This window comes from Scylla paramamosain, chromosome 1 (genome assembly GCF_035594125.1).
Source record: "Scylla paramamosain isolate STU-SP2022 chromosome 1, ASM3559412v1, whole genome shotgun sequence".
Classification (NCBI taxonomy): Eukaryota; Metazoa; Arthropoda; class Malacostraca; order Decapoda; family Portunidae; genus Scylla; species Scylla paramamosain.
This window is the reverse complement of record NC_087151.1, coordinates 31,496,160-31,568,248: the sequence shown is the minus strand read 5'-3', so window position 1 is coordinate 31,568,248 and position 72,089 is coordinate 31,496,160. Positions and strand designations below refer to the sequence as shown.

Here is a 72,089-nt window from a genome sequence, read left to right as displayed (position 1 = left end):
ACAATAATAATAATAATAATAATAATAATGATAATAATAATAATAATAATAATAATAATATATTATTATTAATAATAATGTCACAATACCTTGATATGTAATAATGATGATAACAATAATAATGATATCAATCTAGCTAACTATATAGATGGCTTAACTCCTTTTATTATATTATTATTATTATTATTATTATTATTATTATTATTATTATTATTATTATTATTGTTCTTCTTCTTAACAATCACCTAATTGTGCTTTTGTCCCAGTGAAATTGGCAGATAGTGGGTACACTATCTGAATAGTACACTCAAAGGTGGTTTCACACCTATCAGTGCTGTATTAGTATCGTATAGTGTCAGTGATATCCATGTCGCTTTCGTGACGTCTATGCACAAATATCCTTTCAGACGTGGAGTTGGCTATGATTGTCATGATTCTTGATGAAGAGCAAGATGCTTTCTTAACAAAAAATAAAGAAAAGAAAAGTGGGTACATGAAACGTGGAAGAAAAAGAGAAACTGAATGAGATTTTGCTACTCTGTACGAGGAATTAATTAATGATGAAACAAAAATTTTCCAGTACTTAAGAATGTCCAAAAACTGTTTGATGACATTGCTCAGTGATGTGTGGTGTGGTGTGGTATGGTGTGGTGTGTTATGATGTGGTGTGGTGTGATGTGGTGTGTTCTGGTAAGTATAATGTAAAATGTGATTAATTACATCAATTAAAATGAGTATTTATCACCATTTCAATTTCTTCCATTTTATTTCAAACACTTGTCCGACATCCGTGAAAATTTTTAAAATACCAGTGACAACGATATTCCATTTCATGGAACGGAGACGTAACAATCACTTCAGTCAAAACACGGTACTTCGCCGGACGTGTGTAAATGCTTCTGCTGAATTCCAAAATGATGAATTTCTTTTTACTGACACTGAAGCACTGAACAGCACGGAACGAATACGGCACTGATGTGTGTGAAGCGACCTTAACCCGTATCCCTCTGGAGGCATATTCCCGAAGTCTGGTAATGTTTCGGCTCATTTACTCTTGTAGCGGTTAGGTTAGGTTAGATTAAGTTACGAATAGGTAATTTTGTGCGAGAATCTCAATGAGACTATTTTAGAGAGAATCCTACAGTTAGTTTTGGAGCTACAGCCTTGTGTCCATACAGGCTGGTGGACAACTCCTTCCAGACTTCAGAAATATGCATTCTGGCCCTTCACAAGAACTGACATCAGATCCCGGTATGAACACAGACGGTGCATCCCATGTTCTTTTGTCCCTCTTCTCATTGCCTTCCCATTATATATATATATATATATATATATATATATATATATATATATATATATATATATATATATATATATATAACACTCAACATCCCTACATGCAACAAAACTTACCAAAACACACTCAAAATACACTCAAAACATCCAAAACACAACCAAAACACATCACAACACCCCAAAATGCCCACTACACTCACCTAAACACAACCAAATATTGAATATTCACTCAAAACACCCCGTAACATCTAAAAATATCCAAATAACCCACCCCAACCACGCTGAATTTATCCAAAACACACTCAAAGCACCCCAATATACTTAAAACTCATCCAAACACACTCAAAAGATTTAAAACACCCAAAATACACTACAACACCCCAAAACTCATCAAACACACCCAAAACACATCAAAACATCCAAAACACACTTAAAGCACCACTCAACACCACAAACACGCCACAAACACACCCTTAAAGACCCAAAACTACTTGCACACAATCAAATACACCTCAAAAGACCCGACACACTTACCCAAACTCACCGAAACACTTAAAACAGAAAATAAACCTAAAACAAACTTACTACACCTCAATATACCCCCAAACACACCCATAACACACAAAAACATTCCACAATATACTCAAAACACCCCACACGACTCAAACCACTTACAATATAACTAAAAACATCCTAAACCATATTTAAAACACCCAAAATTCACCCAAAACACAACGATAACACCAAATATACACCCAAAACACACCTAAACACCACCAAAACACACTCTAAACACCCCACAATATTCCTACATACATCCTAAACACGTAAAACACCCAAAACACACCAAATATTACAGAGGACTGCAGCGCAGCAAGGGAAACTAAGCTAAATATTGTTTACCTGTTTTGCCTCCTCCTCCATTTCTTTTTGTTTCTTCCTTCTCCTCTTTCATTTCTCTTATTTTCTTCCTTCTACTACAACTATCTACACGCCTGACTTTAGAAACAGCTAGAAACACTTGGAAAACACTGGAAATTACGGTAAATATTGAGAAGACACTGGAGCAGACCGAGTCCCGAATCCTTGATGACGTCACAGGCGAGGTGCCGGCGCCCCGCTGCCATACGTACGTAACGTATTTAATTTTGAAATTGACCCATAGAAAAAATGAAGCTAGGCTCGAATGCATTATATATTCTGACTTGACAATTACTTTAATTAATATTCACAATATCAAAACACCTCCAGTCTCAGTAGTTATAAAGTAATATTATGCGAAATATGGAAAAAGTGTTGGAAATTTTGACACCATTAAAAACACTGAAAAGTCCACCTATTCCACTTTACACTGGTAAAAAAGCATTTTAAAAAATCTGAACTATTTTTTTAAAATAATGCACACTTAGTTGCAAACTACAATAAAAAAATAAAGAAGCTAAAAAATGACAAAATCACCACTTTCAACGGGATAATAAGCCTATTCAAATTCCACATACTTAACTCAACAGAAACGCAACATACTTTAAAAATCATAAACGATTTTTTGAAGCAATAAAATCTTCATTAAAGCCTCAAATAAAAAAGCCAAAAACCAGGCTGGGTAAATTTCACCGTACAAACTGCCCCTTATTTACATAAAAAACAACACCAAATTCAGCACATTTACTTAACTGAAGCAAGAAAAACACTTCAAAAGCAACGAAATATTTTTAGAAACCATAAAATCTTACTATACAAGCCAAATAAATTAATTCAGAAAAATAAAAAAAAATATTGGAACCAACAAGCCGGAACAGGTGCCAGTCCATCATGGCGGCCCTCGGGGGCGACCTCAGTGGGGGCGCCGGCGGCCATGTTGCTTTATTTATTCCTATATAACACCAAAACCAGGCAATGACAGATATATCTGACCAGCGGATATGAAGGCTAGACATGTGGATCCATCTTGTGATATGTTAGGCTTACAATAAGTGAGAGAGGAGGCAAATAATGGCTAATAACACAGCTGACGGCTTGTTTACATATTGGGGAACATTAAATATTTGAATAAATTTCCAACTCTTTCCAGACTCAGACGTAAACAAAACCTAAATATAAATAATTAACCCCTAAAAAAACTAAATAACGAATAATGAATCCTAAATAAACGAATACAAGACACTACAGGGAGGATTAGGGTGTTGTGAAGGCAGTAAGGCTGACTGAGGAGAGACTGGCCCCGCTGGACTCACCTTACGTACTCGTGCCTCTCTGGTGATGCTTGACGGTGCTTGGTGCAGGAAGAAGGTGTCGGGAAGACGGAAACACTGGTTAATAGAGCGTATAGGGCAAGATTGACCAGTGCTGACCAAAACACTGCAGCCAGCCAGCCGCTCGCCGTGGTAACTCCCCAGCGCCACCTGTCACTGATCCAACACCCACCCACACACACACACACACACACACACAAAAGTTGACATGCTATCAAATAATATGTCAAATAATATAAATATCCTCACTTCCTGACTCTCCTTTCCCCACTCCACCCCCGATAAGTGATTATGAACGCAATCTTCACTCAGTGCGGCACCGTGTCACCGCAGCAAACACGAACCAGGGCAGAATAGGCTCAACTGAAATGCTCCTACTCTCCCTCTCTCTCTCTCTCTCTCCTCACGACTGTTTTTCAAAGGTATAAAGATGATTATCAGGGTTTTCAATGGTGTTTCTCCTGTTATTAATGTAGAAATGTTGTTAATCTGTCACTAAAACCGTAAAAATACCCTTGAAGACCTGTGCAACTACTGACAGAGAGAGAGAGAGAGAGAGAGAGAGAGAGAGAGAGAGAGAGAGAGAGGTAACTAGCAATAACACTCACACACACATACACACACCAGTGCATTTATACGAAGGACTCTCCTGAACTAGACGAGGTCATACTTTGATGTATAATTTGGAAATCAGCTATTTTTTTCTATTAAGACACACGCAATTAAACGCTGATTTCCGAACGTGTCACTTGCGATCATACCACGTACTCTCGTGGCCTTGCAATGCGCCGCTGCTTAACGGGATGCACGTTCTCTCCTTATGATACAAGTTATTTCCGAAACGTGTCATTTTTTTTTTCCCTACGTCCACTCAGAGGTCAAGCATACGCAGCTCACTGGCCCTTCCTTCCGCCTCCATCTTTCACTTTGTCCTCCAAAACCGTGGGGAGGGTACAGTGTCGCCCCACACACTCGCCACTCACTTTTCCTGCCTTTCTTACACTCTCGCGCGCCAGCAAGGCCTAGTACCTTTATGTCACACAAAACCAAAGTTAGTCGTGCTGACTAACTTTTCTTAGTAAAACCCATGGGGTCTAGAACAAGTGGCAGCATTAGTCACAGTGACTAACATAATGTTAGTCAATTTGTGACTAACTGAGCACTCAACCTGAGTATGGTCTTACTCAAATATATATGACTAATGCCTTCGTACTGTTCACTGCTTCTACTAACCTCATTAGTAAAGTGGATCATAGGTTAGTCAATTAAATGACTAATTAGTTAGTCTTTCTTAGGCAGATGATGAATCATTAGTACCTTTAATACTAGCAGCTAGCTACTGCTGTCTCAAGGTTAGGGAAAGAATAGGTAATAAATTCAATATATTCATATACAATTAAATGTTCCCTCCATTTCATTGCATTAAAAAAAAAATAAATAAACACTATAATTTTTATCATCTATAGTATAATATGCTTTTCACATGAACATTTAACAGAAAGCTCCCCTCAAAACTGTAATGATATATAAAACAGATGTAAAAAATAAACTCCATTACTAACACTTCATCCTAGCATGAGAAAAAAAAAAGCAACACAAAACAATCTGTTTTGACAAGCCATTAAGTAAATAATACACATTTGTGAGTATTAATCACTAAAACTTGCAATGTGGAAAAGAAAGTAAGCATCTCTTAAGATATGAATATTAAACCTTCCTCCCATTCATAAACTAAAGGAAAAAATATGTAAGTAAAGTTAACATAAATTAAATGTAAGGAGTTACAGACCCTGTAAAGAATAATTAATTAGTCCACTGCTAATCATTATATAACAGTACTTTTAAGAAACTTAGGGAAACAACCAGTGCAAAAATAGACATTTAACCTTATTTGTACAAGCTTTTAACCCAGATCATATCCATATGTCACCATTAATCCTTTAAAGCCACACAAAAAAAGAAAATGAGTATTTCTATGGGATATACTAACTAAACAAATCTACAGAAATGCTCAGAACAGTAATAAAGAAGCTTCATGTATCATTTGCAATAACATAGAGAAATAAAAAAAAAAAAAAGGTAAAAAATGCATATAAAAAAAAAATATATGCATCATATGGTACATGAAGAATACTTCCCAATTTGGAGAGAGAGAGAGAGAGAGAGAGAGAGAGAGAGAGAGAGAGAGAGAGAGAGAGAGAGAGAGAGAGAGAGAGAGAGAGAGAGAGAGAGAGAGTCTACTCTCCATTCATTATATATATATATATATATATATATATATATATATATATATATATATATATATATATATATATATATATATATATATATATATAAAACATAAGAACAATTCAGTAAGATTTCATGAATACTGGGTTGGGGGGAAGGAGAAGTACAAGTATTTCCTTTTCCTTTTAGAAAACTTATTAACATAATGTTATGTATTTATTTCACTGATTAATCTTTAACTAGTAATTGACTAGTGTGTGTGTGTGTGTGTGTGTGTGTGTGTGTGTGTGTGACAGAGAGAGAGAGAGAGAGAGAGAGAGAGAGAGAGAGAGAGAGAGAGAGAGAGAGAGAGAGAGAGAGAGAGAGAGAGAGAGAGAGAGAGAGAGAGAGAGAGAGAGAGAGAGAGAGAGAGAGAGAGAGAGAGAGAGAGAGAGAGAGAGAGAGAGAGAGAGAGAGAGAGAGAGAGAGAGAGAGAGAGGCATTATGTGTGGAGTTGAATATATTTGGAAGTAGATTTATGCATTTTTTTTAGCTCAATTCTGTCTTTACTTCATTGAGTTTTACAAGTAGAGATCTTGTTTTTGAAGTGTTACCTTTGTCATACTTGATACCTATGTTGTGAAATGGAGGAAATGTTCACAATTTTTTGGGTGTTCAATATTAAACACAAAGCCCTGCTACCAATGAGACTACAGCCATAGAAATACATGTTGGTTCAGCTACAGGTGCACCATCAAATACACACTAGACTGCCCTGTTCTTAGTTCTTCTTCTGGTACCTTAAGGAAGAAATAATAGTGTAAACATTAATAACATTTTGACATTAAAATAAAATTTATATGTAGATGTATATCTTAAGGTGATAATATATTCAGAAATTTCAATATATACACACCACTCTAAAATCAAAGGTACTGAAATTTAACCTTAGTAAAAATGGAGTCTTTCCTTTCTCCAAGCAGGTGAAGTAACCCCAATATAACTAAGCAAGCATCTGGTGCAAATAAATAAATATATAAATAAATATGATAATAAGTAAATCAAATAAACAAAAGAAAATTAACTGTGTAAGGAAAAAGTGAAGACATGGTCACATCCAATAGGACAGTCCACTAATTTGAGTACCAATCTTTTAAAATTCTCCTGTAATTATTGCTTTATCACATAAGAATTAACAAAAATAAAGCTCCTCAATGGTTCTACTAATTATATGAATGACAAGCATTTTGATTGAATGCTCAGAACGACCAGTATACTAATGATTTTTGTCGTTTGTGTCACAGCAGCAAATCTTTTGTACGAGTATGCGGTTATGTTTTTTACTTGAGACACTATTTGGGTAATATCATAATGCAATAATGCTTTGTCTAGCAAGTCCTCGTAAGAATATGATGAGTACTGATCGAAAAAAAAAAAGAAAGAAAGAAAGAAAACCCCAGCCGAACCTACATGCCCCGACATAACGCACTGATGTCCCGAACTCCCGATTCTTCTCATCATATCCACCAAAACAGTGTGAGAAGTCCTGAATTTCATCACAACCATGGAAGAAACCTTTATCAGACTGTTTGCACTTGCGCTACTGCCGGCAAAGGTGACTCCAAGAATTCTATCTCCACACAAATTAGTGACCTGTCTTATTGGACTGCAAGGGAAGAGGATGCAGCTAACATTTCTAAAAAGATTGATGATATTTACATTTTAAATTTCAAATTGGACAGCCTATTGGGTTTATTTACACTAGAAATAATGTCTTTCTTTACGAGAGAGAGAGAGAGAGAGAGAGAGAGAGAGAGAGAGAGAGAGAGAGAGAGAGAGAGAGAGAGAGAGAGAGAGAGATGCTTTACACCTATTAAAATCTTTAACATCACTTATGCTGCAAACAATTATTTAGCCGTAGCACTCAGCCAAAAAAATTGATAGAAGAGCAGGAATTTAACAATTAAATTAGTACCTTTATAGAAATTGGTGCAAGCATTACAGTTAGATAGGTCATGCTTAATACAATGTTTGGTTTTTGCATGCAGCATAGTTTCATGAATACTAGGCTTATAAAAGTGAAAGATGCATTGCTAATAATGAAAAGATACATATATTAAATTGCTACCAGCTACTGAAATGAACAAATTGAACTAAACATTACTCGCATTGACTTTCATCGTGGCCATAGAGTTCAAGTAAGGTTTCCATATACAGAGGAACTGCTTTTCTTTTTTTGAGAATGGCAATTATTGGGAGCCTATATTTCTCCAGCCCTTTCAAAACTGCTACTCTTGGGTCTGGTTCATCCGCTTGTGGTTCTAATCTCAGGAACTCCTTGATTATCTGTAAAGATATAAGCATCAAATAATTATAAGTGAAGGTTACAGAGATGAGCATCTGCAATAACTGTACTTAGTTATGAGTGCTTATCTCCCGTCACTGAAGCCTTTGAGCCTGAGAGGGAGAATGGAAGTACCAGTAGTTAAATATCAATTACCTACTATAAAATATAAATAGCTATATACATTATAGCCCTACAAATAAAGTTGACAATTAGTAACAATATGTAGCAAAATCCATAAAGTGTACATATATACACACTTATGCCATCAAAAGTCTGAATCCACGGGTACAAGTTCAGGATTTCTGCTACAAGAATGTTCCCCTTGATTATTTTTTTGTGTCTCTCAGAGAATGTCAACTGCATGAGGCGTTCAGTCTGAGGAAAATCATTAAAGTAAAATTAGTTTTCATAAGTTGACTGTCCCGCCAGCCTCCCTCTCTCCCTCATATATATATATATATATATATATATATATATATATATATATATATATATATATATATAAATATATATACAAGCATCATTTTTCAGTGGCTATCCACCAGTACCATTGAAATTGCTTACATAAGAGCAGGTATTTTAAAACAACACCAGTAAAGAAGTCTCTGAAATATAAAAAAGATAAATCAAGCGTACAAATATTGCATACCTTATCTAACTCGGGATCTTTCTTCATCCAATGTAGAGCAAGCCACTGCCTATGTCTCTCTAATGACTCATCATCTTCTGAATGGGGCCTTGGTGGAAGGTAAGCCTTTACTCCATACATCAGTAGACACGTAGTCTCTTTTGGCGCTATGCAAGGGATCTTCTTTTTCCTTGACGTCACCTCAGTCACTTTGGAATCCTGCCTCTTTCTTGAATTCTGAAACTTGCGCTGGATGCGCAATTTCCATTGCAGCTGCAATTCATGCTCCTCGAGATCACTGTTTCTCAGGATGGCAGGAAATGATGTCAAAACAGCATTTGCCATATTCATATACTGTTCTGATGTTGGATAGCTGAAATATGATAATGATAATAATAATAACAATAACAATAATAATAATAATAATAATAATAATAATAATAATAATAATAATAATAATAACATATTATTAATAATAATGTCACAATACCTTGATATGTAATAATGATGATAACAATAATAATGATATCAATCTAGCTAACTATATAGATGGCTTAACTCCTTTTATTATATTATTATTATTATTATTATTATTATTATTATTATTATTCTTGTTCTTCTTCTTAACAATCACCTAATTGTTATGAGTGCTTATCTCCCGTCACTGAGGCCTTTGAGCCTGAGAGGGAGAATGGAAGTACCAGTAGTTAAATATCAATTACCTACTATAAAATATAAATAGCTATATACATTATAGCCCTACAAATAAAGTTGACAATTAGTAGCAATATGTAGCAAAATCCATAAAGTGTACACACTTATGCCATCAAAAGTCTGAATCCATGGGTACAAGTTCAGGATTTCTGCTACAAGAATGTTCCCCTTGATTATTTTTTTGTGTCTCTCAGAGAGTGTCAACTGCATGAGGCGTTCAGCCTGAGGAAAATCATTAAAGTAAAATTAGTTTTCATAAGTTGACTGTCCCGCCAGGCTCCCTCTCTCCCTCATATATATATATATATATATATATATATATATATATATATATATATATATATATATATATATATATATATATATACAAGCATCATTTTTCAGTGGCTATCCACCAGTACCATTGAAATTGCTTACATAAGAGGAGGTATTTTTAAACAACACCTGTAAAGAAGTCTCTGAAATATAAAAAAGATAAATCAAGCGTACAAATATCACATACCTTATCTAACTCGGGATCTTTCTTCATCCAATGTAGAGCAAGCCACTGTCTATGTCTCTCTAATGACTCATCATCTTCTGAATGGGACCTTGGTGGAAGGTAAGCCTTTACTCCATACATCAGTAGACACGTAGTCTCTTTTGGCGCTATGCAAGGGATCTTCTTTTTCCTTGACGTCACCTCAGTCACTTTGGAATCCTGCCTCTTTCTTGAATTCTGAAAGTTGTGCTGGATGCGCAATTTCCATTGCAGCTGCAATTCATGCTCCTCGAGATCACTGTTTCTCAGGATGGCAGGAAATGATGTCAAAACAGCATTTGCCATATTCATATACTGTTCTGATGTTGGATAGCTGAAATATGATAATGATAATAATAATAACAATAATAATAATAATAATAATAATAATAATAATAATAATAATAATAATAATAATAATAACATATTATTATTAATAATAATGTCACAATACCTTGATATGTAATAATGATGATAACAATAATAATGATATCAATCTAGCTAACTATATAGATGGCTTAACTCCTTTTATTATATTATTATTATTATTATTATTATTATTATTATTATTATTGTTCTTCTTCTTAACAATCACCTAATTGTTATGAGTGCTTATCTCCCATCACTGAGGCCTTTGAGCCTGAGAGGGAGAATGGAAGTACCAGTAGTTAAATATCAATTACCTACTATAAAATATAAATAGCTATATACATTATAGCCCTACAAATAAAGTTGACAATTAGTAGCAATATATAGCAAAATCCATAAAGTGTACACACTTATGCCATCAAAAGTCTGAATCCATGGGTACAAGTTCAGGATTTCTGCTACAAGAATGTTCCCCTTGATTATTTTTTTGTGTCTCTCAGAGAGCGTCAACTGCATGAGGCGTTCAGCCTGAGGAAAATCATTAAAGTAAAATTAGTTTTCATAAGTTGACTGTCCCGCCAGCCTCCCTCTCTCCCTCATATATATATATATATATATATATATATATATATATATATATATATATATATATATATATATATATATATATATATATATATACAAGCATCATTTTTCAGTGGCTATCCACCAGTACCATTGAAATTGCTTACATAAGAGGAGGTATTTTTAAACAACACCTGTAAAGAAGTCTCTGAAATATAAAAAAGATAAATCAAGCGTACAAATATCACATACCTTATCTAACTCGGGATCTTTCTTCATCCAATGTAGAGCAAGCCACTGTCTATGTCTCTCTAATGACTCATCATCTTCTGAATGGGGCCTTGGTGGAAGGTAAGCCTTTACTCCATACATCAGTAGACACGTAGTCTCTTTTGGCGCTATGCAAGGGATCTTCTTTTTCCTTGACGTCACCTCAGTCACTTTGGAATCCTGCCTCTTTCTTGAATTCTGAAACTTGCGCTGGATGCGCAATTTCCATTGCAGCTGCAATTCATGCTCCTCGAGATCACTGTTTCTCAGGATGGCAGGAAATGATGTCAAAACAGCATTTGCCATATTCATATACTGTTCTGATGTTGGATAGCTGAAATATGATAATGATAATAATAATAACAATAACAATAATAATAATAATAATAATAATAATAATAATAATAATAATAATAATAATAATAATAATAACATATTATTATTAATAATAATGTCACAATACCTTGATATGTAATAATGATGATAACAATAATAATGATATCAATCTAGCTAACTATATAGATGGCTTAACTCCTTTTATTATATTATTATTATTATTATTATTATTATTATTATTATTATTATTATTCTTGTTCTTCTTCTTAACAATCACCTAATTGTTATGAGTGCTTATCTCCCGTCACTGAGGCCTTTGAGCCTGAGAGGGAGAATGGAAGTACCAGTAGTTAAATATCAATTACCTACTATAAAATATAAATAGCTATATACATTATAGCCCTACAAATAAAGTTGACAATTAGTAGCAATATGTAGCAAAATCCATAAAGTGTACACACTTATGCCATCAAAAGTCTGAATCCATGGGTACAAGTTCAGGATTTCTGCTACAAGAATGTTCCCCTTGATTATTTTTTTGTGTCTCTCAGAGAGTGTCAACTGCATGAGGCGTTCAGCCTGAGGAAAATCATTAAAGTAAAATTAGTTTTCATAAGTTGACTGTCCCGCCAGGCTCCGTCTCTCCCTCATATATATATATATATATATATATATATATATATATATATATATATATATATATATATATATATATATATATATATATATATATATATATATATATATATATATATATATATATATATATATATACAAGCATCATTTTTCAGTGGCTATCCACCAGTACCATTGAAATTGCTTACATAAGAGGAGGTATTTTTAAACAACACCTGTAAAGAAGTCTCTGAAATATAAAAAAGATAAATCAAGCGTACAAATATCACATACCTTATCTAACTCGGGATCTTTCTTCATCCAATGTAGAGCAAGCCACTGTCTATGTCTCTCTAATGACTCATCATCTTCTGAATGGGGCCTTGGTGGAAGGTAAGCCTTTACTCCATACATCAGTAGACACGTAGTCTCTTTTGGCGCTATGCAAGGGATCTTCTTTTTCCTTGACGTCACCTCAGTCACTTTGGAATCTTGCCTCTTTCTTGAATTCTGAAACTTGCGCTGGATGCGCAATTTCCATTGCAGCTGCAATTCATGCTCCTCGAGATCACTGTTTCTCAGGATGGCAGGAAATGATGTCAAAACAGCATTTGCCATATTCATATACTGTTCTGATGTTGGATAGCTGAAATATGATAATGATAATAATAATAACAATAATAATAATAATAATAATAATAATAATAATAATAATAATAATAATAATAATAATAACATATTATTAATAATAATAATGTCACAATACCTTGATATGTAATAATGATGATAACAATAATAATGATATCAATCTAGCTAACTATATAGATGGCTTAACTCCTTTTATTATATTATTATTATTATTATTATTATTATTATTATTCTTGTTCTTCTTCTTAACAATCACCTAATTGTTATCAGTGCTTATCTCCCGTCACTGAGGCCTTTGAGCCTGAGAGGGAGAATGGAAGTACCAGTAGTTAAATATCAATTACCTACTATAAAATATAAATAGCTATATACATTATAGCCCTACAAATAAAGTTGACAATTAGTAGCAATATATAGCAAAATCCATAAAGTGTACACACTTATGCCATCAAAAGTCTGAATCCATGGGTACAAGTTCAGGATTTCTGCTACAAGAATGTTCCCCTTGATTATTTTTTTGTGTCTCTCAGAGAGCGTCAACTGCATGAGGCGTTCAGCCTGAGGAAAATCATTAAAGTAAAATTAGTTTTCATAAGTTGACTGTCCCGCCAGCCTCCCTCTCTCCCTCATATATATATATATATATATATATATATATATATATATATATATATATATATATATATATATATATATATACAAGCATCATTTTTCAGTGGCTATCCACCAGTACCATTGAAATTGCTTACATAAGAGGAGGTATTTTTAAACAACACCAGTAAAGAAGTCTCTGAAATATAAAAAAGATAAATCAAGCGTACAAATATCACATACCTTATCTAACTCGGGATCTTTCTTCATCCAATGTAGAGCAAGCCACTGTCTATGTCTCTCTAATGACTCATCATCTTCTGAATGGGGCCTTGGTGGAAGGTAAGCCTTTACTCCATACATCAGTAGACACGTAGTCTCTTTTGGCGCTATGCAAGGGATCTTCTTTTTCCTTGACGTCACCTCAGTCACTTTGGAATCCTGCCTCTTTCTTGAATTCTGAAACTTGCGCTGGATGCGCAATTTCCATTGCAGCTGCAATTCATGCTCCTCGAGATCACTGTTTCTCAGGATGGCAGGAAATGATGTCAAAACAGCATTTGCCATATTCATATACTGTTCTGATGTTGGATAGCTGAAATATGATAATGATAATAATAATAACAATAATAATAATAATAATAATAATAATAATAATAATAATAATAATAATAATAATAATAATAATAATAACATATTATTATTAATAATAATGTCACAATACCTTGATATGTAATAATGATGATAACAATAATAATGATATCAATCTAGCTAACTATATAGATGGCTTAACTCCTTTTATTATATTATTATTATTATTATTATTATTATTATTATTATTATTATTATTATTATTGTTCTTCTTCTTAACAATCACCTAATTGTTATGAGTGCTTATCTCCCGTCACTGAGGCCTTTGAGCCTGAGAGGGAGAATGGAAGTACCAGTAGTTAAATATCAATTACCTACTATAAAATATAAATAGCTATATACATTATAGCCCTACAAATAAAGTTGACAATTAGTAGCAATATGTAGCAAAATCCATAAAGTGTACACACTTATGCCATCAAAAGTCTGAATCCATGGGTACAAGTTCAGGATTTCTGCTACAAGAATGTTCCCCTTGATTATTTTTTTGTGTCTCTCAGAGAGTGTCAACTGCATGAGGCGTTCAGCCTGAGGAAAATCATTAAAGTAAAATTAGTTTTCATAAGTTGACTGTCCCGCCAGCCTCCCTCTCTCCCTCATATATATATATATATATATATATATATATATATATATATATATATATATATATATATATATATATATATATATATATATATATATATATATATATATATACAAGCATCATTTTTCAGTGGCTATCCACCAGTACCATTGAAATTGCTTACATAAGAGGAGGTATTTTTAAACAACACCAGTAAAGAAGTCTCTGAAATATAAAAAAGATAAATCAAGCGTACAAATATCACATACCTTATCTAACTCGGGATCTTTCTTCATCCAATGTAGAGCAAGCCACTGTCTATGTCTCTCTAATGACTCATCATCTTCTGAATGGGGCCTTGGTGGAAGGTAAGCCTTTACTCCATACATCAGTAGACACGTAGTCTCTTTTGGCGCTATGCAAGGGATCTTCTTTTTCCTTGACGTCACCTCAGTCACTTTGGAATCCTGCCTCTTTCTTGAATTCTGAAACTTGCGCTGGATGCGCAATTTCCATTGCAGCTGCAATTCATGCTCCTCGAGATCACTGTTTCTCAGGATGGCAGGAAATGATGTCAAAACAGCATTTGCCATATTCATATACTGTTCTGATGTTGGATAGCTGAAATATGATAATGATAATAATATTAACAATAATAATAATAATAATAATAATAATAATAATAATAATAATAATAATAATAATAATAATAATAACATATTATTATTAATAATAATGTCACAATACCTTGATATGTAATAATGATGATAACAATAATAATGATATCAATCTAGCTAACTATATAGATGGCTTAACTCCTTTTATTATATTATTATTATTATTATTATTATTATTATTATTATTATTATTATTATTCTTGTTCTTCTTCTTAACAATCACCTAATTGTTATGAGTGCTTATCTCCCGTCACTGAGGCCTTTGAGCCTGAGAGGGAGAATGGAAGTACCAGTAGTTAAATATCAATTACCTACTATAAAATATAAATAGCTATATACATTATAGCCCTACAAATAAAGTTGACAATTAGTAGCAATATGTAGCAAAATCCATAAAGTGTACACACTTATGCCATCAAAAGTCTGAATCCATGGGTACAAGTTCAGGATTTCTGCTACAAGAATGTTCCCCTTGATTATTTTTTTGTGTCTCTCAGAGAGTGTCAACTGCATGAGGCGTTCAGCCTGAGGAAAATCATTAAAGTAAAATTAGTTTTCATAAGTTGACTGTCCCGCCAGGCTCCGTCTCTCCCTCATATATATATATATATATATATATATATATATATATATATATATATATATATATATATATATATATATATATATATATATATATATATATATATACAAGCATCATTTTTCAGTGGCTATCCACCAGTACCATTGAAATTGCTTACATAAGAGGAGGTATTTTTAAACAACACCTGTAAAGAAGTCTCTGAAATATAAAAAAGATAAATCAAGCGTACAAATATCACATACCTTATCTAACTCGGGATCTTTCTTCATCCAATGTAGAGCAAGCCACTGTCTATGTCTCTCTAATGACTCATCATCTTCTGAATGGGGCCTTGGTGGAAGGTAAGCCTTTACTCCATACATCAGTAGACACGTAGTCTCTTTTGGCGCTATGCAAGGGATCTTCTTTTTCCTTGACGTCACCTCAGTCACTTTGGAATCCTGCCTCTTTCTTGAATTCTGAAACTTGCGCTGGATGCGCAATTTCCATTGCAGCTGCAATTCATGCTCCTCGAGATCACTGTTTCTCAGGATGGCAGGAAATGATGTCAAAACAGCATTTGCCATATTCATATACTGTTCTGATGTTGGATAGCTGAAATATGATAATGATAATAATAATAACAATAATAATAATAATAATAATAATAATAATAATAATAATAATAATAATAATAATAATAATAATAATAACATATTATTAATAATAATAATGTCACAATACCTTGATATGTAATAATGATGATAACAATAATAATGATATCAATCTAGCTAACTATATAGATGGCTTAACTCCTTTTATTATATTATTATTATTATTATTATTATTATTATTATTATTATTATTATTATTCTTGTTCTTCTTCTTAACAATCACCTAATTGTTATGAGTGCTTATCTCCCGTCACTGAGGCCTTTGAGCCTGAGAGGGAGAATGGAAGTACCAGTAGTTAAATATCAATTACCTACTATAAAATATAAATAGCTATATACATTATAGCCCTACAAATAAAGTTGACAATTAGTAGCAATATATAGCAAAATCCATAAAGTGTACACACTTATGCCATCAAAAGTCTGAATCCATGGGTACAAGTTCAGGATTTCTGCTACAAGAATGTTCCCCTTGATTATTTTTTTGTGTCTCTCAGAGAGCGTCAACTGCATGAGGCGTTCAGCCTGAGGAAAATCATTAAAGTAAAATTAGTTTTCATAAGTTGACTGTCCCGCCAGCCTCCCTCTCTCCCTCATATATATATATATATATATATATATATATATATATATATATATATATATATATATATATATATATATACAAGCATCATTTTTCAGTGGCTATCCACCAGTACCATTGAAATTGCTTACATAAGAGGAGGTATTTTTAAACAACACCAGTAAAGAAGTCTCTGAAATATAAAAAAGATAAATCAAGCGTACAAATATCACATACCTTATCTAACTCGGGATCTTTCTTCATCCAATGTAGAGCAAGCCACTGTCTATGTCTCTCTAATGACTCATCATCTTCTGAATGGGGCCTTGGTGGAAGGTAAGCCTTTACTCCATACATCAGTAGACACGTAGTCTCTTTTGGCGCTATGCAAGGGATCTTCTTTTTCCTTGACGTCACCTCAGTCACTTTGGAATCCTGCCTCTTTCTTGAATTCTGAAACTTGCGCTGGATGCGCAATTTCCATTGCAGCTGCAATTCATGCTCCTCGAGATCACTGTTTCTCAGGATGGCAGGAAATGATGTCAAAACAGCATTTGCATATTCATATACTGTTCTGATGTTGGATAGCTGAAATATGATAATGATAATAATAATAACAATAATAATAATAATAATAATAATAATGATAATAATAATAATAATAATAATAATAATATATTATTATTAATAATAATGTCACAATACCTTGATATGTAATAATGATGATAACAATAATAATGATATCAATCTAGCTAACTATATAGATGGCTTAACTCCTTTTATTATATTATTATTATTATTATTATTATTATTATTATTATTATTATTATTATTGTTCTTCTTCTTAACAATCACCTAATTGTGCTTTTGTCCCAGTGAAATTGGCAGATAGTGGGTACACTATCTGAATAGTACACTCAAAGGTGGTTTCACACCTATCAGTGCTGTATTAGTATCGTATAGTGTCAGTGATATCCATGTCGCTTTCGTGACGTCTATGCACACATATCCTTTCAGACGTGGAGTTGGCTATGATTGTCATGATTCTTGATGAAGAGCAAGATGCTTTCTTAACAAAAAATAAAGAAAAGAAAAGTGGGTACATGAAACGTGGAAGAAAAAGAGAAACTGAAGGAGATTTTGCTACTCTGTACAAGGAATTAATTAATGATGAAACAAAAATTTTCCAGTACTTAAGAATGTCCAAAAACTGTTTGATGACATTGCTCAGTGATGTGTGGTGTGGTGTGGTATGGTGTGGTGTGTTATGATGTGGTGTGGTGTGATGTGGTGTATTCTGGTAAGTATAATGTAAAATGTGATTAATTACATCAATTAAAATGAGTATTTATCACCATTTCAATTTCTTCTATTTTATTTCAAACACTTGTCCGACATCCGTGAAAATTTTTAAAATACCAGTGACAACGATATTCCATTTCATGGAACGGAGACGTAACAATCACTTCAGTCAAAACACGGTACTTCGCCGGACGTGTGTAAATGCTTCTGCTGAATTCCAAAATGATGAATTTTTTTTTACTGACACTGAAGCACTGAACAGCACGGAACGAATACGGCACTGATGTGTGTGAAGCGACCTTAACCCGTATCCCTCTGGAGGCATATTCCCGAAGTCTGGTAATGTTTCGGCTCATTTACTCTTGTAGCGGTTAGGTTAGGTTAGATTAAGTTACGAATAGGTAATTTTGTGCGAGAATCTCAATGAGACTATTTTAGAGAGAATCCTACAGTTAGTTTTGGAGCTACAGCCTTGTGTCCATACAGGCTGGTGGACAACTCCTTCCAGACTTCAGAAATATGCATTCTGGCCCTTCACAAGAACTGACATCAGATCCCGGTATGAACACAGACGGTGCATCCCATGTTTTTTTTGTCCCTCTTCTCATTGCCTTCCCATTATATATATATATATATATATATATATATATATATATATATATATATATATATATATATATATATATATATATATATATATATATATATAACACTCAACATCCCTACATGCAACAAAACTTACCAAAACACACTCAAAATACACTCAAAACATCCAAAACACATCACAACACCCCAAAATGCCCACTACACTCACCTAAACACAACCAAATATTGAATATTCACTCAAAACACCCCGTAACATCTAAAAATATCCAAATAACCCACCCCAACCACGCTGAATTTATCCAAAACACACTCAAAGCACCCCAATATACTTAAAACTCATCCAAACACACTCAAAAGATTTAAAACACCCAAAATACACTACAACACCCCAAAACTCATCAAACTCACCCAAAACACATCAAAACATCCAAAACACACTTAAAGCACCACTCAACACCACAAACACGCCACAAACACACCCTTAGACCCAAAACTACTTGCACACAATCAAATACACCTCAAAAGACCCGACACACTTACCCAAACTCACCGAAACACTTAAAACAGAAAATAAACCTAAAACAAACTTACTACACCTCAATATACCCCCAAACACACCCATAACACACAAAAACATTCCACAATATACTCAAAACACCCCACACGACTCGATCTTGATCTTGATCTTGATGGTACAGGTGGCACAGGATCACTCCTGAGCCAGGCCTTTGGATCGGCAACTCCTGTAGAAAGGGAAAAAAAAAAAAAAAAAAAAGAGAAACGAACAGCATCCTCTATCCTAATTGTTCATACACCTGGCACGCCACATTCTCTCCAGAAACTCTTTCACCGCCTCAATCATCCTTTCATTGGCCTCTCTACCCAGTCCCAGCAACAACACCATCCATTCCTTTCCTGTCTTCTCCACTCTTTCATTCCTATCATGCCCTAACTCAGTCAGTATCACTTGCATCATCTCATTCCTGTCTCTGGCATACTGCACACACTCCAGCACCACATGTTCCACCGTCTCATCCTCTCCCATGTCACACATCTGGCACACTTTGCTGCGGGACTCAGACCACCTGTAACTCCTTGCCTTCACATCCATACACTGTGCCCTCGCTCGGAAGAGAAGATCACCGCCCAGGCTTCCATCATACCACCTTTCATACCTCGGGGCCTCTTTCTCCTTGTACCATTCCAGGGTCTTCTTTCTTTCCATCTCATTCTTCCATTCATTCAGTCCCACACATTTCACTTCTTTGTCTATCTCATTCTTCCATTTTCTCACATCCCATTCGGCTCCCACTCTTCCTCCTCTTGTTACCACCCATTCACGCTCATTTTGATTCCTCCCAGCCATTCTTATCGCCCACACAACTTGCAATCCATTCCTGTCTGTCATTCTCATGCATCTCTTCCTCCATTTGCTTCCACTTTCATTCCACAGGTACACCTTCCTTGCTATTCTTGCATCATCCATTCTCTCAAGCCTAATCTTGTACCCAAGTGTGGCTTTTGTCAGTCTTTCTCTGAAGGTGCTCCATCCCATGTCACCTCTCAAGGCTTCAACTGCTGTGCACCTCGGTGCACTCAGTGCCATCCTTGCTACTTTGTTCTGGCCCACTTCTAACTTATCAATTTCACTTTCATTCCATGCAATCACATCCATACCATACATTATACATGGCACAGCCACACTCTTCCACACTTCTCTCAACACATCATACTTACTTGCTCTCATCCTTGCCGCGCTTCCCAATCGACCTACCCAATGGTTTAGCATACTTATCTTTTCATTCTTTGCCTTTGCACACCCACTAGGACTCATCCACCTCCCTAAGTACTTGTATTCTTGCACCTGTCTCAACTCATTCTCTCCAAGTCTCCATACCACATTACTTTCATCCTCTGATCTATTCACAATCATTACTTTGCTTTCCTCACTGCTAAACCTTACTCCAAAGTCTTTACCATAGCCATCCACTACATCCAACAAACTTTGAAGCTCATCTGCCGATTCACTCATAACAACTACATCATCTGCATAAAGGAGCACACATACTTTATCATTCCCCACACTTACCCCTACATTCATTCTTCTCATCCTGGCTGCTAGCTCCTCTGTATACAGGCTAAAAAGGGTTGGTGACAATATACAGCCCTGCCTAACTCCTCTCTCACTCTTCACCCAGTCTGTTTCTATGTCTCCTAGCCTGTATCTAGCTCTTGTGTCCACATACATACTTTGCACTACGTTAACTATCTTTGCACTCAATCCAATCTTTTCTAAGACTCTACCTAACATTTCTCTGTTCACTCTATCATAAGCTTTCTCTATATCCAAAAAACCTAGGTACAATTTACCCCCATCATTCTTTTTCTTCTCAATCATTTCATTCACCACAAACATATTGTCCTCAGCTCTCCTGTCCCTACGAAAACCATTCTGTTCTTCACCCAGCACTCCAGCTCTCTCAATCCATTTACACAGTCTCTCATTCAACACTGCACTGAAAACTTTACCTACTGTATTCACTAATGCAATTGGCCTGTAGTTCTTCAGCTCATTCTTACTCTTAAATCCTCCCTTATGTAACAGACACACTCGGCTCTCATTCCACTTTCTTGGCACTCTCTCTTCATCCCACACTCGGTTGAATAACTCAGTCATTCTGTCTATCACTACCTCCCCACCATTCTTGTAGAACTCATAGGGTATATCATCTGGACCTGCTGCCTTGCCATTCTTCTGCCTTCTCACACACCTCTCCACTTCATCCCTACTGATTCTTTCATCCAGTTCATCTGCATTCTTCCTTTCCAGTGTTACACATTCTTCTCTCACACTAAACATCTCACCTACCCCACCTACTTCTTCCCAGAACCCTTTGATTGCCTCCCTGATTCCATCCTTCTCTGTTATAACTACACCCTCCACTTTTAGACTCTCCACACCAACACTGCCTGACATATTCTCACCTCTCATGAACTTGTACCATTCACGGCCACCTTCCATACCTTTCTCCCTTAAAGATTGAATCACGCTCCTTTCACTCTTCACTTTAGCATTCATTATCATTCGTCTCGTCAACCGCTGCTGCTTCACATACGCTGCCCATGCATTCAGATACTCATTCTCTGCCTCATCGCTTTCATGCCTCTTTTTCCTCAGCCATCTACACTGTCTACTCATTCTCTTTCGCTCCTTCCTAGCCGCTCTGATTTCATCATTCCACCATGGTTTACATACATTCTTTCTTCTACCTACTCTCACAAACCCTATCTGGTTCTCAGCAGCACCCCTCACGTCCTCAACCAGTTTCTCATTCAGATGCTCCACGTCATGCACACTTTCATCGTCCCAGCTTCTCTCACTCAGATCAACCTGAAAGTTCTCCCACCCTACATCTCTCAGTCTCCACTTCTTTCTCTTACTTGCCACTTTCACTTCATTCCCACCCTGCATCAAGCACTCCACAACCAGCATGTTGTGATCGGACACAATATCAACCAAACCATCCTCATCTATCCACATGTGCGACACAATTTCACGCATTCTTCCATTCACCAACATGTAGTCAATTGCCGATTCCTGTTCTCTTGCACTCCAAGTCACACGCCCCTCTGCCAAAGTAACGTTCAGATTTTCCAGCTCCAGTTCATCAACAAACTCTCCAAGCATTTCACCATTCCTGTTCACCTGTTCCCCCAGTATTCTCACATGTGCATTCATGTCACCCATAACTAGCACTCTCTCCTCTCCATGCTCTCTCACAACTTTCTTAAGTATGTCATACTTCCTCCTATTTTCCCTCTCTGCTCTTTCACCCATGACAGTCATGTACGCTACCACCAGTACCACCTTCTCTGGTCTGCCACGACCATCCATGCATTCCACTCTTACTGCAAGCACATCCTCACTACTTGTACACTCCCCCACATCAATCTCCTCTACTTTCAGTCCTCTTTCTTTCTTGTAGAGTAGGGCTACGCCTCCTCCCAGTGTTTCCTGTGCCTTACGCCCCTTTCCAATCATAACATACTCGCATCCCTCCATTCGTACATCATCTCTCAGGTGAGTCTCAGTGAGCCCGACTAAGTCGAACCTCCACTCCCTGAGCTCCTTGCATACATCCTCAAACTTGCCCACACCCCATCCTCTCACATTCATACAGCCAATCTTCACACATTTACTTGCCTGGTTAGTCTCTTTTCTTTCATGTTTGCTGACATCAAAGAGTCCTCCTCGTCATGCGTCGTCCACACAACACACCTGCCTCGCCCTCATCCACTCAGCCAGTCGACGTCCTAGCCTCTCATTCCCGTTGTGGTTGAGGTGGACCCCGTCTCTCCCGAAGAATTTGTCCTGGTCAAGGATCCCATCCATGTCCAGGAAGCTCACGTTGCCCTTCTTCTCTGCCATCCATTCCATCTTGATCTTCATGAGTTCCATGCATATCTTGCGGTTCGTTTCTCTTCTAACCTTCTCATACTGCACTCCTTCCCGTGGGCGCCACAGGACCCCCACCACAGCCACACACATCTTCTTTTCTTCTGCTGCCCTCACTGCTTCTATCACTTCCTTTACTGTGTCTTCAGCACCTGCCTCTACTAAGTTGTTGCCTCCTCCTTGGACAACTAGCAGGCTTCTCTCTTCCATTTCTTGCACTTCTTCCTTGACTAAAAACATCCTAAACCACATTTAAAACACCCAAAATTCACCCAAAACACAACGATAACACCAAATATACACCCAAAACACACCTAAACACCACCAAAACACACTCTAAACACCCCACAATATTCCTACATACATCCTAAACACGTAAAACACCCAAAACACACCAAATATTACAGAGAACTGCAGCGCAGCAAGGGAAACTAAGCTAAATATTGTTTACCTGTTTTGCCTCCTCCTCCATTTCTTTTTGTTTCTTCCTTCTCCTCTTTCATTTCTCTTATTTTCTTCCTTCTACTACAACTATCTACACGCCTGACTTTAGAAACAGCTAGAAACACTTGGAAAACACTGGAAATTACGGTAAATATTGAGAAGACACTGGAGCAGACCGAGTCCCGAATCCTTGATGACGTCACAGGCGAGGTGCCGGCGCCCCGCTGCCATACGTACGTAACGTATTTAATTTTGAAATTGACCCATAGAAAAAATGAAGCTAGGCTCGAATGCATTATATATTCTGACTTGACAATTACTTTAATTAATATTCACAATATCAAAACACCTCCAGTCTCAGTAGTTATAAAGTAATATTATGCGAAATATGGAAAAAGTGTTGGAAATTTTGACACCATTAAAAACACTGAAAAGTCCACCTATTCCACTTTACACTGGTAAAAAAGCATTTTAAAAAATCTGAACTATTTTTTAAAATAATGCACACTTAGTTGCAAACTACAATAAAAAAATAAAGAAGCTAAAAAATGACAAAATCACCACTTTCAACGGGATAATAAGCCTATTCAAATTCCACATACTTAACTCAACAGAAACGCAACATACTTTAAAAATCATAAACGATTTTTTGAAGCAATAAAATCTTCATTAAAGCCTCAAATAAAAAAGCCAAAAACCAGGCTGGGTAAATTTCACCGTACAAACTGCCCCTTATTTACATAAAAAACAACACCAAATTCAGCACATTTACTTAACTGAAGCAAGAAAAACACTTCAAAAGCAACGAAATATTTTTAGAAACCATAAAATCTTACTATACAAGCCAAATAAATTAATTCAGAAAAATAAAAAAAAATATTGGAACCAACAAGCCGGAACAGGTGCCAGTCCATCATGGCGGCCCTCGGGGGCGACCTCAGTGGGGGCGCCGGCGGCCATGTTGCTTTATTTATTCCTATATAACACCAAAACCAGGCAATGACAGATATATCTGACCAGCGGATATGAAGGCTAGACATGTGGATCCATCTTGTGATATGTTAGGCTTACAATAAGTGAGAGAGGAGGCAAATAATGGCTAATAACACAGCTGACGGCTTGTTTACATATTGGGGAACATTAAATATTTGAATAAATTTCCAACTCTTTCCAGACTCAGACGTAAACAAAACCTAAATATAAATAATTAACCCCTAAAAAAACTAAATAACGAATAATGAATCCTAAATAAACGAATACAAGACACTACAGGGAGGATTAGGGTGTTGTGAAGGCAGTAAGGCTGAGGAGAGACTGGCCCCGCTGGACTCACCTTACGTACTCGTGCCTCTCTGGTGATGCTTGACGGTGCTTGGTGCAGGAAGAAGGTGTCGGGAAGACGGAAACACTGGTTAATAGAGCGTATAGGGCAAGATTGACCAGTGCTGACCAAAACACTGCAGCCAGCCAGCCGCTCGCCGTGGTAACTCCCCAGCGCCACCTGTCACTGATCCAACACCCACCCACACACACACACACACACAAAAGTTGACATGCTATCAAATAATATGTCAAATAATATAAATATCCTCACTTCCTGACTCTCCTTTCCCCACTCCACCCCCGATAAGTGATTATGAACGCAATCTTCACTCAGTGCGGCACCGTGTCACCGCAGCAAACACGAACCAGGGCAGAATAGGCTCAACTGAAATGCTCCTACTCTCCCTCTCTCTCTCTCTCTCTCTCTCTCTCCTCACGACTGTTTTTCAAAGGTATAAAGATGATTATCAGGGTTTTCAATGGTGTTTCTCCTGTTATTAATGTAGAAATGTTGTTAATCTGTCACTAAAACCGTAAAAATACCCTTGAAGACCTGTGCAACTACTGACAGAGAGAGAGAGAGAGAGAGAGAGAGAGAGAGAGAGAGAGGTAACTAGCAATAACACTCACACACACATACACACACCAGTGCATTTATACGAAGGACTCTCCTGAACTAGACGAGGTCATACTTTGATGTATAATTTGGAAATCAGCTATTTTTTTCTATTAAGACACACGCAATTAAACGCTGATTTCCGAACGTGTCACTTGCGATCATACCACGTACTCTCGTGGCCTTGCAATGCGCGGCTGCTTAACGGGATGCACGTTCTCTCCTTATGATACAAGTTATTTCCGAAACGTGTCATTTTTTTTTTCCCTACGTCCACTCAGAGGTCAAGCATACGCAGCTCACTGGCCCTTCCTTCCGCCTCCATCTTTCACTTTGTCCTCCAAAACCGTGGGGAGGGTACAGTGTCGCCCCACACACTCGCCACTCACTTTTCCTGCCTTTCTTACACTCTCGCGCGCCAGCAAGGCCTAGTACCTTTATGTCACACAAAACCAAAGTTAGTCGTGCTGACTAACTTTTCTTAGTAAAACTCATGGGGTCTAGAACGAGTGGCAGCATTAGTCAGTGACTAACATAATGTTAGTCAATTTGTGACTAACTGAGCACTCAACCTGAGTATGGTCTTACTCAAATATATATGACTAATGCCTTCGTACTGTTCACTGCTTCTACTAACCTCATTAGTAAAGTGGATCATAGGTTAGTCAATTAAATGACTAATTAGTTAGTCTTTCTTAGGCAGATGATGAATCATTAGTACCTTTAATACTAGCAGCTAGCTACTGCTGTCTCAAGGTTAGGGAAAGAATAGGTAATAAATTCAATATATTCATATACAATTAAATGTTCCCTCCATTTCATTGCATTAAAAAAAAAATAAATAAACACTATAATTTTTATCATCTATAGTATAATATGCTTTTCACATGAACATTTAACAGAAAGCTCCCCTCAAAACTGTAATGATATATAAAACAGATGTAAAAAATAAACTCCATTACTAACACTTCATCCTAGCATGAGAAAAAAAAAAGCAACACAAAACAATCTGTTTTGACAAGCCATTAAGTAAATAATACACATTTGTGAGTATTAATCACTAAAACTTGCAATGTGGAAAAGAAAGTAAGCATCTCTTAAGATATGAATATTAAACCTTCCTCCCATTCATAAACTAAAGGAAAAAATATGTAAGTAAAGTTAACATAAATTAAATGTAAGGAGTTACAGACCCTGTAAAGAATAATTAATTAGTCCACTGCTAATCATTATATAACAGTACTTTTAAGAAACTTAGGGAAACAACCAGTGCAAAAATAGACATTTAACCTTATTTGTACAAGCTTTTAACCCAGATCATATCCATATGTCACCATTAATCCTTTAAAGCCACACAAAAAAAGAAAATGAGTATTTCTATGGGATATACTAACTAAACAAATCTACAGAAATGCTCAGAACAGTAATAAAGAAGCTTCATGTATCATTTGCAATAACATAGAGAAATAAAAAAAAAAAAAGGTAAAAAATGCATATAAAAAAAAAAAATATATGCATCATATGGTACATGAAGAATACTTCCCAATTTGGAGAGAGAGAGAGAGAGAGAGAGAGAGAGAGAGAGAGAGAGAGAGAGAGAGAGAGAGAGAGAGAGAGAGAGAGAGAGAGAGAGAGAGAGTCTACTCTCCATTCATTATATATATATATATATATATATATATATATATATATATATATATATATATATATATATATATATATATATATATATATATATATATATATATATAAAACATAAGAACAATTCAGTAAGATTTCATGAATACTGGGTTGGGGGGAAGGAGAAGTACAAGTATTTCCTTTTCCTTTTAGAAAACTTATTAACATAATGTTATGTATTTATTTCACTGATTAATCTTTAACTAGTAATTGACTAGTGTGTGTGTGTGTGTGTGTGTGTGTGTGTGTGTGTGTGTGTGTGACAGAGAGAGAAAGAGAGAGAGAGAGAGAGAGAGAGAGAGAGAGAGAGAGAGAGAGAGAGAGAGAGAGAGAGAGAGAGAGAGAGAGAGAGAGAGAGAGAGAGAGAGAGAGAGAGAGAGAGAGAGAGAGAGAGAGAGGCATTATGTGTGGAGTTGAATATATTTGGAAGTAGATTTATGCATTTTTGTAGCTCAATTCTGTCTTTACTTCATTGAGTTTTACAAGTAGAGATCTTGTTTTTGAAGTGTTACCTTTGTCATACTTGATACCTAAGAGATGGGATGTTGTGAAATGGAGGAAATGTTCACAATTTTTTGGGTGTTCAATATTAAACACAAAGCCCTGCTACCAATGAGACTACAGCCATAGAAATACATGTTGGTTCAGCTACAGGTGCACCATCAAATACACACTAGACTGCCCTGTTCTTAGTTCTTCTTCTGGTACCTTAAGGAAGAAATAATAGTGTAAACATTAATAACATTTTGACATTAAAATAAAATTTATATGTAGATGTATATCTTAAGGTGATAATATATTCAGAAATTTCAATATATACACACCACTCTAAAATCAAAGGTACTGAAATTTAACCTTAGTAAAAATGGAGTCTTTCCTTTCTCCAAGCAGGTGAAGTAACCCCAATATAACTAAGCAAGCATCTGGTGCAAATAAATAAATATATAAATAAATATGATAATAAGTAAATCAAATAAACAAAAGAAAATTAACTGTGTAAGGAAAAAGTGAAGACATGGTCACATCCAATAGGACAGTCCACTAATTTGAGTACCAATCTTTTAAAATTCTCCTGTAATTATTGCTTTATCACATAAGAATTAACAAAAATAAAGCTCCTCAATGGTTCTACTAATTATATGAATGACAAGCATTTTGATTGAATGCTCAGAACGACCAGTATACTAATGATTTTTGTCGTTTGTGTCACAGCAGCAAATCTTTTGTACGAGTATGCGGTTATGTTTTTTACTTGAGACACTATTTGGGTAATATCATAATGCAATAATGCTTTGTCTAGCAAGTCCTCGTAAGAATATGATGAGTACTGATCGAAAAAAAAAAAGAAAGAAAGAAAGAAAACCCCAGCCGAACCTACATGCCCCGACATAACGCACTGATGTCCCGAACTCCCGATTCTTCTCATCATATCCACCAAAACAGTGTGAGAAGTCCTGAATTTCATCACAACCATGGAAGAAACCTTTATCAGACTGTTTGCACTTGCGCTACTGCCGGCAAAGGTGACTCCAAGAATTCTATCTCCACACAAATTAGTGACCTGTCTTATTGGACTGCAAGGGAAGAGGATGCAGCTAACATTTCTAAAAAGATTGATGATATTTACATTTTAAATTTCAAATTGGACAGCCTATTGGGTTTATTTACACTAGAAATAATGTCTTTCTTTACGAGAGAGAGAGAGAGAGAGAGAGAGAGAGAGAGAGAGAGAGAGATGCTTTACACCTATTAAAATCTTTAACATCACTTATGCTGCAAACAATTATTTAGCCGTAGCACTCAGCCAAAAAAATTGATAGAAGAGCAGGAATTTAACAATTAAATTAGTACCTTTATAGAAATTGGTGCAAGCATTACAGTTAGATAGGTCATGCTTAATACAATGTTTGGTTTTTGCATGCAGCATAGTTTCATGAATACTAGGCTTATAAAAGTGAAAGATGCATTGCTAATAATGAAAAGATACATATATTAAATTGCTACCAGCTACTGAAATGAACAAATTGAACTAAACATTACTCGCATTGACTTTCATCGTGGCCATAGAGTTCAAGTAAGGTTTCCATATACAGAGGAACTGCTTTTCTTTTTTTGAGAATGGCAATTATTGGGAGCCTATATTTCTCCAGCCCTTTCAAAACTGCTACTCTTGGGTCTGGTTCATCCGCTTGTGGTTCTAATCTCAGGAACTCCTTGATTATCTGTAAAGATATAAGCATCAAATAATTATAAGTGAAGGTTACAGAGATGAGCATCTGCAATAACTGTACTTAGTTATGAGTGCTTATCTCCCGTCACTGAGGCCTTTGAGCCTGAGAGGGAGAATGGAAGTACCAGTAGTTAAATATCAATTACCTACTATAAAATATAAATAGCTATATACATTATAGCCCTACAAATAAAGTTGACAATTAGTAACAATATGTAGCAAAATCCATAAAGTGTACATATATACACACTTATGCCATCAAAAGTCTGAATCCACGGGTACAAGTTCAGGATTTCTAATACAAGAATGTTCCCCTTGATTATTTTTTTGTGTCTCTCAGAGAGTGTCAACTGCATGAGGCGTTCAGTCTGAGGAAAATCATTAAAGTAAAATTAGTTTTCATAAGTTGACTGTCCCGCCAGCCTCCCTCTCTCCCTCATATATATATATATATATATATATATATATATATATATATATATATATATATATATATATATATATATATAAATATATATACAAGCATCATTTTTCAGTGGCTATCCACCAGTACCATTGAAATTGCTTACATAAGAGCAGGTATTTTAAAACAACACCAGTAAAGAAGTCTCTGAAATATAAAAAAGATAAATCAAGCGTACAAATATTGCATACCTTATCTAACTCGGGATCTTTCTTCATCCAATGTAGAGCAAGCCACTGTCTATGTCTCTCTAATGACTCATCATCTTCTGAATGGGGCCTTGGTGGAAGGTAAGCCTTTACTCCATACATCAGTAGACACGTAGTCTCTTTTGGCGCTATGCAAGGGATCTTCTTTTTCCTTGACGTCGCCTCAGTCACTTTGGAATCCTGCCTCTTTCTTGAATTCTGAAACTTGCGCTGGATGCGCAATTTCCATTGCAGCTGCAATTCATGCTCCTCGAGATCACTGTTTCTCAGGATGGCAGGAAATGATGTCAAAACAGCATTTGCCATATTCATATACTGTTCTGATGTTGGATAGCTGAAATATGATAATGATAATAATAATAACAATAACAATAATAATAATAATAATAATAATAATAATAATAATAATAATAATAATAATAATAACATATTATTAATAATAATGTCACAATACCTTGATATGTAATAATGATGATAACAATAATAATGATATCAATCTAGCTAACTATATAGATGGCTTAACTCCTTTTATTATATTATTATTATTATTATTATTATTATTATTATTATTATTCTTGTTCTTCTTCTTAACAATCACCTAATTGTTATGAGTGCTTATCTCCCGTCACTGAGGCCTTTGAGCCTGAGAGGGAGAATGGAAGTACCAGTAGTTAAATATCAATTACCTACTATAAAGTATAAATAGCTATATACATTATAGCCCTACAAATAAAGTTGACAATTAGTAGCAATATGTAGCAAAATCCATAAAGTGTACACACTTATGCCATCAAAAGTCTGAATCCATGGGTACAAGTTCAGGATTTCTGCTACAAGAATGTTCCCCTTGATTATTTTTTTGTGTCTCTCAGAGAGTGTCAACTGCATGAGGCGTTCAGCCTGAGGAAAATCATTAAAGTAAAATTAGTTTTCATAAGTTGACTGTCCCGCCAGGCTCCCTCTCTCCCTCATATATATATATATATATATATATATATATATATATATATATATATATATATATATATATATATATATATATATACAAGCATCATTTTTCAGTGGCTATCCACCAGTACCATTGAAATTGCTTACATAAGAGGAGGTATTTTTAAACAACACCTGTAAAAAAGTCTCTGAAATATAAAAAAGATAAATCAAGCGTACAAATATCACATATCTTATCTAACTCGGGATCTTTCTTCATCCAATGTAGAGCAAGCCACTGTCTATGTCTCTCTAATGACTCATCATCTTCTGAATGGGGCCTTGGTGGAAGGTAAGCCTTTACTCCATACATCAGTAGACACGTAGTCTCTTTTGGCGCTATGCAAGGGATCTTCTTTTTCCTTGACGTCACCTCAGTCACTTTGGAATCCTGCCTCTTTCTTGAATTCTGAAACTTGCGCTGGATGCGCAATTTCCATTGCAGCTGCAATTCATGCTCCTCGAGATCACTGTTTCTCAGGATGGCAGGAAATGATGTCAAAACAGCATTTGCCATATTCATATACTGTTCTGATGTTGGATAGCTGAAATATGATAATGATAATAATAATAACAATAATAATAATAATAATAATAATAATAATAATAATAATAATAATAATAATAATAATAACATATTATTATTAATAATAATGTCACAATACCTTGATATGTAATAATGATGATAACAATAATAATGATATCAATCTAGCTAACTATATAGATGGCTTAACTCCTTTTATTATATTATTATTATTATTATTATTATTATTATTATTGTTCTTCTTCTTAACAATCACCTAATTGTTATGAGTGCTTATCTCCCATCACTGAGGCCTTTGAGCCTGAGAGGGAGAATGGAAGTACCAGTAGTTAAATATCAATTACCTACTATAAAATATAAATAGCTATATACATTATAGCCCTACAAATAAAGTTGACAATTAGTAGCAATATATAGCAAAATCCATAAAGTGTACACACTTATGCCATCAAAAGTCTGAATCCATGGGTACAAGTTCAGGATTTCTGCTACAAGAATGTTCCCCTTGATTATTTTTTTGTGTCTCTCAGAGAGCGTCAACTGCATGAGGCGTTCAGCCTGAGGAAAATCATTAAAGTAAAATTAGTTTTCATAAGTTGACTGTCCCGCCAGCCTCCCTCTCTCCCTCATATATATATATATATATATATATATATATATATATATATATATATATATATATATATATATATATATATATATATATATATATATATATATATATATATATATATATATATATATATATATATATACAAGCATCATTTTTCAGTGGCTATCCACCAGTACCATTGAAATTGCTTACATAAGAGGAGGTATTTTTAAACAACACCTGTAAAGAAGTCTCTGAAATATAAAAAAGATAAATCAAGCGTACAAATATCACATACCTTATCTAACTCGGGATCTTTCTTCATCCAATGTAGAGCAAGCCACTGTCTATGTCTCTCTAATGACTCATCATCTTCTGAATGGGGCCTTGGTGGAAGGTAAGCCTTTACTCCATACATCAGTAGACACGTAGTCTCTTTTGGCGCTATGCAAGGGATCTTCTTTTTCCTTGACGTCACCTCAGTCACTTTGGAATCCTGCCTCTTTCTTGAATTCTGAAACTTGCGCTGGATGCGCAATTTCCATTGCAGCTGCAATTCATGCTCCTCGAGATCACTGTTTCTCAGGATGGCAGGAAATGATGTCAAAACAGCATTTGCCATATTCATATACTGTTCTGATGTTGGATAGCTGAAATATGATAATGATAATAATAATAACAATAATAATAATAATAATAATAATAATAATAATAATAATAATAATAATAATAATAATAATAATAACATATTATTATTAATAATAATGTCACAATACCTTGATATGTAATAATGATGATAACAATAATAATGATATCAATCTAGCTAACTATATAGATGGCTTAACTCCTTTTATTATATTATTATTATTATTATTATTATTATTATTATTATTATTATTCTTGTTCTTCTTCTTAACAATCACCTAATTGTTATGAGTGCTTATCTCCCGTCACTGAGGCCTTTGAGCCTGAGAGGGAGAATGGAAGTACCAGTAGTTAAATATCAATTACCTACTATAAAATATAAATAGCTATATACATTATAGCCCTACAAATAAAGTTGACAATTAGTAGCAATATATAGCAAAATCCATAAAGTGTACACACTTATGCCATCAAAAGTCTGAATCCATGGGTACAAGTTCAGGATTTCTGCTACAAGAATGTTCCCCTTGATTATTTTTTTGTGTCTCTCAGAGAGCGTCAACTGCATGAGGCGTTCAGCCTGAGGAAAATCATTAAAGTAAAATTAGTTTTCATAAGTTGACTGTCCCGCCAGCCTCCCTCTCTCCCTCATATATATATATATATATATATATATATATATATATATATATATATATATATATATATATATATATATATATACAAGCATCATTTTTCAGTGGCTATCCACCAGTACCATTGAAATTGCTTACATAAGAGGAGATATTTTTAAACAACACCAGTAAAGAAGTCTCTGAAATATAAAAAAGATAAATCAAGCGTACAAATATCACATACCTTATCTAACTCGGGATCTTTCTTCATCCAATGTAGAGCAAGCCACTGTCTATGTCTCTCTAATGACTCATCATCTTCTGAATGGGGCCTTGGTGGAAGGTAAGCCTTTACTCCATACATCAGTAGACACGTAGTCTCTTTTGGCGCTATGCAAGGGATCTTCTTTTTCCTTGACGTCACCTCAGTCACTTTGGAATCCTGCCTCTTTCTTGAATTCTGAAACTTGCGCTGGATGCACAATTTCCATTGCAGCTGTAATTCATGCTCCTTGAGATCACTGTTTCTCAGGATGGCAGGAAATGATGTCAAAACAGCATTTGCCATATTCATATACTGTTCTGATGTTGGATAGCTGAAATATGATAATGATAATAATAATAACAATAATAATAATAATAATAATAATAATAATAATAATAATAATAATAATAATAATAATAATAATAACATATTATTATTAATAATAATGTCACAATACCTTGATATGTAATAATGATGATAACAATAATAATGATATCAATCTAGCTAACTATATAGATGGCTTAACTCCTTTTATTATATTATTATTATTATTATTATTATTATTATTATTATTATTGTTCTTCTTCTTAACAATCACCTAATTGTTATGAGTGCTTATCTCCCGTCACTGAGGTCTTTGAGCCTGAGAGGGAGAATGGAAGTACCAGTAGTTAAATATCAATTAGCTACTATAAAATATAAATAGCTATATACATTATAGCCCTACAAATAAAGTTGACAATTAGTAGCAATATATAGCAAAATCCATAAAGTGTACACACTTATGCCATCAAAAGTCTGAATCCATGGGTACAAGTTCAGGATTTCTGCTACAAGAATGTTCCCCTTGATTATTTTTTTGTGTCTCTCAGAGAGTGTCAACTGCATGAGGCGTTCAGCCTGAGGAAAATCATTAAAGTAAAATTAGTTTTCATAAGTTGACTGTCCCGCCAGCCTCCCTCTCTCCCTCATATATATATATATATATATATATATATATATATATATATATATATATATATATATATATATATATATATACAAGCATCATTTTTCAGTGGCTATCCACCAGTACCATTGAAATTGCTTACATAAGAGGAGGTATTTTTAAACAACACCAGTAAAGAAGTCTCTGAAATATAAAAAAGATAAATCAAGCGTACAAATATCACATACCTTATCTAACTCGGGATCTTTCTTCATCCAATGTAGAGCAAGCCACTGTCTATGTCTCTCTAATGACTCATCATCTTCTGAATGGGGCCTTGGTGGAAGGTAAGCCTTTACTCCATACATCAGTAGACACGTAGTCTCTTTTGGCGCTATGCAAGGGATCTTCTTTTTCCTTGACGTCACCTCAGTCACTTTGGAATCCTGCCTCTTTCTTGAATTCTGAAACTTGCGCTGGATGCGCAATTTCCATTGCAGCTGCAATTCATGCTCCTCGAGATCACTGTTTCTCAGGATGGCAGGAAATGATGTCAAAACAGCATTTGCCATATTCATATACTGTTCTGATGTTGGATAGCTGAAATATGATAATGATAATAATAATAACAATAATAATAATAATAATAATAATAATAATAATAATAATAATAATAATAATAATAACATATTATTATTAATAATAATGTCACAATACCTTGATATGTAATAATGATGATAACAATAATAATGATATCAATCTAGCTAACTATATAGATGGCTTAACTCCTTTTATTATATTATTATTATTATTATTATTATTATTATTATTATTATTGTTCTTCTTCTTAACAATCACCTAATTGTTATGAGTGCTTATCTCCTGTCACTGAGGCCTTTGAGCCTGAGAGGGAGAATGGAAGTACCAGTAGTTAAATATCAATTACCTACTATAAAATATAAATAGCTATATACATTATAGCCCTACAAATAAAGTTGACAATTAGTAGCAATATGTAGCAAAATCCATAAAGTGTACACACTTATGCCATCAAAAGTCTGAATCCATGGGTACAAATTCAGGATTTCTGCTACAAGAATGTTCCCCTTGATTATTTTTTTGTGTCTCTCAGAGAGTGTCAACTGCATGAGGCGTTCAGCCTGAGGAAAATCATTAAAGTAAAATTAGTTTTCATAAGTTGACTGTCCCGCCAGCCTCCCTCTCTCCCTCATATATATATATATATATATATATATATATATATATATATATATATATATATATATATATATATATATATACAAGCATCATTTTTCAGTGGCTATCCACCAGTACCATTGAAATTGCTTACATAAGAGGAGGTATTTTTAAACAACACCAGTAAAGAAGTCTCTGAAATATAAAAAAGATAAATCAAGCGTACAAATATCACATACCTTATCTAACTCGGGATCTTTCTTCATCCAATGTAGAGCAAGCCACTGTCTATGTCTCTCTAATGACTCATCATCTTCTGAATGGGGCCTTGGTGGAAGGTAAGCCTTTACTCCATACATCAGTAGACACGTAGTCTCTTTTGGCGCTATGCAAGGGATCTTCTTTTTCCTTGACGTCACCTCAGTCACTTTGGAATCCTGCCTCTTTCTTGAATTCTGAAACTTGCGCTGGATGCGCAATTTCCATTGCAGCTGCAATTCATGCTCCTCGAGATCACTGTTTCTCAGGATGGCAGGAAATGATGTCAAAACAGCATTTGCCATATTCATATACTGTTCTGATGTTGGATAGCTGAAATATGATAATGATAATAATAATAACAATAATAATAATAATAATAATAATAATAATAATAATAATAACATATTATTATTAATAATAATGTCACAATACCTTGATATGTAATAATGATGATAACAATAATAATGATATCAATCTAGCTAACTATATAGATGGCTTAACTCCTTTTATTATATTATTATTATTATTATTATTATTATTATTATTATTATTATTATTATTGTTCTTCTTCTTAACAATCACCTAATTGTTATGAGTGCTTATCTCCTGTCACTTAGGCCTTTGAGCCTGAGAGGGAGAATGGAAGTACCAGTAGTTAAATATCAATTACCTACTATAAAATATAAATAGCTATATACATTATAGCCCTACAAATAAAGTTGACAATTAGTAGCAATATGTAGCAAAATCCATAAAGTGTACACACTTATGCCATCAAAAGTCTGAATCCATGGGTACAAGTTCAGGATTTCTGCTACAAGAATGTTCCCCTTGATTATTTTTTTGTGTCTCTCAGAGAGTGTCAACTGCATGAGGCGTTCAGCCTGAGGAAAATCATTAAAGTAAAATTAGTTTTCATAAGTTGACTGTCCCGCTAGCCTCCCTCTCTCCCTCATATATATATATATATATATATATATATATATATATATATATATATATATATATATATATATATATATATATATATATATATATATATATATATACAAGCATCATTTTTCAGTGGCTATCCACCAGTACCATTGAAATTGCTTACATAAGAGGAGGTATTTTTAAACAACACCAGTAAAGAAGTCTCTGAAATATAAAAAAGATAAATCAAGCGTACAAATATCACATACCTTATCTAACTCGGGATCTTTCTTCATCCAATGTAGAGCAAGCCACTGTCTATGTCTCTCTAATGACTCATCATCTTCTGAATGGGGCCTTGGTGGAAGGTAAGCCTTTACTCCATACATCAGTAGACACGTAGTCTCTTTTGGCGCTATGCAAGGGATCTTCTTTTTCCTTGACGTCACCTCAGTCACTTTGGAATCCTGCCTCTTTCTTGAATTCTGAAACTTGCGCTGGATGCGCAATTTCCATTGCAGCTGCAATTCATGCTCCTCGAGATCACTGTTTCTCAGGATGGCAGGAAATGATGTCAAAACAGCATTTGCCATATTCATATACTGTTCTGATGTTGGATAGCTGAAATATGATAATGATAATAATAATAACAATAATAATAAAAATAATAATAATAATAATAATAATAATAATAATAATAATAATAATAACATATTATTATTAATAATAATGTCACAATACCTTGATATGTAATAATGATGATAACAATAATAATGATATCAATCTAGCTAACTATATAGATGGCTTAACTCCTTTTATTATATTATTATTATTATTATTATTATTATTATTATTATTATTATTATTATTGTTCTTCTTCTTAACAATCACCTAATTGTTATGAGTGCTTATCTCCCGTCACTGAGGCCTTTGAGCCTGAGAGGGAGAATGGAAGTACCAGTAGTTAAATATCAATTACCTACTATAAAATATAAATAGCTATATACATTATAGCCCTACAAATAAAGTTGACAATTAGTAGCAATATGTAGCAAAATCCATAAAGTGTACACACTTATGCCATCAAAAGTCTGAATCCATGGGTGCAAATTCAGGATTTCTGCTACAAGAATGTTCCCCTTGATTATTTTTTTGTGTCTCTCAGAGAGTGTCAACTGCATGAGGCGTTCAGCCTGAGGAAAATCATTAAAGTAAAATTAGTTTTCATAAGTTGACTGTCCCGCCAGCCTCCCTCTCTCCCTCATATATATATATATATATATATATATATATATATATATATATATATATATATATATATATATATATATATATATATATATATATATATATATACAAGCATCATTTTTCAGTGGCTATCCACCAGTACCATTGAAATTGCTTACATAAGAGGAGGTATTTTTAAACAACACCAGTAAAGAAGTCTCTGAAATATAAAAAAGATAAATCAAGCGTACAAATATCACATACCTTATCTAACTCGGGATCTTTCTTCATCCAATGTAGAGCAAGCCACTGTCTATGTCTCTCTAATGACTCATCATCTTCTGAATGGGGCCTTGGTGGAAGGTAAGCCTTTACTCCATACATCAGTAGACACGTAGTCTCTTTTGGCGCTATGCAAGGGATCTTCTTTTTCCTTGACGTCACCTCAGTCACTTTGGAATCCTGCCTCTTTCTTGAATTCTGAAACTTGCGCTGGATGCGCAATTTCCATTGCAGCTGCAATTCATGCTCCTCGAGATCACTGTTTCTCAGGATGGCAGGAAATGATGTCAAAACAGCATTTGCCATATTCATATACTGTTCTGATGTTGGATAGCTGAAATATGATAATGATAATGATAATAACAATAATAATAATAATAATAATAATAATGATAATAATAATAATAATAATAATAATAACATATTATTATTAATAATAATGTCACAATACCTTGATATGTAATAATGATGATAACAATAATAATGATATCAATCTAGCTAACTATATAGATGGCTTAACTCCTTTTATTATATTATTATTATTATTATTATTATTATTATTATTATTATTATTATTGTTCTTCTTCTTAACAATCACCTAATTGTGCTTTTGTCCCAGTGAAATTGGCAGATAGTGGGTACACTATCTGAATACTCGTAGTACGCTCAAAGGTGGTTTCACACCTATCAGTGCTGTATTAGTATCGTATAGTGTCAGTGATATCCATGTCGCTTTCGTGACGTCTATGCACACATATCCTTTCAGACGTGGAGTTGGCTATGATTGTCATGATTCTTGATGAAGAGCAAGATGCTTTCTTAACAAAAAATAAAGAAAAGAAAAGTGGGTACATGAAACGTGGAAGAAAAAGAGAAACTGAAGGAGATTTTGCTACTCTGTACGAGGAATTAATTAATGATAAAACAAAAATTTTCCAGTACTTAAGAATGTCCAAAAACTGTTTGATGACATTGCTCAGTGATGTGTGGTGTGGTGTGGTATGGTGTGGTGTGTTATGATGTGGTGTGGTGTGATGTGGTGTGTTCTGGTAAGTATAATGTACAATGTGATTAATTACATCAATTAAAATGAGTATTTATCACCATTTCAATTTCTTCTATTTTATTTCAAACACTTGTCCGACATCCGTGAAAATTTTTAAAATACCAGTGACAACGATATTCCATTTCATGGAACGGAGACGTAACAATCACTTCAGTCAAAACACGGTACTTCGCCGGACGTGTGTAAATGCTTCTGCTGAATTCCAAAATGATGAATTTTTTTTTACTGACACTGAAGCACTGAACAGCACGGAACGAATACGGCACTGATGTGTGTGAAGCGACCTTAACCCGTATCCCTCTGGAGGCATATTCCCGAAGTCTGGTAATGTTTCGGCTCATTTACTCTTGTAGCGGTTAGGTTAGGTTAGATTAAGTTACGAATAGGTAATTTTGTGCGAGAATCTCAATGAGACTATTTTAGAGAGAATCCTACAGTTAGTTTTGGAGCTACAGCCTTGTGTCCATACAGGCTGGTGGACAACTCCTTCCAGACTTCAGAAATATGCATTCTGGCCCTTCACAAGAACTGACATCAGATCCCGGTATGAACACAGACGGTGCATCCCATGTTTTTTTTGTCCCTCTTCTCATTGCCTTCCCATTATATATATATATATATATATATATATATATATATATATATATATATATATATATATATATATATATATATATATATATATATATATATATATAACACACAACATCCCTACATGCAACAAAACTTACCAAAACACACTCAAAATACACTCAAAACATCCAAAACACATCACAACACCCCAAAATGCCCACTACACTCACCTAAACACAACCAAATATTGAATATTCACTCAAAACACCCCGTAACATCTAAAAATATCCAAATAACCCACCCCAACCACGCTGAATTTATCCAAAACACACTCAAAGCACCCCAATATACTTAAAACTCATCCAAACACACTCAAAAGATTTAAAACACCCAAAATACACTACAACACCCCAAAACTCATCAAACACACCCAAAACACATCAAAACATCCAAAACACACTTAAAGCACCACTCAACACCACAAACACGCCACAAACACACCCTTAAAGACCCAAAACTACTTGCACACAATCAAATACACCTCAAAAGACCCGACACACTTACCCAAACTCACCGAAACACTTAAAACAGAAAATAAACCTAAAACAAACTTACTACACCTCAATATACCCCCAAACACACCCATAACACACAAAAACATTCCACAATATACTCAAAACACCCCACACGACTCAAACCACTTACAATATAACTAAAAACATCCTAAACAACATTTAAAACACCCAAAATTCACCCAAAACACAACGATAACACCAAATATACACCCAAAACACACCTAAACACCACCAAAACACACTCTAAACACCCCACAATATTCCTACATACATCCTAAACACGTAAAACACCCAAAACACACCAAATATTACAGAGAACTGCAGCGCAGCAAGGGAAACTAAGCTAAATATTGTTTACCTGTTTTGCCTCCTCCTCCATTTCTTTTTGTTTCTTCCTTCTCCTCTTTCATTTCTCTTATTTTCTTCCTTCTACTACAACTATCTACACGCCTGACTTTAGAAACAGCTAGAAACACTTGGAAAACACTGGAAATTACGGTAAATATTGAGAAGACACTGGAGCAGACCGAGTCCCGAATCCTTGATGACGTCACAGGCGAGGTGCCGGCGCCCCGCTGCCATACGTACGTAACGTATTTAATTTTGAAATTGACCCATAGAAAAAATGAAGCTAGGCTCGAATGCATTATATATTCTGACTTGACAATTACTTTAATTAATATTCACAATATCAAAACACCTCCAGTCTCAGTAGTTATAAAGTAATATTATGCGAAATATGGAAAAAGTGTTGGAAATTTTGACACCATTAAAAACACTGAAAAGTCCACCTATTCCACTTTACACTGGTAAAAAAGCATTTTAAAAAATCTGAACTATTTTTTAAAATAATGCACACTTAGTTGCAAGCTACAATAAAAAAATAAAGAAGCTAAAAAATGACAAAATCACCACTTTCAACGGGATAATAAGCCTATTCAAATTCCACATACTTAACTCAACAGAAACGCAACATACTTTAAAAATCATAAACGATTTTTTGAAGCAATAAAATCTTCATTAAAGCCTCAAATAAAAAAGCCAAAAACCAGGCTGGGTAAATTTCACCGTACAAACTGCCCCTTATTTACATAAAAAACAACACCAAATTCAGCACATTTACTTAACTGAAGCAAGAAAAACACTTCAAAAGCAACGAAATATTTTTAGAAACCATAAAATCTTACTATACAAGCCAAATAAATTAATTCAGAAAAATAAAAAAAAATATTGGAACCAACAAGCCGGAACAGGTGCCAGTCCATCATGGCGGCCCTCGGGGGCGACCTCAGTGGGGGCGCCGGCGGCCATGTTGCTTTATTTATTCCTATATAACACCAAAACCAGGCAATGGCGGATATATCTGACCAGCGGATATGAAGGCTAGACATGTGGATCCATCTTGTGATATGTTAGGCTTACAATAAGTGAGAGAGGAGGCAAATAATGGCTAATAACACAGCTGACGGCTTGTTTACATATTGGGGAACATTAAATATTTGAATAAATTTCCAACTCTTTCCAGACTCAGACGTAAACAAAACCTAAATATAAATAATTAACCCCTAAAAAAACTAAATAACGAATAATGAATCCTAAATAAACGAATACAAGACACTACAGGGAGGATTAGGGTGTTGTGAAGGCAGTAAGGCTGACTGAGGAGAGACTGGCCCCGCTGGACTCACCTTACGTACTCGTGCCTCTCTGGTGATACTTGACGGTGCTTGGTGCAGGAAGAAGGTGTCGGGAAGACGGAAACACTGGTTAATAGAGCGTATAGGGCAAGATTGACCAGTGCTGACCAAAACACTGCAGCCAGCCAGCCGCTCGCCGTGGTAACTCCCCAGCGCCACCTGTCACTGATCCAACACCCACCCACACACACACACACACACAAAAGTTGACATGCTATCAAATAATATGTTAAATAATATAAATATCCTCACTTCCTGACTCTCCTTTCCCCACTCCACCCCCGATAAGTGATTATGAACGCAATCTTCACTCAGTGCGGCACCGTGTCACCGCAGCAAACACGAACCAGGGCAGAATAGGCTCAACTGAAATGCTCCTACTCTCCCCCTCTCTCTCTCTCTCTCTCTCTCTCTCCTCACGACTGTTTTTCAAAGGTATAAAGATGATTATCAGGGTTTTCAATGGTGTTTCTCCTGTTATTAATGTAGAAATGTTGTTAATCTGTCACTAAAACCGTAAAAATACCCTTGAAGACCTGTGCAACTACTGACAGAGAGAGAGAGAGAGAGAGAGAGAGAGGTAACTAGCAATAACACTCACACACACATACACACACCAGTGCATTTATACGAAGGACTCTCCTGAACTAGACGAGGTCATACTTTGATGTATAATTTGGAAATCAGCTATTTTTTTCTATTAAGACACACGCAATTAAACGCTGATTTCCGAACGTGTCACTTTCGATCATACCACGTACTCTCGTGGCCTTGCAATGCGCGGCTGCTTAACGGGATGCACGTTCTCTCCTTATGATACAAGTTATTTCCGAAACGTGTCATTTTTTTTTTCCCTACGTCCACTCAGAGGTCAAGCATACGCAGCTCACTGGCCCTTCCTTCCGCCTCCATCTTTCACTTTGTCCTCCAAAACCGTGGGGAGGGTACAGTGTCGCCCCACACACTCGCCACTCACTTTTCCTGCCTTTCTTACACTCTCGCGCGCCAGCAAGGCCTAGTACCTTTATGTCACACAAAACCAAAGTTAGTCGTGCTGACTAACTTTTCTTAGTAAAACCCATGGGGTCTAGAACGAGTGGCAGCATTAGTCACAGTGACTAACATAATGTTAGTTAATTTGTGACTAACTGAGCACTCAACCTGAGTATGGTCTTACTCAAATATATATGACTAATGCCTTCGTACTGTTCACTGCTTCTACTAACCTCATTAGTAAAGTGGATCATAGGTTAGTCAATTAAATGACTAATTAGTTAGTCTTTCTTAGGCAGATGATGAATCATTAGTACCTTTAATACTAGCAGCTAGCTACTGCTGTCTCAAGGTTAGGGAAAGAATAGGTAATAAATTCAATATATTCATATACAATTAAATGTTCCCTCCATTTCATTGCATAAAAAAAAAAATAAATAAACACTATAATTTTTATCATCTATAGTATAATATGCTTTTCACATGAACATTTAACAGAAAGCTCCCCTCAAAACTGTAATGATATATAAAACAGATGTAAAAAATAAACTCCATTACTAACACTTCATCCTAGCATGAGAAAAAAAAAAGCAACACAAAACAATCTGTTTTGACAAGCCATTAAGTAAATAATACACATTTGTGAGTATTAATCACTAAAACTTGCAATGTGGAAAAGAAAGTAAGCATCTCTTAAGATATGAATATTAAACCTTCCTCCCATTCATAAACTAAAGGAAAAAATATGTAAGTAAAGTTAACATAAATTAAATGTAAGGAGTTACAGACCCTGTAAAGAATAATTAATTAGTCCACTGCTAATCATTATATAACAGTACTTTTAAGAAACTTAGGGAAACAACCAGTGCAAAAATAGACATTTAACCTTATTTGTACAAGCTTTTAACCCAGATCATATCCATATGTCACCATTAATCCTTTAAAGCCACACAAAAAAAGAAAATGAGTATTTCTATGGATATACTAACTAAACAAATCTACAGAAATGCTCAGAACAGTAATAAAGAAGCTTCATGTATCATTTGCAATAACATAGAGAAATAAAAAAAAAAAAGGTAAAAAATGCATATAAAAAAAAAATATATGCATCATATGGTACATGAAGAATACTTCCCAATTTGGAGAGAGAGAGAGAGAGAGAGAGAGAGAGAGAGAGAGAGAGAGAGAGAGAGAGAGAGAGAGAGAGAGAGAGAGAGAGAGAGAGAGAGTCTACTCTCCATTCATTATATATATATATATATATATATATATATATATATATATATATATATATATATATATATATATATATATATATATATATATATATATATATATAAAACATAAGAACAATTCAGTAAGATTTCATGAATACTGGGTTGGGGGGGAAGGAGAAGTACAAGTATTTCCTTTTCCTTTTAGAAAACTTATTAACATAATGTTATGTATTTATTTCACTGATTAATCTTTAACTAGTAATTGACTAGTGTGTGTGTGTGTGTGTGTGTGTGTGTGTGTGTGTGTGTGTGTGACAGAGAGAGAAGAGAGAGAGAGAGAGAGAGAGAGAGAGAGAGAGAGAGAGAGAGAGAGAGAGAGAGAGAGAGAGAGAGAGAGAGAGAGAGAGAGAGAGAGAGAGAGAGAGAGAGAGAGAGAGAGAGAGAGAGAGAGAGAGAGAGAGAGAGAGAGAGGCATTATGTGTGGAGTTGAATATATTTGGAAGTAGATTTATGCATTTTTGTAGCTCAATTCTGTCTTTACTTCATTGAGTTTTACAAGTAGAGATCTTGTTTTTGAAGTGTTACCTTTGTCATACTTGATACCTAGAGATGGGATGTTGTGAAATGGAGGAAATGTTCACAATTTTTTGGGTGTTCAATATTAAACACAAAGCCCTGCTACCAATGAGACTACAGCCATAGAAATACATGTTGGTTCAGCTACAGGTGCACCATCAAATACACACTAGACTGCCCTGTTCTTAGTTCTTCTTCTGGTACCTTAAGGAAGAAATAATAGTGTAAACATTAATAACATTTTGACATTAAAATAAAATTTATATGTAGATGTATATCTTAAGGTGATAATATATTCAGAAATTTCAATATATACACACCACTCTAAAATCAAAGGTACTGAAATTTAACCTTAGTAAAAATGGAGTCTTTCCTTTCTCCAAGCAGGTGAAGTAACCCCAATATAACTAAGCAAGCATCTGGTGCAAATAAATAAATATATAAATAAATATGATAATAAGTAAATCAAATAAACAAAAGAAAATTAACTGTGTAAGGAAAAAGTGAAGACATGGTCACATCCAATAGGACAGTCCACTAATTTGAGTACCAATCTTTTAAAATTCTCCTGTAATTATTGCTTTATCACATAAGAATTAACAAAAATAAAGCTCCTCAATGGTTCTACTAATTATATGAATGACAAGCATTTTGATTGAATGCTCAGAACGACCAGTATACTAATGATTTTTGTCGTTTGTGTCACAGCAGCAAATCTTTTGTACGAGTATGCGGTTATGTTTTTTACTTGAGACACTATTTGGGTAATATCATAATGCAATAATGCTTTGTCTAGCAAGTCCTCGTAAGAATATGATGAGTACTGATCGAAAAAAAAAAAAGAAAGAAAGAAAGAAAACCCCAGCCGAACCTACATGCCCCGACATAACGCACTGATGTCCCGAACTCCCGATTCTTCTCATCATATCCACCAAAACAGTGTGAGAAGTCCTGAATTTCATCACAACCATGGAAGAAACCTTTATCAGACTGTTTGCACTTGCGCTACTGCCGGCAAAGGTGACTCCAAGAATTCTATCTCCACACAAATTAGTGACCTGTCTTATTGGACTGCAAGGGAAGAGGATGCAGCTAACATTTCTAAAAAGATTGATGATATTTACATTTTAAATTTCAAATTGGACAGCCTATTGGGTTTATTTACACTAGAAATAATGTCTTTCTTTACGAGAGAGAGAGAGAGAGAGAGAGAGAGAGAGAGAGAGAGAGAGAGAGAGAGAGAGAGAGAGAGAGAGAGAGAGAGAGAGATGCTTTACACCTATTAAAATCTTTAACATCACTTATGCTGCAAACAATTATTTAGCCGTAGCACTCAGCCAAAAAAAATGATAGAAGAGCAGGAATTTAACAATTAAATTAGTACCTTTATAGAAATTGGTGCAAGCATTACAGTTAGATAGGTCATGCTTAATACAATGTTTGGTTTTTGCATGCAGCATAGTTTCATGAATACTAGGCTTATAAAAGTGAAAGATGCATTGCTAATAATGAAAAGATACATACGTATATTAAATTGCTACCAGCTACTGAAATGAACAAATTGAACTAAACATTACTCGCATTGACTTTCATCGTGGTCATAGAGTTCAAGTAAGGTTTCCATATACAGAGGAACTGCTTTTCTTTTTTTGAGAATGGCAATTATTGGGAGCCTATATTTCTCCAGCCCTTTCAAAACTGCTACTCTTGGGTCTGGTTCATCCGCTTATGGTTCTAATCTCAGGAACTCCTTGATTATCTGTAAAGATACGAGTATAAGCATCAAATAATTATAAGTGAAGGTTACAGAGATGAGCATCTGCAATAACTGTACTTAGTTATGAGTGCTTATCTCCCGTCACTGAGGCCTTTGAGCCTGAGAGGGAGAATGGAAGTACCAGTAGTTAAATATCAATTACCTACTATAAAATATAAATAGCTATATACATTATAGCCCTACAAATAAAGTTGACAATTAGTAACAATATGTAGCAAAATCCATAAAGTGTACATATATACACACTTATGCCATCAAAAGTCTGAATCCACGGGTACAAGTTCAGGATTTCTGCTACAAGAATGTTCCCCTTGATTATTTTTTTGTGTCTCTCAGAGAGTGTCAACTGCATGAGGCGTTCAGTCTGAGGAAAATCATTAAAGTAAAATTAGTTTTCATAAGTTGACTGTCCCGCCAGCCTCCCTCTCTCCCTCATATATATATATATATATATATATATATATATATATATATATATATATATATATATATATATATATATATATATATATATATATAAATATATATACAAGCATCATTTTTCAGTGGCTATCCACCAGTACCATTGAAATTGCTTACATAAGAGCAGGTATTTTAAAACAACACCAGTAAAGAAGTCTCTGAAATATAAAAAAAGATAAATCAAGCGTACAAATATTGCATACCTTATCTAACTCGGGATCTTTCTTCATCCAATGTAGAGCAAGCCACTGTCTATGTCTCTCTAATGACTCATCATCTTCTGAATGGGGCCTTGGTGGAAGGTAAGCCTTTACTCCATACATCAGTAGACACGTAGTCTCTTTTGGCGCTATGCAAGGGATCTTCTTTTTCCTTGACGTCACCTCAATCACTTTGGAATCCTGCCTCTTTCTTGAATTCTGAAACTTGCGCTGGATGCGCAATTTCCATTGCAGCTGCAATTCATGCTCCTCGAGATCACTGTTTCTCAGGATGGCAGGAAATGATGTCAAAACAGCATTTGCCATATTCATATACTGTTCTGATGTTGGATAGCTGAAATATGATAATGATAATAATAATAACAATAACAATAATAATAATAATAATAATAATAATAATAATAATAATAATAATAATAATAATAATAATAATAACATATTATTAATAATAATGTCACAATACCTTGATATGTAATAATGATGATAACAATAATAATGATATCAATCTAGCTAACTATATAGATGGCTTAACTCCTTTTATTATATTATTATTATTATTATTATTATTATTATTATTATTATTCTTGTTCTTCTTCTTAACAATCACCTAATTGTTATGAGTGCTTATCTCCCGTCACTGAGGCCTTTGAGCCTGAGAGGGAGAATGGAAGTACCAGTAGTTAAATATCAATTACCTACTATAAAATATAAATAGCTATATACATTATAGCCCTACAAATAAAGTTGACAATTAGTAGCAATATGTAGCAAAATCCATAAAGTGTACACACTTATGCCATCAAAAGTCTGAATCCATGGGTACAAGTTCAGGATTTCTGCTACAAGAATGTTCCCCTTGATTATTTTTTTGTGTCTCTCAGAGAGTGTCAACTGCATGAGGCGTTCAGCCTGAGGAAAATCATTAAAGTAAAATTAGTTTTCATAAGTTGACTGTCCCGCCAGGCTCCCTCTCTCCCTCATATATATATATATATATATATATATATATATATATATATATATATATATATATATATATATATATACAAGCATCATTTTTCAGTGGCTATCCACCAGTACCATTGAAATTGCTTACATAAGAGGAGGTATTTTTAAACAACACCTGTAAAAAAGTCTGTGAAATATAAAAAAGATAAATCAAGCGTACAAATATCACATACCTTATCTAACTCGGGATCTTTCTTCATCCAATGTAGAGCAAGCCACTGTCTATGTCTCTCTAATGACTCATCATCTTCTGAATGGGGCCTTGGTGGAAGGTAAGCCTTTACTCCATACATCAGTAGACACGTAGTCTCTTTTGGCGCTATGCAAGGGATCTTCTTTTTCCTTGACGTCACCTCAGTCACTTTGGAATCCTGCCTCTTTCTTGAATTCTGAAACTTGCGCTGGATGCGCAATTTCCATTGCAGCTGCAATTCATGCTCCTCGAGATCACTGTTTCTCAGGATGGCAGGAAATGATGTCAAAACAGCATTTGCCATATTCATATACTGTTCTGATGTTGGATAGCTGAAATATGATAATGATAATAATAATAACAATAACAATAATAATAATAATAATAATAATAATAATAATAATAATAATAATAATAATAATAATAATAACATATTATTAATAATAATGTCACAATACCTTGATATGTAATAATGATGATAACAATAATAATGATATCAATCTAGCTAACTATATAGATGGCTTAACTCCTTTTATTATATTATTATTATTATTATTATTATTATTATTATTATTATTCTTGTTCTTCTTCTTAACAATCACCTAATTGTTATGAGTGCTTATCTCCCGTCACTGAGGCCTTTGAGCCTGAGAGGGAGAATGGAAGTACCAGTAGTTAAATATCAATTACCTACTATAAAATATAAATAGCTATATACATTATAGCCCTACAAATAAAGTTGACAATTAGTAGCAATATGTAGCAAAATCCATAAAGTGTACACACTTATGCCATCAAAAGTCTGAATCCATGGGTACAAGTTCAGGATTTCTGCTACAAGAATGTTCCCCTTGATTATTTTTTTGTGTCTCTCAGAGAGTGTCAACTGCATGAGGCGTTCAGCCTGAGGAAAATCATTAAAGTAAAATTAGTTTTCATAAGTTGACTGTCCCGCCAGGCTCCCTCTCTCCCTCATATATATATATATATATATATATATATATATATATATATATATATATATATATATATATATATATATATATATATATATATATATATATATATACAAGCATCATTTTTCAGTGGCTATCCACCAGTACCATTGAAATTGCTTACATAAGAGGAGGTATTTTTAAACAACACCTGTAAAAAAGTCTGTGAAATATAAAAAAGATAAATCAAGCGTACAAATATCACATACCTTATCTAACTCGGGATCTTTCTTCATCCAATGTAGAGCAAGCCACTGTCTATGTCTCTCTAATGACTCATCATCTTCTGAATGGGGCCTTGGTGGAAGGTAAGCCTTTACTCCATACATCAGTAGACACGTAGTCTCTTTTGGCGCTATGCAAGGGATCTTCTTTTTCCTTGACGTCACCTCAGTCACTTTGGAATCCTGCCTCTTTCTTGAATTCTGAAACTTGCGCTGGATGCGCAATTTCCATTGCAGCTGCAATTCATGCTCCTCGAGATCACTGTTTCTCAGGATGGCAGGAAATGATGTCAAAACAGCATTTGCCATATTCATATACTGTTCTGATGTTGGATAGCTGAAATATGATAATGATAATAATAATAACAATAATAATAATAATAATAATAATAATAATAATAATAATAATAATAATAATAATAACATATTATTATTAATAATAATGTCACAATACCTTGATATGTAATAATGATGATAACAATAATAATGATATCAATCTAGCTAACTATATAGATGGCTTAACTCCTTTTATTATATTATTATTATTATTATTATTATTATTATTATTATTCTTGTTCTTCTTCTTAACAATCACCTAATTGTTATGAGTGCTTATCTCCCGTCACTGAGGCCTTTGAGCCTGAGAGGGAGAATGGAAGTACCAGTAGTTAAATATCAATTACCTACTATAAAATATAAATAGCTATATACATTATAGCCCTACAAATAAAGTTGACAATTAGTAGCAATATATAGCAAAATCCATAAAGTGTACACACTTATGCCATCAAAAGTCTGAATCCATGGGTACAAGTTCAGGATTTCTGCTACAAGAATGTTCCCCTTGATTATTTTTTTGTGTCTCTCAGAGAGCGTCAACTGCATGAGGCGTTCAGCCTGAGGAAAATCATTAAAGTAAAATTAGTTTTCATAAGTTGACTGTCCCGCCAGCCTCCCTCTCTCCCTCATATATATATATATATATATATATATATATATATATATATATATATATATATATACAAGCATCATTTTTCAGTGGCTATCCACCAGTACCATTGAAATTGCTTACATAAGAGGAGGTATTTTTAAACAACACCTGTAAAGAAGTCTCTGAAATATAAAAAAGATAAATCAAGCGTACAAATATCACATACCTTATCTAACTCGGGATCTTTCTTCATCCAATGTAGAGCAAGCCACTGTCTATGTCTCTCTAATGACTCATCATCTTCTGAATGGGGCCTTGGTGGAAGGTAAGCCTTTACTCCATACATCAGTAGACACGTAGTCTCTTTTGGCGCTATGCAAGGGATCTTCTTTTTCCTTGACGTCACCTCAGTCACTTTGGAATCCTGCCTCTTTCTTGAATTCTGAAACTTGCGCTGGATGCGCAATTTCCATTGCAGCTGCAATTCATGCTCCTCGAGATCACTGTTTCTCAGGATGGCAGGAAATGATGTCAAAACAGCATTTGCCATATTCATATACTGTTCTGATGTTGGATAGCTGAAATATGATAATGATAATAATAATAACAATAATAATAATAATAATAATAATAATAATAATAATAATAATAATAATAATAATAATAACATATTATTATTAATAATAATGTCACAATACCTTGATATGTAATAATGATGATAACAATAATAATGATATCAATCTAGCTAACTATATAGATGGCTTAACTCCTTTTATTATATTATTATTATTATTATTATTATTATTATTATTATTATTATTCTTGTTCTTCTTCTTAACAATCACCTAATTGTTATGAGTGCTTATCTCCCGTCACTGAGGCCTTTGAGCCTGAGAGGGAGAATGGAAGTACCAGTAGTTAAATATCAATTACCTACTATAAAATATAAATAGCTATATACATTATAGCCCTACAAATAAAGTTGACAATTAGTAGCAATATATAGCAAAATCCATAAAGTGTACACACTTATGCCATCAAAAGTCTGAATCCATGGGTACAAGTTCAGGATTTCTGCTACAAGAATGTTCCCCTTGATTATTTTTTTGTGTCTCTCAGAGAGCGTCAACTGCATGAGGCGTTCAGCCTGAGGAAAATCATTAAAGTAAAATTAGTTTTCATAAGTTGACTGTCCCGCCAGCCTCCCTCTCTCCCTCATATATATATATATATATATATATATATATATATATATATATATATATATATATATATATATATATATATATACAAGCATCATTTTTCAGTGGCTATCCACCAGTACCATTGAAATTGCTTACATAAGAGGAGGTATTTTTAAACAACACCAGTAAAGAAGTCTCTGAAATATAAAAAAGATAAATCAAGCGTACAAATATCACATACCTTATCTAACTCGGGATCTTTCTTCATCCAATGTAGAGCAAGCCACTGTCTATGTCTCTCTAATGACTCATCATCTTCTGAATGGGGCCTTGGTGGAAGGTAAGCCTTTACTCCATACATCAGTAGACACGTAGTCTCTTTTGGCGCTATGCAAGGGATCTTCTTTTTCCTTGACGTCACCTCAGTCACTTTGGAATCCTGCCTCTTTCTTGAATTCTGAAACTTGCGCTGGATGCACAATTTCCATTGCAGCTGCAATTCATGCTCCTCGAGATCACTGTTTCTCAGGATGGCAGGAAATGATGTCAAAACAGCATTTGCCATATTCATATACTGTTCTGATGTTGGATAGCTGAAATATGATAATGATAATAATAATAACAATAATAATAATAATAATAATAATAATAATAATAATAATAATAATAATAATAATAATAACATATTATTATTAATAATAATGTCACAATACCTTGATATGTAATAATGATGATAACAATAATAATGATATCAATCTAGCTAACTATATAGATGGCTTAACTCCTTTTATTATATTATTATTATTATTATTATTATTATTATTATTATTATTATTGTTCTTCTTCTTAACAATCACCTAATTGTTATGAGTGCTTATCTCCCGTCACTGAGGCCTTTGAGCCTGAGAGGGAGAATGGAAGTACCAGTAGTTAAATATCAATTACCTACTATAAAATATAAATAGCTATATACATTATAGCCCTACAAATAAAGTTGACAATTAGTAGCAATATATAGCAAAATCCATAAAGTGTACACACTTATGCCATCAAAAGTCTGAATCCATGGGTACAAGTTCAGGATTTCTGCTACAAGAATGTTCCCCTTGATTATTTTTTTGTGTCTCTCAGAGAGTGTCAACTGCATGAGGCGTTCAGCCTGAGGAAAATCATTAAAGTAAAATTAGTTTTCATAAGTTGACTGTCCCGCCAGCCTCCCTCTCTCCCTCATATATATATATATATATATATATATATATATATATATATATATATATATATATATATATATATATATATATATATATATATATATATATACAAGCATAATTTTTCAGTGGCTATCCACCAGTACCATTGAAATTGCTTACATAAGAGGAGGTATTTTTAAACAACACCAGTAAAGAAGTCTCTGAAATATAAAAAAGATAAATCAAGCGTACAAATATCACATACCTTATCTAACTCGGGATCTTTCTTCATCCAATGTAGAGCAAGCCACTGTCTATGTCTCTCTAATGACTCATCATCTTCTGAATGGGGCCTTGGTGGAAGGTAAGCCTTTACTCCATACATCAGTAGACACGTAGTCTCTTTTGGCGCTATGCAAGGGATCTTCTTTTTCCTTGACGTCACCTCAGTCACTTTGGAATCCTGCCTCTTTCTTGAATTCTGAAACTTGCGCTGGATGCGCAATTTCCATTGCAGCTGCAATTTATGCTCCTCGAGATCACTGTTTCTCAGGATGGCAGGAAATGATGTCAAAACAGCATTTGCCATATTCATATACTGTTCTGATGTTGGATAGCTGAAATATGATAATGATAATAATAATAACAATAATAATAATAATAATAATAATAATAATAATAATAATAATAATAATAATAATAATAATAATAACATATTATTATTAATAATAATGTCACAATACCTTGATATGTAATAATGATGATAACAATAATAATGATATCAATCTAGCTAACTATATAGATGGCTTAACTCCTTTTATTATATTATTATTATTATTATTATTATTATTATTATTATTATTATTGTTCTTCTTCTTAACAATCACCTAATTGTTATGAGTGCTTATCTCCCGTCACTGAGGCCTTTGAGCCTGAGAGGGAGAATGGAAGTACCAGTAGTTAAATATCAATTACCTACTATAAAATATAATTGCTATATACATTATAGTCCTACAAATAAAGTTGACAATTAGTAGCAATATGTAGCAAAATCCATAAAGTGTACACACTTATGCCATCAAAAGTCTGAATCCATGGGTACAAATTCAGGATTTCTGCTACAAGAATGTTCCCCTTGATTATTTTTTTGTGTCTCTCAGAGAGTGTCAACTGCATGAGGCGTTCAGCCTGAGGAAAATCATTAAAGTAAAATTAGTTTTCATAAGTTGACTGTCCCGCCAGCCTCCCTCTCTCCCTCATATATATATATATATATATATATATATATATATATATATATATATATATATATATATATATATATATATATACAAGCATCATTTTTCAGTGGCTATCCACCAGTACCATTGAAATTGCTTACATAAGAGGAGGTATTTTTAAACAACACCAGTAAAGAAGTCTCTGAAATATAAAAAAGATAAATCAAGCGTACAAATATCACATACCTTATCTAACTCGGGATCTTTCTTCATCCAATGTAGAGCAAGCCACTGTCTATGTCTCTCTAATGACTCATCATCTTCTGAATGGGGCCTTGGTGGAAGGTAAGCCTTTACTCCATACATCAGTAGACACGTAGTCTCTTTTGGCGCTATGCAAGGGATCTTCTTTTTCCTTGACGTCACCTCAGTCACTTTGGAATCCTGCCTCTTTCTTGAATTCTGAAACTTGCGCTGGATGTGCAATTTCCATTGCAGCTGCAATTCATGCTCCTCGAGATCACTGTTTCTCAGGATGGCAGGAAATGATGTCAAAACAGCATTTGCCATATTCATATACTGTTCTGATGTTGGATAGCTGAAATATGATAATGATAATAATAATAACAATAATAATAATAATAATAATAATAATAATAATAATAATAATAATAATAACATATTATTATTAATAATAATGTCACAATACCTTGATATGTAATAATGATGATAACAATAATAATGATATCAATCTAGCTAACTATATAGATGGCTTAACTCCTTTTATTATATTATTATTATTATTATTATTATTATTATTATTATTATTATTATTATTGTTCTTCTTCTTAACAATCACCTAATTGTTATGAGTGCTTATCTCCTGTCACTTAGGCCTTTGAGCCTGAGAGGGAGAATGGAAGTACCAGTAGTTAAATATCAATTACCTACTATAAAATATAAATAGCTATATACATTATAGCCCTACAAATAAAGTTGACAATTAGTAGCAATATGTAGCAAAATCCATAAAGTGTACACACTTATGCCATCAAAAGTCTGAATCCATGGGTACAAGTTCAGGATTTCTGCTACAAGAATGTTCCCCTTGATTATTTTTTTGTGTCTCTCAGAGAGTGTCAACTGCATGAGGCGTTCAGCCTGAGGAAAATCATTAAAGTAAAATTAGTTTTCATAAGTTGACTGTCCCGCTAGCCTCCCTCTCTCCCTCATATATATATATATATATATATATATATATATATATATATATATATATATATATATATATATATATATACAAGCATCATTTTTCAGTGGCTATCCACCAGTACCATTGAAATTGCTTACATAAGAGGAGGTATTTTTAAACAACACCAGTAAAGAAGTCTCTGAAATATAAAAAAGATAAATCAAGCGTACAAATATCACATACCTTATCTAACTCGGGATCTTTCTTCATCCAATGTAGAGCAAGCCACTGTCTATGTCTCTCTAATGACTCATCATCTTCTGAATGGGGCCTTGGTGGAAGGTAAGCCTTTACTCCATACATCAGTAGACACGTAGTCTCTTTTGGCGCTATGCAAGGGATCTTCTTTTTCCTTGACGTCACCTCAGTCACTTTGGAATCCTGCCTCTTTCTTGAATTCTGAAACTTGCGCTGGATGCGCAATTTCCATTGCAGCTGCAATTCATGCTCCTCGAGATCACTGTTTCTCAGGATGGCAGGAAATGATGTCAAAACAGCATTTGCCATATTCATATACTGTTCTGATGTTGGATAGCTGAAATATGATAATGATAATAATAATAACAATAATAATAAAAATAATAATAATAATAATAATAATAATAATAATAATAATAATAATAACATATTATTATTAATAATAATGTCACAATACCTTGATATGTAATAATGATGATAACAATAATAATGATATCAATCTAGCTAACTATATAGATGGCTTAACTCCTTTTATTATATTATTATTATTATTATTATTATTATTATTATTATTATTATTATTGTTCTTCTTCTTAACAATCACCTAATTGTTATGAGTGCTTATCTCCCGTCACTGAGGCCTTTGAGCCTGAGAGGGAGAATGGAAGTACCAGTAGTTAAATATCAATTACCTACTATAAAATATAAATAGCTATATACATTATAGCCCTACAAATAAAGTTGACAATTAGTAGCAATATGTAGCAAAATCCATAAAGTGTACACACTTATGCCATCAAAAGTCTGAATCCATGGGTACAAGTTCAGGATTTCTGCTACAAGAATGTTCCCCTTGATTATTTTTTTGTGTCTCTCAGAGAGTGTCAACTGCATGAGGCGTTCAGCCTGAGGAAAATCATTAAAGTAAAATTAGTTTTCATAAGTTGACTGTCCCGCTAGCCTCCCTCTCTCCCTCATATATATATATATATATATATATATATATATATATATATATATATATATATATATATATATATATACAAGCATCATTTTTCAGTGGCTATCCACCAGTACCATTGAAATTGCTTACATAAGAGGAGGTATTTTTAAACAACACCAGTAAAGAAGTCTCTGAAATATAAAAAAGATAAATCAAGCGTACAAATATCACATACCTTATCTAACTCGGGATCTTTCTTCATCCAATGTAGAGCAAGCCACTGTCTATGTCTCTCTAATGACTCATCATCTTCTGAATGGGGCCTTGGTGGAAGGTAAGCCTTTACTCCATACATCAGTAGACACGTAGTCTCTTTTGGCGCTATGCAAGGGATCTTCTTTTTCCTTGACGTCACCTCAGTCACTTTGGAATCCTGCCTCTTTCTTGAATTCTGAAACTTGCGCTGGATGCGCAATTTCCATTGCAGCTGCAATTCATGCTCCTCGAGATCACTGTTTCTCAGGATGGCAGGAAATGATGTCAAAACAGCATTTGCCATATTCATATACTGTTCTGATGTTGGATAGCTGAAATATGATAATGATAATAATAATAACAATAATAATAATAATAATAATAATAATAATAATAATAATAATAATAATAATAACATATTATTATTAATAATAATGTCACAATACCTTGATATGTAATAATGATGATAACAATAATAATGATATCAATCTAGCTAACTATATAGATGGCTTAACTCCTTTTATTATATTATTATTATTATTATTATTATTATTATTATTATTATTATTATTGTTCTTCTTCTTAACAATCACCTAATTGTTATGAGTGCTTATCTCCTGTCACTTAGGCCTTTGAGCCTGAGAGGGAGAATGGAAGTACCAGTAGTTAAATATCAATTACCTACTATAAAATATAAATAGCTATATACATTATAGCCCTACAAATAAAGTTGACAATTAGTAGCAATATGTAGCAAAATCCATAAAGTGTACACACTTATGCCATCAAAAGTCTGAATCCATGGGTACAAGTTCAGGATTTCTGCTACAAGAATGTTCCCCTTGATTATTTTTTTGTGTCTCTCAGAGAGTGTCAACTGCATGAGGCGTTCAGCCTGAGGAAAATCATTAAAGTAAAATTAGTTTTCATAAGTTGACTGTCCCGCTAGCCTCCCTCTCTCCCTCATATATATATATATATATATATATATATATATATATATATATATATATATATATATATATATATATATATATATATATATATATATATATATACAAGCATCATTTTTCAGTGGCTATCCACCAGTACCATTGAAATTGCTTACATAAGAGGAGGTATTTTTAAACAACACCAGTAAAGAAGTCTCTGAAATATAAAAAAGATAAATCAAGCGTACAAATATCACATACCTTATCTAACTCGGGATCTTTCTTCATCCAATGTAGAGCAAGCCACTGTCTATGTCTCTCTAATGACTCATCATCTTCTGAATGGGGCCTTGGTGGAAGGTAAGCCTTTACTCCATACATCAGTAGACACGTAGTCTCTTTTGGCGCTATGCAAGGGATCTTCTTTTTCCTTGACGTCACCTCAGTCACTTTGGAATCCTGCCTCTTTCTTGAATTCTGAAACTTGCGCTGGATGCGCAATTTCCATTGCAGCTGCAATTCATGCTCCTCGAGATCACTGTTTCTCAGGATGGCAGGAAATGATGTCAAAACAGCATTTGCCATATTCATATACTGTTCTGATGTTGGATAGCTGAAATATGATAATGATAATAATAATAACAATAATAATAAAAATAATAATAATAATAATAATAATAATAATAATAATAATAACATATTATTATTAATAATAATGTCACAATACCTTGATATGTAATAATGATGATAACAATAATAATGATATCAATCTAGCTAACTATATAGATGGCTTAACTCCTTTTATTATATTATTATTATTATTATTATTATTATTATTATTATTATTATTATTATTGTTCTTCTTCTTAACAATCACCTAATTGTTATGAGTGCTTATCTCCCGTCACTGAGGCCTTTGAGCCTGAGAGGGAGAATGGAAGTACCAGTAGTTAAATATCAATTACCTACTATAAAATATAAATAGCTATATACATTATAGCCCTACAAATAAAGTTGACAATTAGTAGCAATATGTAGCAAAATCCATAAAGTGTACACACTTATGCCATCAAAAGTCTGAATCCATGGGTGCAAATTCAGGATTTCTGCTACAAGAATGTTCCCCTTGATTATTTTTTTGTGTGTCTCAGAGAGTGTCAACTGCATGAGGCGTTCAGCCTGAGGAAAATCATTAAAGTAAAATTAGTTTTCATAAGTTGACTGTCCCGCCAGCCTCCCTCTCTCCCTCATATATATATATATATATGTATATATATATATATATATATATATATATATATATATATATATATATATATATATATATACAAGCATCATTTTTCAGTGGCTATCCACCAGTACCATTGAAATTGCTTACATAAGAGGAGGTATTTTTAAACAACACCAGTAAAGAAGTCTCTGAAATATAAAAAAGATAAATCAAGCGTACAAATATCACATACCTTATCTAACTCGGGATCTTTCTTCATCCAATGTAGAGCAAGCCACTGTCTATGTCTCTCTAATGACTCATCATCTTCTGAATGGGGCCTTGGTGGAAGGTAAGCCTTTACTCCATACATCAGTAGACACGTAGTCTCTTTTGGCGCTATGCAAGGGATCTTCTTTTTCCTTGACGTCACCTCAGTCACTTTGGAATCCTGCCTCTTTCTTGAATTCTGAAACTTGCGCTGGATGCGCAATTTCCATTGCAGCTGCAATTCATGCTCCTCGAGATCACTGTTTCTCAGGATGGCAGGAAATGATGTCAAAACAGCATTTGCCATATTCATATACTGTTCTGATGTTGGATAGCTGAAATATGATAATGATAATGATAATAACAATAATAATAATAATAATAATAATAATGATAATAATAATAATAATAATAATAATAACATATTATTATTAATAATAATGTCACAATACCTTGATATGTAATAATGATGATAACAATAATAATGATATCAATCTAGCTAACTATATAGATGGCTTAACTCCTTTTATTATATTATTATTATTATTATTATTATTATTATTATTATTATTATTGTTCTTCTTCTTAACAATCACCTAATTGTGCTTTTGTCCCAGTGAAATTGGCAGATAGTGGGTACACTATCTGAATAGTACGCTCAAAGGTGGTTTCACACCTATCAGTGCTGTATTAGTATCGTATAGTGTCAGTGATATCCATGTCGCTTTCGTGACGTCTATGCACACATATCCTTTCAGACGTGGAGTTGGCTATGATTGTCATGATTCTTGATGAAGAGCAAGATGCTTTCTTAACAAAAAATAAAGAAAAGAAAAGTGGGTACATGAAACGTGGAAGAAAAAGAGAAACTGAAGGAGATTTTGCTACTCTGTACGAGGAATTAATTAATGATAAAACAAAAATTTTCCAGTACTTAAGAATGTCCAAAAACTGTTTGATGACATTGCTCAGTGATGTGTGGTGTGGTGTGGTATGGTGTGGTGTGTTATGATGTGGTGTGGTGTGATGTGGTGTGTTCTGGTAAGTATAATGTACAATGTGATTAATTACATCAATTAAAATGAGTATTTATCACCATTTCAATTTCTTCTATTTTATTTCAAACACTTGTCCGACATCCGTGAAAATTTTTAAAATACCAGTGACAACGATATTCCATTTCATGGAACGGAGACGTAACAATCACTTCAGTCAAAACACGGTACTTCACCGGACGTGTGTAAATGCTTCTGCTGAATTCCAAAATGATGAATTTTTTTTTACTGACACTGAAGCACTGAACAGCACGGAACGAATACGGCACTGATGTGTGTGAAGCGACCTTAACCCGTATCCCTCTGGAGGCATATTCCCGAAGTCTGGTAATGTTTCGGCTCATTTACTCTTGTAGCGGTTAGGTTAGGTTAGATTAAGTTACGAATAGGTAATTTTGTGCGAGAATCTCAATGAGACTATTTTAGAGAGAATCCTACAGTTAGTTTTGGAGCTACAGCCTTGTGTCCATACAGGCTGGTGGACAACTCCTTCCAGACTTCAGAAATATGCATTCTGGCCCTTCACAAGAACTGACATCAGATCCCGGTATGAACACAGACGGTGCATCCCATGTTTTTTTTGTCCCTCTTCTCATTGCCTTCCCATTATATATATATATATATATATATATATATATATATATATATATATATATATATATATATATATATATATATATATATATATATATATATATATAACACTCAACATCCCTACATGCAACAAAACTTACCAAAACACACTCAAAATACACTCAAAACATCCAAAACACATCACAACACCCCAAAATGCCCACTACACTCACCTAAACACAACCAAATATTGAATATTCACTCAAAACACCCCGTAACATCTAAAAATATCCAAATAACCCACCCCAACCACGCTGAATTTATCCAAAACACACTCAAAGCACCCCAATATACTTAAAACTCATCCAAACACACTCAAAAGATTTAAAACACCCAAAATACACTACAACACCCCAAAACTCATCAAACACACCCAAAACACATCAAAACATCCAAAACACACTTAAAGCACCACTCAACACCACAAACACGCCACAAACACACCCTTAAAGACCCAAAACTACTTGCACACAATCAAATACACCTCAAAAGACCCGACACACTTACCCAAACTCACCGAAACACTTAAAACAGAAAATAAACCTAAAACAAACTTACTACACCTCAATATACCCCCAAACACACCCATAACACACAAAAACATTCCACAATATACTCAAAACACCCCACACGACTCAAACCACTTACAATATAACTAAAAACATCCTAAACAACATTTAAAACACCCAAAATTCACCCAAAACACAACGATAACACCAAATATACACCCAAAACACACCTAAACACCACCAAAACACACTCTAAACACCCCACAATATTCCTACATACATCCTAAACACGTAAAACACCCAAAACACACCAAATATTACAGAGAACTGCAGCGCAGCAAGGGAAACTAAGCTAAATATTGTTTACCTGTTTTGCCTCCTCCTCCATTTCTTTTTGTTTCTTCCTTCTCCTCTTTCATTTCTCTTATTTTCTTCCTTCTACTACAACTATCTACACGCCTGACTTTAGAAACAGCTAGAAACACTTGGAAAACACTGGAAATTACGGTAAATATTGAGAAGACACTGGAGCAGACCGAGTCCCGAATCCTTGATGACGTCACAGGCGAGGTGCCGGCGCCCCGCTGCCATACGTACGTAACGTATTTAATTTTGAAATTGACCCATAGAAAAAATGAAGCTAGGCTCGAATGCATTATATATTCTGACTTGACAATTACTTTATTCACAATATCAAAACACCTCCAGTCTCAGTAGTTATAAAGTAATATTATGCGAAATATGGAAAAAGTGTTGGAAATTTTGACACCATTAAAAACACTGAAAAGTCCACCTATTCCACTTTACACTGGTAAAAAAGCATTTTAAAAAATCTGAACTATTTTTTAAAATAATGCACACTTAGTTGCAAGCTACAATAAAAAAATAAAGAAGCTAAAAAATGACAAAATCACCACTTTCAACGGGATAATAAGCCTATTCAAATTCCACATACTTAACTCAACAGAAACGCAACATACTTTAAAAATCATAAACGATTTTTTGAAGCAATAAAATCTTCATTAAAGCCTCAAATAAAAAAGCCAAAAACCAGGCTGGGTAAATTTCACCGTACAAACTGCCCCTTATTTACATAAAAAACAACACCAAATTCAGCACATTTACTTAACTGAAGCAAGAAAAACACTTCAAAAGCAACGAAATATTTTTAGAAACCATAAAATCTTACTATACAAGCCAAATAAATTAATTCAGAAAAATAAAAAAAAATATTGGAACCAACAAGCCGGAACAGGTGCCAGTCCATCATGGCGGCCCTCGGGGGCGACCTCAGTGAGGGAGCCGGCGGCCATGTTGCCTTATTTATTCCTATATAACACCAAAACCAGGCAATGACGGATATATCTGACCAGCGGATATGAAGGCTAGACATGTGGATCCATCTTGTGATATGTTAGGCTTACAATAAGTGAGAGACGAGGCAAATAATGGCTAATAACACAGCTGACGGCTTGTTTACATATTGGGGAACATTAAGTATTTGAATAAATTTCCAACTCTTTCCAGACTCAGACGTAAACAAAACCTAAATATAAATAATTAACCCCTAAAAAAACTAAATAACGAATAATGAATCCTAAATAAACGAATACAAGACACTACAGGGAGGATTAGGGTGTTGTGAAGGCAGTAAGGCTGACTGAGGAGAGACTGGCCCCGCTGGACTCACCTTACGTACTCGTGCCTCTCTGGTGATGCTTGACGGTGCTTGGTGCAGGAAGAAGGTGTCGGGAAGACGGAAACACTGGTTAATAGAGCGTATAGGGCAAGATTGACCAGTGCTGACCAAAACACTGCAGCCAGCCAGCCGCTCGCCGTGGTAACTCCCCAGCGCCACCTGTCACTGATCCAACACCCACCCACACACACACACACACACACAAAAGTTGACATGCTATCAAATAATATGTCAAATAATATAAATATCCTCACTTCCTGACTCTCCTTTCCCCACTCCACCCCCGATAAGTGATTATGAACGCAATCTTCACTCAGTGCGGCACCGTGTCACCGCAGCAAACACGAACCAGGGCAGAATAGGCTCAACTGAAATGCTCCTACTCTCCCTCTCTCTCTCTCTCTCTCTCTCTCTCCTCACGACTGTTTTTCAAAGGTATAAAGATGATTATCAGGGTTTTCAATGGTGTTTCTCCTGTTATTAATGTAGAAATGTTGTTAATCTGTCACTAAAACCGTAAAAATACCCTTGAAGACCTGTGCAACTACTGACAGAGAGAGAGAGAGAGAGAGAGAGAGAGAGAGAGGTAACTAGCAATAACACTCACACACACCAGTGCATTTATACGAAGGACTCTCCTGAACTAGACGAGGTCATACTTTGATGTATAATTTGGAAATCAGCTATTTTTTTCTATTAAGACACACGCAATTAAACGCTGATTTCCGAACGTGTCACTTGCGATCATACCACGTACTCTCGTGGCCTTGCAATGCGCGGCTGCTTAACGGGATGCACGTTCTCTCCTTATGATACAAGTTATTTCCGAAACGTGTCATTTTTTTTTTCCCTACGTCCACTCAGAGGTCAAGCATACGCAGCTCACTGGCCCTTCCTTCCGCCTCCATCTTTCACTTTGTCCTCCAAAACCGTGGGGAGGGTACAGTGTCGCCCCACACACTCGCCACTCACTTTTCCTGCCTTTCTTACACTCTCGCGCGCCAGCAAGGCCTAGTACCTTTATGTCACACAAAACCAAAGTTAGTCGTGCTGACTAACTTTTCTTAGTAAAACTCATGGGGTCTAGAACGAGTGGCAGCATTAGTCACAGTGACTAACATAATGTTAGTCAATTTGTGACTAACTGAGCACTCAACCTGAGTATGGTCTTACTCAAATATATATGACTAATGCCTTCGTACTGTTCACTGCTTCTACTAACCTCATTAGTAAAGTGGATCATAGGTTAGTCAATTAAATGACTAATTAGTTAGTCTTTCTTAGGCAGATGATGAATCATTAGTACCTTTAATACTAGCAGCTAGCTACTGCTGTCTCAAGGTTAGGGAAAGAATAGGTAATAAATTCAATATATTCATATACAATTAAATGTTCCCTCCATTTCATTGCATTAAAAAAAAAATAAATAAACACTATAATTTTTATCATCTATAGTATAATATGCTTTTCACATGAACATTTAACAGAAAGCTCCCCTCAAAACTGTAATGATATATAAAACAGATGTAAAAAATAAACTCCATTACTAACACTTCATCCTAGCATGAGAAAAAAAAAAGCAACACAAAACAATCTGTTTTGACAAGCCATTAAGTAAATAATACACATTTGTGAGTATTAATCACTAAAACTTGCAATGTGGAAAAGAAAGTAAGCATCTCTTAAGATATGAATATTAAACCTTCCTCCCATTCATAAACTAAAGGAAAAAATATGTAAGTAAAGTTAACATAAATTAAATGTAAGGAGTTACAGACCCTGTAAAGAATAATTAATTAGTCCACTGCTAATCATTATATCACAGTACTTTTAAGAAACTTAGGGAAACAACCAGTGCAAAAATAGACATTTAACCTTATTTGTACAAGCTTTTAACCCAGATCATATCCATATGTCACCATTAATCCTTTAAAGCCACACAAAAAAAGAAAATGAGTATTTCTATGGGATATACTAACTAAACAAATCTACAGAAATGCTCAGAACAGTAATAAAGAAGCTTCATGTATCATTTGCAATAACATAGAGAAATAAAAAAAAAAAAAGATAAAAAATGCATATAAAAAAAAAATATATGGATCATATGTTACATGTTATGTACCATGTTATAATGTTATGTACATGAAGAATACTTCCCAATTTGGAGAGAGAGAGAGAGAGAGAGAGAGAGAGAGAGAGAGAGAGAGAGAGAGAGAGAGAGAGAGAGAGAGAGAGAGAGAGAGAGAGAGAGAGTGTCTACTCTCCATTCATTATATATATATATATATATATATATATATATATATATATATATATATATATATATATATATATATATATATATATATATATATATATATATATATATATATATATATATATATATATATATATATATATATATATATATATATATATATATATATATATATATAAAACATAAGAACAATTCAGTAAGATTTCATGAATACTGGGTTGGGGGGAAGGAGAAGTACAAGTATTTCCTTTTCCTTTTAGAAAACTTATTAACATAATGTTATGTATTTATTTCACTGATTAATCTTTAACTAGTAATTGACTAGTGTGTGTGTGTGTGTGTGTGTGTGTGTGTGTGTGTGTGTGTGTGTGTGTGTGACAGAGAGAGAGAGAGAGAGAGAGAGAGAGAGAGAGAGAGAGAGAGAGAGAGAGAGAGAGAGAGAGAGAGAGAGAGAGAGAGAGAGAGAGAGAGAGAGGCATTATGTGTGGAGTTGAATATATTTGGAAGTAGATTTATGCATTTTTGTAGCTCAATTCTGTCTTTACTTCATTGAGTTTTACAAGTAGAGATCTTGTTTTTGAAGTGTTACCTTTGTCATACTTGATACCTAAGAGATGGGATGTTGTGAAATGGAGGAAATGTTCACAATTTTTTGGGTGTTCAATATTAAACACAAAGCCCTGCTACCAATGAGACTACAGCCATAGAAATACATGTTGGTTCAGCTACAGGTGCACCATCAAATACACACTAGACTGCCCTGTTCTTAGTTCTTCTTCTGGTACCTTAAGGAAGAAATAATAGTGTAAACATTAATAACATTTTGACATTAAAATAAAATTTATATGTAGATGTATATCTTAAGGTGATAATATATTCAGAAATTTCAATATATACACACCACTCTAAAATCAAAGGTACTGAAATTTAACCTTAGTAAAAATGGAGTCTTTCCTTTCTCCAAGCAGGTGAAGTAACCCCAATATAACTAAGCAAGCATTTGGTGCAAATAAATAAATATATAAATAAATATGATAATAAGTAAATCAAATAAACAAAAGAAAATTAACTGTGTAAGGAAAAAGTGAAGATATGGTCACATCCAATAGGACAGTCCACTAATTTGAGTACCAATCTTTTAAAATTCTCCTGTAATTATTGCTTTATCACATAAGAATTAACAAAAATAAAGCTCCTCGATGGTTCTACTAATTATATGAATGACAAGCATTTTGATTGAATGCTCAGAACGACCAGTATACTAATGATTTTTGTCGTTTGTGTCACAGCAGCAAATCTTTTGTACGAGTATGCGGTTATGTTTTTTACTTGAGACACTATTTGGGTAATATCATAATGCAATAATGCTTTGTCTAGCAAGTCCTCGTAAGAATATGATGAGTACTGATCGGAAAAAAAAAAGAAAGAAAGAAAGAAAACCCCAGCCGAACCTACATGCCCCGACATAACGCACTGATGTTCTGAACTCCCGATTCTTCTCATCATATCCACCAAAACAGTGTGAGAAGTCCTGAATTTCATCACAACCATGGAAGAAACCTTTATCAGACTGTTTGCACTTGCGCTACTGCCGGCAAAGGTGACTCCAAGAATTCTATCTCCACACAAATTAGTGACCTGTCTTATTGGACCGCAAGGGAAGAGGATGCAGCTAACATTTCTAAAAAGATTGATGATATTTACATTTTAAATTTCAAATTGGACAGCCTATTGGGTTTATTTACACTAGAAATAATGTCTTTCTTTACGAGAGAGAGAGAGAGAGAGAGAGAGAGAGAGAGAGAGAGAGAGAGAGAGAGAGAGAGAGAGAGAGAGAGAGAGAGAGAGAGAGAGAGATGCTTTACACCTATTAAAATCCTTAACATCACTTATGCAGCAAACAATTATTTAGCCATAGCACTCAGCCAAAAATTTGATAGAAGAGCAGGAATTTAACAATTAAATTAGTACCTTTATAGAAATTGGTGCAAGCATTACAGTTAGATAGGTCATAATAATACAATGTTTGGTTTTTGCATGCAGCATAGTTTCATGAATACTAGGCTTATAAAAGTGAAAGATGCATTGCTAATGATGAAAAGATACATATATTAAATTGCTACCAGCTACTGAAATGAACAAATTGAACTAGACATTACTCGCATTGACTTTCATCGTGGTCATAGAGTTCAAGTAAGGTTTCCATATACAGAGGAACTGCTTTTCTTTTTTTGAGAATGGCAATTATTGGGAGCCTATATTTCTCCAGCCCTTTCAAAACTGCTACTCTTGGGTCTGGTTCATCCGCTTGTGGTTCTAATCTTAGGAACTCCTTGATTATCTGTAAAGATATAAGCATCAAATAATTATAAGTGAAGGTTACAGAGATGAGCATCTGCAATAACTGTACTTAGTTATGAGTGCTTATCTCCCGTCACTGAGGCCTTTGAGCCTGAGAGGGAGAATGGAAGTACCAGTAGTTAAATATCAATTACCTACTTTAAAATATAAATAGCTATATACATTATAGCCCTACAAATAAAGTTGACAATTAGTAGCAATATGTAGCAAAATCCATAAAGTGTACACACTTATGCCATCAAAAGTCTGAATCCATGGGTACAAGTTCAGGATTTCTGCTACAAGAATGTTCCCATTGATTATTTTTTTGCGTCTCTCAGAGAGTGTCAACTGCATGAGGCGTTCAGCCTGAGGAAAATCATTAAAGTAAAATTAGTTTTCATAAGTTGACTGTCCCGCCAGCCTCCCTCTCTCCCTCATATATATATATATATATATATATATATATATATATATATATATATATATATATATATATATATATATATATATATATATATATATATATATATATATATATATATATATATATATATATATATATATACAAGCATCATTTTTCAGTGGCTATCCACCAGTACCATTGAAATTGCTTACATAAGAGCAGGTATTTTAAAACAACACCAGTAAAGAAGTCTCTGAAATATAAAAAAGATAAATCAAGTGTACAAATATCACATACCTTATCTAACTCGGGATCTTTCTTCATCCAATGTAGAGCAAGCCACTGTCTATGTCTCTCTAATGACTCATCATCTTCTGAATGGGGCCTTGGTGGAAGGTAAGCCTTTACTCCATACATCAGTAGACACGTAGTCTCTTTTGGCGCTATGCAAGGGATCTTCTTTTTCCTTGACGTCACCTCAGTCACTGAGGAATCCTGCCTCTTTCTTGAATTCTGAAACGTGCGCTGGATGCGCAATTTCCATTGCAGCTGCAATTCATGCTCCTCGAGATCACTGTTTCTCAGGATGGCAGGAAATGATGTCAAAACAGCATTTGCCATATTCATATACTGTTCTGATGTTGGATAGCTGACATATGATAATGATAATAATAATAACAACAACAATAATAATAATAATAATAATAATAATAATAATAATAATAATAATAATAATAATAATACTCACAGATACTCACAGAAGACTTCCTGGAAGAGGCTTACGCCTGTGACTCCAGATCTACATATTCACCTTGTAGTAGCGTGCGGTGGATTTTTGCCTTATAGTTATATTTTAGTTCTTGATTAATCCAAAATTTATCAAGTCTGCCCTCAAATTGCTTAATTGATTTTGCTCCAACCACCCATTCTGACAGCTGATTCCAATTATTAACCACCCTACAAGGGAAAGCATGTTTCCTAACATCCAGTCGTGACCTCTTCTTGAACAGCTTCAGTGAATTTCCCCTACTGATGTTTTCTTCTCTGAGTGTTAATATGCCTTGACTGCAGATGCTATCATATTTATCTGTAAGTATCTTGTAGGTCTCTATCATATCTCCCCGTGCTCTTCTGTATGCCAGTGTTGGTAGGTTCAGTTTCTTTAATCTTTCTTCATAACTCAGTCCTTCGAGTCCCGGCACCATCCTTGTAGCCCTTCGCTGCACATTCTCGACCATCTCAATGTCTTTCATTAGGTGTGGACTCCATACCTCGTTAGCGTACTCCACATGTGGTCTTACCAATGCCACAAACAAAGCCTTAAATATTGTTGTATCCAATGTGACAAAGGTCCTTCTAATTATGCCCACTATTTTGTTGGCTTTGTTCACTTTCTCTGCCAGGTGATCCACACAACTTAATTTATCATTAAATATTACCCCTACATCCTGCTCAGAAGTAATCTTTTCTAGTTGTTTTTCCATTTTGTAGTCTTGATCTTCAATACTTGTTCTTCCTATCCTCATAATTATATTTGCACTTATCCGGATGAAAACTTAACAGCCATTTTTCACTCCATGAGTATAGCTCCATAGTATCCTGCTGCAGCTTTAGGCAATCATCTTTTTCTTTTATACACCTGAATATCTTTGTATCGTCAGCATACAGGTAAACTTCGCTGTTATTTAATATACTTACAGGGAGGTCATTAATAAATATGACAAACAACAACGGCCCAAGAACAGATCCCTGTGGCACTCCACTAGTCACTGGCTTCCATCTTGACATTTCTCCCTTTAACACCACTCTTTGTTGTCTATGTGTTAGAAATGCTGTAATCCATTCCAGGTATTCCATTCCAATTCCATAACTTTTGATTTTACTTAGCAGTCTTCGATGTGCAACTCTGTCAAAAGCCTTCATGAAATCACAATATATTACATCCACTGCATGTCCCTCATCAATATATTCAGTCCATTTGTCCAAAACCTTTATGAGTTGAAGTACTGTTGATCGCCCAGAGATAAAGCCATATTGCTTTTCACTAAATAAACCATGGCTTCTCATATGTGCCATTATCTCCTCCCTCATCATTGTTTCAAAATTTTTACATATAATACTAGTTAAACTAACAGGCCTGTAATTTTCTGGATCATGCTTGGAGCCCTTTTTAAATATAGGTGTAATGTTAGCAATAAGCCAATCTCGCGGGAGCTCCTTATGTGTAAAGGAGTACTGGTATATTATTTCTAAAGGCACCGACAATAGTTCCGCCGCTTCTTTTATAATCCTGGGATGTATTCCGTCAGGTCCCGGAGATTTGTACTTCTTTAGATTTTTAATGATCATTTCAATTTTTTCTTTATTTATTTGCAGGTGATTCAATGATGGTACATTCTTCACCTCACAGTGCGGTACCTCGCCTTCTGGCTCCATAACAAACACTTTTGAGAATTGCTCTGCTAAAACTTCAATAATAACATATTATTAATAATAATGTCACTATACCTTGATATGTAATAATGATGATAACAATAATAATGATAATATCAATCTAGCTAACTATATAGATGGCTTAACTCCTTTTATTATATTATTATTATTATTATTATTATTATTATTATTATTGTTATCATTATTATTATTATTGTTGTTGTTCTTAACAATCACCTAATTGTGCTTTTGTCCCAGTGAAATTGGCAGATAGTGGGTACACTACCTGAATAGTACACTCAAAGATGGTTTCACACCTATCAGTGCCGTATTAGTATCGTATAGGTTTAGTGTCAGTGATATCCATGTCGCTTTCGTGACGTCTACGCACACATATTCTTTCAGACGTGGAGTTGGCTATGATTGTCATAATTCTTGATGAAGAGCAAGATGCTTTCTTAACAAAAAATAAAGAAAAGAAAATTGGGTACATGAAACGTGGAAGAAAAAGAGAAACTGAAGGAGATTTTGCTACTTAAGAATGTCCAAAAACTGTTTGATGACATTGCTCAGTGATGTGTGGTGTGGTGTGGTATGGTGTGGTATGTTATGATGTGGTGTGGTGTGATGTGGTATGTTGTGGTAAGGTATAATGTACAATGTGATTAATTATATCAATTAAAAAGAGTATTTATCACCATTTCAATTTCTTCTATTTTATTTCAAACACTCGTCCGACATCCGTGAAAATTTTTAAAAT

At 34.4% G+C, this 72,089-nt stretch overlaps 2 protein-coding genes and 1 long non-coding RNA gene across 3 annotated transcripts; all 3 read right to left on the bottom strand.

Annotated features, from left to right (window-relative positions):
- Window positions 1-7,554: 7,554 nt before the first annotated feature.
- On the bottom strand, window positions 7,555-9,100 carry LOC135103685 (uncharacterized). Its single transcript, XM_064010259.1, has 2 exons — window positions 8,753-9,100; window positions 7,555-8,102 (listed from the first exon to the last, which is right to left on the bottom strand). The coding sequence occupies exons 1-2, from the start codon at window positions 9,080-9,082 to the stop codon at window positions 7,917-7,919; spliced, it is 516 nt and encodes a 171-aa protein (XP_063866329.1). The 5' UTR covers window positions 9,083-9,100; the 3' UTR covers window positions 7,555-7,916.
- A 17,469-nt stretch (window positions 9,101-26,569) lies between these two features.
- Window positions 26,570-30,708, bottom strand: LOC135103676 (uncharacterized). Its single transcript, XM_064010249.1, has 4 exons — window positions 30,361-30,708; window positions 29,521-29,698; window positions 28,332-28,399; window positions 26,570-28,184 (listed from the first exon to the last, which is right to left on the bottom strand). The coding sequence occupies exons 1-4, from the start codon at window positions 30,688-30,690 to the stop codon at window positions 28,125-28,127; spliced, it is 636 nt and encodes a 211-aa protein (XP_063866319.1). The 5' UTR covers window positions 30,691-30,708; the 3' UTR covers window positions 26,570-28,124.
- Window positions 30,709-66,649: 35,941 nt separating this feature from the next.
- On the bottom strand, window positions 66,650-68,477 carry LOC135100920 (uncharacterized). The gene is made up of 2 exons (XR_010268990.1): window positions 67,083-68,477; window positions 66,650-66,935 (listed from the first exon to the last, which is right to left on the bottom strand). It is a non-coding gene; the product is annotated as an uncharacterized LOC135100920 (long non-coding RNA).
- Between the last annotated feature and the right edge of the window lie 3,612 nt (window positions 68,478-72,089).

What these genes read in the sequence shown, in the direction of transcription:
- LOC135103685 (XM_064010259.1), bottom strand. Translation starts at nt 9,082, where the DNA reads ATGAATATGGCAAATGCTGTTTTGACATCATTTCCTGCCATCCTGAGA. An exon ending in AAGATCCCGAGTTAGATAAG is followed by an intron (nt 8,103 to 8,752) that starts GTATGCAATATT and finishes ATATCTTTACAG; the next exon opens with ATAATCAAGGAGTTCCTGAG.
- LOC135103676 (XM_064010249.1), bottom strand. Translation starts at nt 30,690, where the DNA reads ATGAATATGGCAAATGCTGTTTTGACATCATTTCCTGCCATCCTGAGA. An exon ending in TGGCCACGATGAAAGTCAAT is followed by an intron (nt 28,400 to 29,520) that starts GCGAGTAATGTT and finishes TATTTGCACCAG; the next exon opens with ATGCTTGCTTAGTTATATTG. An exon ending in AAGACTCCATTTTTACTAAG is followed by an intron (nt 28,185 to 28,331) that starts GTTAAATTTCAG and finishes TTCTTCCTTAAG; the next exon opens with GTACCAGAAGAAGAACTAAG.